The 70,847-nt window shown below is 53.9% G+C and overlaps 2 protein-coding genes across 2 annotated transcripts; both read left to right on the top strand.

The window, feature by feature from the left end:
- The first annotated feature begins 25,144 nt into the window (after positions 1-25,144).
- Positions 25,145-43,107, top strand: LOC119106314 (choline transporter-like protein 1). Its single transcript, XM_037229928.1, has 9 exons — positions 25,145-25,253; positions 26,832-26,951; positions 31,922-32,050; positions 35,830-35,936; positions 38,739-38,989; positions 39,320-39,486; positions 41,021-41,113; positions 41,772-41,864; positions 42,218-43,107. The coding sequence occupies exons 1-9, from the start codon at positions 25,221-25,223 to the stop codon at positions 42,338-42,340; spliced, it is 1,116 nt and encodes a 371-aa protein (XP_037085823.1). The 5' UTR covers positions 25,145-25,220; the 3' UTR covers positions 42,341-43,107.
- A 7,000-nt stretch (positions 43,108-50,107) lies between these two features.
- Pi3K92E (phosphatidylinositol 3-kinase 92E) lies at positions 50,108-65,539 on the top strand. The gene is made up of 20 exons (XM_037229922.1): positions 50,108-50,294; positions 51,645-51,893; positions 53,287-53,509; positions 53,879-54,008; positions 54,503-54,617; positions 55,164-55,428; positions 56,088-56,275; positions 56,996-57,232; positions 57,799-57,995; positions 58,922-59,054; positions 59,704-59,877; positions 60,569-60,699; positions 60,988-61,131; positions 61,626-61,750; positions 62,538-62,694; positions 63,165-63,353; positions 63,857-64,151; positions 64,483-64,650; positions 65,038-65,157; positions 65,343-65,539. The coding sequence occupies exons 1-20, from the start codon at positions 50,277-50,279 to the stop codon at positions 65,469-65,471; spliced, it is 3,387 nt and encodes a 1,128-aa protein (XP_037085817.1). The 5' UTR covers positions 50,108-50,276; the 3' UTR covers positions 65,472-65,539.
- Positions 65,540-70,847: the final 5,308 nt, after the last annotated feature.

The following is a 70,847-nucleotide window of genomic DNA, read 5'->3' as shown; positions in this document are numbered from 1 at the left end:
ACAAGCTGTTAATTTGTTGCAAAAATTAAGTCATCACTCGGCCTTCACCGATGGTCTCTTCTCGTACTAGCTGTCTAAAGACGGCTTGGTGAGAGGGTGGCATAACGTAAAGTGTGAATATGAAACGCAGCAATTGAACGCGGAGCCAAAGATCCTGTGACACACGATAGGCTGTAAATAACGTTTCAATACAAATGCGCGCATTGCATGAATGATATAGGCAGCAGAACGGATAAACGCATCACGAGGAAGGAAGAAAGTTGGGGCCGAAAACTGTGGCGTTGTGTTCAGGAAACATTGGGCGCGTTTCATTTCAACTATCGTACTGCCAATAGTCGAAATCCTGTTCTATGATTGGTCGGGCGTCCATGATGGATTCGTGACGTGAAGGGTGTGACGTCACACTTGTCGACTACTGGACTGGCAAAACCTTTTAACATCTCGGTAGTCGGCGGGGCATCCACGAACATGGCGGCGCGCGGGGCAGGCGACATGGCGTTAGTGCTTTGGATCTTTTAGTTAATGTGGGTGCTACTGGGGATTCAGCGGGACATTATTTTTTTAAGCCTGTGTCTTGATGATAACCTGTCTCTGGATGACTCCTGTTCTCATTGTAACATTTCACTTGGAAGCAGTTTCAGTCACTGCTGTAAGGACTTTTGGAATGCACATAGATCACAAAAATGTTGTATTTCCTGCCAGCAAAAAACACTTTGTTCACTGCCCTTCAGACCTCCACAGCATTGCAAAATCTACATCATGCTGACCTACAGCGAACACCACAACGAAAATACCATAGACACTGCAACACAGCCAGTGATCATCCAGCAGCACCACCAGCCTTGCTACAGCACCCAAAGCCTTTCCACTAGCTCTTTACGCACCACGACAGCGGATGGTTCAACGAGTACCGGATTTGCATGTTCCCGCAGTACTCCAGCTCTCAGTCGCATCTCTTCATCGGCATATACACCTTCAGTGACCTCATTTTCACCATCCTCCTTCCAAAAGCCATGCTCCTGAAGTGAAATGTTGTGAAGTACACAGGCTGCCACTATGAGCTTCGCAACTTTCTGAACTGGCTGAGCTTCCACACAGGAGAGACGCCGAAATATTGCCTTCAGAATGCCAAAGGTTTTCTCCACAACCACACGTGTGCTTGAGATCAGATAGTTGTACTTCTTTTTCTTTTCCCTATTTTCTGCCAGTTGATTTTCCCGAAATGGTGTCATGAGCCAACTCTGTAGTTCAAAAGCAGAATCACCAACAATGAAACCATTTTGTGGCAGGATTGCATGTCTAGTGATGGGGTCTGCCAGCCTCTTACCCAGGGTACTCTTTCTAAACACACGTGAGTCATGAACTGACCCTGGCCACCCCACGCAGATGTCCGTGAACTTGTGGGATGAATCACAGAGGGCCATCAGATTAACTGAGAAGAAGCCCTTTCTGTTGATGTATGCCTCAGGATGATTATGAGGCTGCAGTATTCCCACATGACACCCATCCAGAGCACCACACACATTGGGGACCCCCTTCAGCGACCTGAACCCCTCCATCACTTGTGCCATGCTTTCCAAAGGAGGTATGTTGATGAACAAATCCCTCATTGTGACCAGGTCTTCAATAACTTCATCCACAAACCTCCAAGCAGTGCATGTTGCCAAACCAAAGAGCATTGCCACTTTTCTGAAGCTGATGATGCTTCCTAGGTACCAAAGAGTGAGGAGTGCTTGTTTCTCTCTGGGATAAGGTTCCCTCCCCTGTCCAGAGGGATTCTCATCCCTTTCCCCCAAGAGTCCAACAATCCTCCCGACCGTGCCCCTCTTCAATCTGAACTGTTCAGCGTACTGCTCGTCCGTTAGTAGTGGCACTGTTTTTTCATAAAAGTCTTCATTTTTTTTCCAATCTCCTTCGGTCCCAAACTTCCCTGCAACATGTGGAGTATTATTAGATTGGAAAATTAACACCAGCAGGAACAGGTAAGGTCTGCAGACACATGCCAGGAAAGCATCAGGAAGGTATCACCAACAAAAACACGATGTTCAATATTTTAGGCAAAAGCCAATGGACATTCTCATCACCCAATGTTATCATGCAAGCTTGTCCAGAGCAGTAAAAATGCATGGCTTAGAGTTGATCAAATCCTAATTCAAGGGTGCAGTTTCTATTCAGCTGGGGGGAGGGGGAGGGGGGGTCAGCCCACCCACCCCCAACTTGGGCTTCATCTCCCCTCAAATTTGATGTAAAGTGGGAAAGCATTTTCCGAAACTGCACCCCTAGCATTATCATTTATCGTGTCTGATGCAACTCACCCATCAAGATCGCGGTAATGGACGACTTCAAGTGGGCCGTCGCCTAATGGACCCACTGGGGCAATTTCTCTCTGTAATTCGTCAAACGTAAATGCTTCCATTCCCGTGTATGTTTTTGAGGTATGGATGACAAGCACACAAGATCTTTCCCGTTACTTATACCTTCATCTAACAGCTTTTTGACCGCGGTCGCGCTGCCGCCCACTCACAAACTTATTTTTCTTCCCAAATTTGATGGTCACAACTGCGCAGCTAATGTAACGCTCTCCAGTAGTCAGTAGCTGGTATGAAACAGCCTAGCATCCGAGTGGGCGGGGCTTGTGTTCGTCTACCAATAACACAGTAGTTGAAATGAAACGCGGCCATTGGCAGCCACGTTCGTCTGGGAAATACGGTTGCAGTGTCTCCACTGAATGGAATGCTCAGTTCCGTTGATGAACGTGCCACCAGCACCACCATCAGCTATACAGCCCAACCGACGCAAACCGACTGAACGCGTAGAGGCGGAGTGCACCGCGCTGTCACACCGCTTGGAGATGGAGTGCACCGCTCTGTCACACTGCATGGGGGTGGAGTGCACCGCTCTGTCGCAGCGCATGGAGGTGGAGCGCACCGCGCTGTCAGCGTTTTTTTTCTTCATGGCACTGCATTTTGTTTTTGCCTGTGTGCAGACAAAGTAAACTCTTACGTACGCGCTGGCCCTGGTGCATGCCAAAAGTGGTGTCAAGACAAGGCGCGTCATCTCGTTAATACTATGCATGTAGCGCGGGGGGGGGGCGTGCCCCCTCCCCATGGCGACGTCCTTATGTGGCGCCCTCTGCGTTGTTGGACGGTTGTCCGCACTGAGCGGTGGTGGCGCTGCAGTCGGCTTTCTGAGCAGCTGTGGACGTCGTTTGCTCATATATGCAACAGACTATCAAACCTGCCATCTCACTGTCTGCTGATCTTTTGTCCTTCCAGCTTTGAGATTGCTCAATTGAACCAGTAGGTTGTTCGTGCCGTGATTGCGCGGTGCTTTGTATGCTCAACTTTGACTGCCGATTCGCGCTCCCAGAACTCACAACGGGAGACGATGACTTGTCCGTCGGGCTGGCAACAGAAAAAGTCATCACACTCTCCCTGCTGTCACACCTGTTGTAACGCAACTTGAAAACGAGTGGCTGCCATCCCTGCCTGTCCGCCACGTTCATGCGGTGCTTACCTCCTGCGGCGATCTTACTCAGACAGTCGCTGCGGTAGGGGGCAGGTACCGGAGTGGTTTTCTGCACCTCACGGCTGCGACTGCTGTTGCGGGGCCACCGCGCTGTACAGCAGCCCTTAAGCGTCCCAGCTAGTGAAAGCGCCTCTCTGGTCCCTGAAACGGTTTCGTGACTACATTTACGCATTCACAGTGAGTGAAAATTCGCAATATTGACGGTTTAGCGGGAGTGTCAAAATCTTTGACAACCGCTGCTGGAATGTTCAGGGGGTCACTCAGCTGTTTGTTGATAGCTATTTTTACAACCAAAATAAACTTGCATGTACCTGAAGTGGATGGTGTGCAGCTTGTAGCCGACATGGTGCTTGATAAAAAGGAAATGCTATGAGACATGGCGTTTCTAATGGAAAGGCTTCGTCAGCCTTGAACACGCGGTTCTGTAATCTGTAGTTTGCACTAGGTCAACGCAGCCAAGGAGCAGGTGGATTCTGCCAGTCATGCACGCTATGTTGACAGGAATGTTTTTAGTTGAGGTGAGATTCGTCGGCATCAGCACCAATGAAACAAAGGTCGCGACAAACATGGACTTCATCACTGATAAGTAACTGTCACTCCATGAGCATGTCAATCATGACACGTCAAAGACAAGCGGGGCGTCAATAATGCAAGCCAATCGTGACATATCTTGTTTTGCCCATCCTGAGGCACTGTATAGCTATATATGAAACATGCAGAGTAACTGAAATGGAACTTCACTTAAAAAGATGCATGTACGTGTAAGGTAGAGGTGCACGCACTTGTATGATCGCGACATCACCTGACGGCGAAAACACGGCCATGTTTTCGCCGTACAGGTGCATGTACCTGTATGGTCGAGACATCACCTGTGCCATGTCCACCACATACCTGATGTGTTGCGTGGTTTGAAGTGACTGAACGCGCCTGGTCTGGCCGTGTGCCGCAGAATAATGTGCGCGGCGCATGTCAGACTCCAGCCAGTCAGGGAGCCTGTCAAGGGCATCGGAGAGTGCAAATGATCAGGGACATCGAAAGGGACACGCCAACCGATTACTAGTGCTGATCATTAGAGCCGAGGCAGGCAGGAGGCAGCTTGTTTATGGTCGACTTCGGGAGTACGTACAATGAGATGAGCGGAACGCGCAATAGCCAGCTGTTTTCCAACACGGCAGTCAGAGAATATCTGCTACGCAGGAAAAGTGTTCAGGATGCTGAACACGTACATCTGTATATATATATATATATATATATATATATATATATATATATATATATATATATATATATACATATATATATATATATATGTGTGTGTGTGTGTGTGTGTGTGCGTGTGTGTGTGTGTGTGCGTGTGTGTGTGTGTGTGTGTGTGTGTGTGTGTGTGTGTGTGTGTGTGTGTGTGTGTGTGTGTGCGTGTGTGTGTGTGTGTGTGTGTGTGTGTGTGTGTGTGTGTGTGTGTGCATCAAGTGGATTCAACGATCGAATAAGAAACTCCGATCAACGCAACTCAGGCCTAGGCTGGGGCTTGAGCGCCTTGTCGCGCGGGCACAGCTCATGTGGTTTGGAGCACAGCGCCCAGCAGTCATGCGGGCTCGTGTCGGACCAAGGAACGTGTCCGTGACATCTGAGCAGAGCCACGTCTGATCAGCGTTGGTAGATGCCGGGCGCTCGGAAGCCGATTGCGGGTAGCAAGTTACAAGCATGGGATTCCATGGTACAACCCCTCCCCTCCCCGCCCTAGACTGTGCCTCGAGGCGACCAGAGAGCACCGAAGCGGTTAAGGGCACCTGACACGCCCTGTGTATCGTGTGAGGGCTCAAGATTAACTGAAGTCGTCTGCAATGATTGACTTAGGTGTGATGTGTCATTCAAGGACAAAGTCCCCGCGGTCATAAGTACCCACGTGCAGGTGTTTCGTCAGAGTCTGCGCGGTAGCAAACACTCGAGTCTGGCAGTCCGGCACTCAAGTCTGACGGTCCGGCACTCAAGTTTGACGGTCCGGCACTCAAGTCTGATGGTCCGGGCACTCAAGTCTGACGGTCCGGCACTCAAGTCTGACGGTCCGGCACTCAAGTCTGACGGTCCGCAAAGTCTGATGGTCCGGGCACTCAAGTCTGGCGGTCCGGCACTCAAGTCCGACGGTCCGGCACTCAAGTCTGACGATCCGGGCACTCAAGTCTGACGATCCGGGCACTCGCGTCTGCCAGTTTAGCACTCAAACCCACCCCTGTTCGGATCTCCGCACAGACATTCTGGTCGTCACAAAACAGGCACTACTTTTGTTCTCAAATGGTGTCATCACCACAGCAGCATCCCACCCTAAACAGAAACACTGCCTGTGTGTTTTCCGTCGTTGTCAACACGCCTCCAGACTGCGGCCGGCGCGTTGGCGGGCCAGGTGCCGCCGGACGGCACTGGTCGTCGTGGTAAGGAGGGGGGGGGGGGGGGGGGGCGGTTGATTCACACTTGTCGGTAACAGCTGACATTTACACCTGCCCGGGGAAGCCCCGCCATAGCCTGCGAACGCTTCCAGACTGAAACGGCTGCTTTGCGTGTGAAAATATGCTGTCGAGGGCGTCTTGGTCCTTGGCTGTCACTAGAGATACGCGTGGGCTTTCTGCGACGCACTGCGCGCCTGTCTGTTTCGAGGTGTTTCTGATCACCCCATTTCGGTGGTTCACATGTGCGAACTGTCCAACGTGTCAGCCCCGCGCGAGATGGGCCCACCTGCACCGGCCGCGGGGTACACCTGTCTCTCACCGGGCGCAGGAGGGCGCCTGCCCGTCTTTGGCAGCCATGTGCGGTCGGTCTATAGCAGGCGCTACACCGACACCCGTGCTAAAGCATAGAAAATGGGACCGTCCATCGCAAATGACGCTGCTCCGCCCGTCAAAACACGATTTGCCGCCCGACACCCAGCTCTCGAAGCTTAACCCACGTACTGTAGAGCTTAAAGCTCGACTTAAGTGATTGAACTGCGTCCAACTTTTGGCATATAAGGAGGTCCTGGAGACAAATATTGACGCTCCGAGCCGAGGTGCATTGCGTGACGTCGATGAAATACGTTGCTCCCTTTTTGCGATGATTAATATGTCAGCACACATTGCACCAAGCCGGGTTCGTAAACACGCATTCACCCGTGCACATAAGGCAGGTGGCCGAGCGATAATAGGAACACGCTTCTAAAAACGCCATGACCTGCCACATTCAACTAAATTTCAAGCCGTATACGAGCGGCAAGAGGGAACGGTGCTGAAATGTGCGTTTTTTTTTTTGCCCATGGTGTCGTGTGACTCTGCACTGCCCGTCAATTTAGAATGCCTCTTCAAGGGAGTGAATGGTTTTTACCTAAACATAGCATGTTAGCCTACTAAGTACGAAGATACTGGCAGTAGTACAATGTGTGGCCCAAAACCCGAACACTGCACATGGCATTACAGCGCCACCTCGGCAGGCCTACCAGCAGGAGCGCGTCCCGCCAGATCTCAGGCTCCTCAGGCCCTTCGTCTCTGTTGTGTGAGCTTTACCTAGGCGCCGTCGTGAGCTATGTTATGCTGTCCACAGTGCTACTAATGAAGACGACGGGTCAAGTATTTATTTGTGGACACCGCGCTATCGGTCCGTGTTTGCCAACAGCGACGTCATCAGTTCTCCCCATTTGCCTCTTAGGTATCAGCTGAAGTCGCCTGCGGTGCTCGCTTGGTATCGATCTCGCCAGCAACCGGCGCGCTCCTGGCCCGCTAGCCCGCCGGGCCGGCGGGCCGCGGCGCGTCCTCAGCGACGCGCCGGTGGGTCGTCGGGTGCCGTGCGCTCTCCCGTTATAGCGGGGTCGAGCAGGGCGACCCGGGCGTCCCCGTGACGACCGGGGTAACCGATCAATGGGCGCCGCCCCCCCCCCCCCGGTCAGGCCGCTCCAAACAGGCCGGGTCACCTCGCACTTGCAAACCCAGCGGAGGCGATGGTCCTTTGTGACTTACGGACGGGAGGTTGATGCCCCGAAGCAAAATGGATGGTTCATTCAGCGGGCCTCGAAATGCATAGTCCGGCGTTCCGTGGCCCAAACAAATGGTCATTGTCCGATACATCGAGCAACTAGTTCGCTGTTCCCCGTCTCCGACTGCGGAGGTCGAGCGGCCACCGGGGCGACGGTAAAGGTAGCGATGAGCGTGGACTGAGCCGACCGCGCCGTGTGTGGGCTCAGAACACTAACGGCCCACTGTGTTGACGTGTGCTCAGAACACTAACGGCCCACTGTGGTGAAGAGGGCTCAAAGTACCAACGACTCACTATGGTGGGAGAGCTTAGAGCACCAACGGCTCACTGCGGTGACGAGGGTTCAGAGCACTAACGGCTCACTATTGACGAGGGTTCAGAGCACCAACGGCTCACTGTCATCACGTGGGCTCAGAGCGCCAACGGCTCACTGTGGTGACGAGGGTTCAGAGCACCAACGGCCCACTGTCATCACGTGGGCTCAGAGCGCCAACGGCTCACTGTGGTGACGAGGGTTCAGAGCACCAACGGCTCACTGTGGTGACGAGGCGCTTTTCTATATAGAGTACGGATACCGCGCGCACTACAAGTGTATCTGAGTGTCCATGTAAACGTCGATGTGATTCGGTGGTAGACATTACGGGCAGTGGAGACGCCGTGATGCTTAGAATCAGGCCCGGTGCTACGAAAGGTTGTAGTTTTATTCGGCTGAGTGAATTGTTTGATTCATGTGTGAGAGCAGCAGGAGCAGCGGACTGTAAATGGATTGCTTGAGCTGTTAGCGCATTTCAGGCCGCAACCAAATCTATCGTCTGACATCTCCCTGGAGTTTGGCCCGAATTTTCGCATGTGGTCCGTTTGTAACTCTGGTTCCCAGCGATCGCTCCGCATCGCAGCACTCATCGTTTGGTTTTCTGAGATCGATCGAATGAGCGCTTACAATTGCAACTGCATGACACATAGCGGCACATATGCCACACATTACTTGACCCTTTTCCGGGGAAAAGGGGTTAAGTAATCGGCTACTTCGAGAGCCGGGCGTCCACCAAGTACCAGTCGTCTCTGAGCTAGGCCATGTCTCTGAAAGACGAGTGTCACGTGCTCGGCGGCTCTGGTTAGCTCCGACCCACAGACGGGACGTCGCCAAGTCGTCGCCGAGGCCAGGGGATCGTGCGAGCACGCCCGGCAGCGGCTCCCGCTGGGACATCAGGAAACCAAGAGGCTTATGTTTGTGTTGCGGCCGGCGGCGGTGATGTACTACGGCCGGCAGTGATCATCGCTAAGTCATCACCGAGTTGCGGGACTTCCACTTGTGTTACCTCCGAGAGCTTGTTATTCGCCGCAAATCAGCGTGCCCCCGGGGCCCTTGTGCGGAGTGAGGAGAATGAGGAGAGCCGCTCCACTCCGGCCCGCCGTCGCCTTAGCAATGAAGTCGGCATACCGATGCCGACGGTTTGTTTTCGGGTGCTCCGAGTGGGGACGGCCGGTGCAGGAGCGATCGATGGGGAGCCCGGTCCGGTCCGCGGTGTTGATTTTGTGGTGAGCGATCTTGTCTGCCTGCCCTGTGACGCGTGACGCCCGGTCGGCCATACGCCGGAAGTGCGCTGACAGCTGGACCGCGCCCCCCGAAGAGGCTGGCTCGGCGGGGAAATCGGATGGTAGAAGGCCAGTGTTACGAGCTGGTGAACGGTAACGGACGGCGCGAGACTTATCAGGCGCCGTGTGATATCAGAGGGCATCAGTTTCCTGCACCTGCTGTGTTCCGTGTCTCTGCGATAGTTGTGCACGATTGCGGGCGAAATTGTGTGATTTTGCATAGCCATTGTGTTCGTTTCCATTACATCGAGCGCGCGTCTCAACACACCGAGCTATGAGTGAAAATAAACAATCAAAACGTAGGCATGGTGCTGTTCCACTATCTCGGCAAGTTTCCGGAAAGAAAATGCAGCCCCTAACTTTCAATCCCGAGCTAAGTCGAACGGTGCGCGACCCTTGTGGCGACTGGGCTCCGATTGGCGACTGGATCCGGTGTCCGCTACCCGTGCTGGACCCGGTGTCCGTCACCCGTGCTGGACCCGGTGTCCATTATCCGTGCTGAACCCGGTGTCCATTACCCGTGCTGGAACCGATGTCCGTCACCCGTGCTGGACCCGGTGTCCATTACCCGTGCTGGACCTGGTGTCCATTACCCGTGCTGGACCCGGTGTCCGTCACCCCCGCTGGGCCCGGTGTCCGTCACCCGTGCTGGACCCGGTGCCCATTACCCGTGCTGGACCTGGTGTCCATTACCCGTGCTGGACCCGGTGTCCGTCACCAGTTCTGGACCCGGTGTCCATTACCCGTGCTGGACCCGGTGTCCGTTACCCGTGCTGGACCCGGTGTCTATTACCCGTGCTGGACCCGGTGTCCGTTACCCATGCTGGACCCGGTGTCCATTACGCGTGCTGGACCTGGCGTCCGTTACCCGTGCTGGACCCGGTGTCCGTTACCCGTCTGGGATGTGTCGTCAACGGCTGTGATTCCAGGTCGGATGCTTCGCCCATCCCCTCCATGACACGCCGCAGCTTAAAGGCGTTAGCCCGGAAAATTGTGCAGGAATACTGCCGTTTCGCCTATTATCTTTGAACACCGTCTTGAGGTGGGATAAATCCTGGATGTCATAAAAAGGACATTTCTAGACACCAACACCAATCTTTAATAGGTTTACCACGGCCCGGTCTTGAAATAATTGAGGCTGTTTCTAGATATCCAATTTTTTCCTTACAGCGGCTAGCATTATGATCAAGAACTTCATCAACCTTCTTCCAGGCTGCTTCATTCCAATCAGAATGCAATGATCGGGGTTGTTGAGCGAGGCCCTGTGAAAAACACGCCATTAAATGACATATTTGAACGTGTCGATGACTTGATGAGATCGTTGCGACAAGCTGAGAATTCGCTGCCATTTAAACATACGCTCTGGTGAAGAGGGGCAGGTTGAGCCCCGTGGGTTTCTCCAAAATATCGTCCAAACGGCACCGCACACCCACATTTTTCGAAACTTGATCCCACCCGCGTCACTCCTTGTCTAATTGGAGACGACCAAATAGTTAAAACCTTGGCATAACACGATTACCGATACCTTGTAAGATCGCTGGCCCATGACAAATTAAGCTCAGCCCATGGCTGTCAGTGGCGGCAGTTCCTCAGGAATTCCCCAGTATGGTGCGATAACGGGGTGTCTGAGACCACCATAAAACTTCAAGATGGTTTTCGCCAACCAAGCCGTTGGAGTTAGGATTGTGACGAGTTCCACTGATCTGGCCAGACATGAAGGTCAGATCAAGCTCGATGCCAAATCAGCTTTTTACTGGAAATATCAGATCATGGCCGATACCAAACCGGTTTTTTACTGGAAGACCTGCTTTCCTCATGGAACGGTGTCTTTGTGCCCATCTTAGATTCCCGGATCACAAGGACATCAACATATTTGTTATTTTGACTTCAGGTGGGTTGGAGGAGGTCACTGACCTAACATGACCTTGATCGACCTTTTAGTTAAACGAGCATGCCGCCTAGGGTAGTACTTAGCGTATATTGTAAATTCAAATATAACACACAGCCCGAAGGTTTTTGGTCACTTTTACTTTCTAAAGATCAAACAAGGTTTCTGATCCGGTATGAACACATTGACATTTGGCTTCAAGGTGGCACCTAGATTAGAACTGGTCGCATCATGAGATCTGAGGGCACATCGAACGTAGATCTGAAGATTGCCGTTCTTCACCTTTATTTGACACGACGATAATGACCCAGGGACCTCAAAACCCATTACATAGGTGAGTTCGCATAGGTCCATACTCATTCTGCGCACTTGGTGTCTTTAGTTTTCTTAGCTTTTGAGATCTCACGGAGGAGGGAGCAAACTAACCCTCAACTTCACCCTGGCGCGTGGTTATCACCGTCAGAACATGCATATCTTGCTGGGGATATTGCATGAGGTAATTCCAAAAAATATCGCTGCTAACACGCGCTCGGGCGGGCGGGGTCAAATTGCCCCGCTCCCAAAGTTTTTTCCAAAATGATTTTCGAACGACACGCCGTAGCCGCGCCAATCTTTACATGGTTGTAGAGAATTGGATCGTGGATCTTTTGACGTAAAACTATAGCTGTTAGCGAAGAGCATTTCTGGGAATCGTTCCATGTGATGCAACAATGGAGTGTAAGACGAAGTCATACATATCTGAGATAGTTTTTGAGGCCTTACACCAGTTGCATTTACAAGTATAACCCCTTCAATGGAGCTAGGGCCAGATCTGAAGAGCAAAACTAACCTGCTTCTTCTGGAGAGTTTGGTTATAGGGGGTACTTCTGGTGCTCATACCGAATTCATTAAAGACAGATACTGCAAGACACGTTCCATGGACTTTACAAAGGTCGGAGTAGGTCAATGACCTAAAGTGACCTAGGCCAATACCTTATTTTTAGAAACATACCATCTAGCGTAATTCCTGACGCTTATTCGATTGACAAAATAGAAGCAATCTTGTAGATAGTTGGTCACCTTGGCCTTATAAAGGTCAAACAAGTTCACTGAACTCAGTGACCTTTTGCTTAAAGCTGGTTTCTAGTTTGACGGCGGCTGCATGAGGAGGCCAAGGGTTACTTGAGACACCAATCTGGAGTTTGACTTTATTTGACCTTATTTGACCCGGGGGTTACAATGTAGGCGTCTCAAATTTTGGTACAATTGAGTTTACGTGCATAATTATTTGTCTTGCAAATTTAGTGTCTCTAGCTACCTTAATTTTCTAGGTCTCGTGGGTCAAGTTAGCCCTCGCCCACCCGAGCGAAAGGCATTCAGCCGGACGCCCGGGCGCGTGAGTGTAACAAATAAGCGTCCTTGAGTGTCCTGGTCGTCCGTCTTTATTCAGACGCAATCGTGGCCAACCGGAAGGATCCATAGTTTCATTCAACGACATCGTTTACAGCATTTCCACAGTCCAACGAAACCCCAGCAGGGTCCTTTCGGGCCCTGCTTTATGGCCCGGGCCTCGGCCGCTTTCTCCCGCGGCACGAGCCTGTGGTGGGCGTGCGTGCGCGGCGACCGACGACGTTACCCCGACCACCGGGCCCGGTTGCTGCACACGGTGCCCCGCAGCCCCGCCAATGTCGGCCCCGCCGCCGCCACCGCCGGACGACACGCGAGCAATGGAAGGACGCCGCTGAGGTAGGACGGTCGGCGACGGAGCCCGAGGCGGGAGGTCCACCCCGTCCCCTGAGGTGTGCTGCTCCGATGGGAATCCAGACGACGGGGACGGTGGGCTTGGGAGGTGGTGATCTCCAGTGGTTGGCACGCCGCCGTGGGATGATGTTGCCATGGAAACGGATAGCACCGAGGGGTCGAGCTGGAGCTCCTAGGATAGTGTTTTCAATGTGACTGAAGGTGTGATGCGTAATCTAGTGGGCTTTACCTCGATTTACCAACTGAAAACAACGTTATGCTATGAGCCGCAACAGCATCGCTGAGAACTACAGCAAGTGTAAAATAGCGCCGAAATAAATACCCAAACATAGTGCGAATTGATCACAAGAAGTAACACCCGATAGATGCGTGCTCCTAGTTACTGACTCGAATTTCATGAGCATGCATTATTCAACGACAACAGTGCACCACCAACCACGGCCAAGGGAAAAGAGCTAGCCGTTCGAAAATCTGCTTTCGGAAGCAGCAGGACTACACTTTGACACACTTTATATAAAGATTCACAGAAATATTCGGGAAGGGGCAAGGCATCATTTTGTTCACATGATTTGGGGATGATATTACCTTATTTTTCCCTACGATTGACCTATTGCGTCTTATTAAGGACTAGACGCGCGTGAATACAAAAGTACCTGTTCTAAAGCGAATTTGGAGGCGCGGCTTTAGCCCGGATTTGTTTCGAGACCATCCAGCTTATTACCCCTTCTTGAAATATAGTTGACACGGACCATGAGTCCTGCCCCTTTGGATGTTGCGCCGGATATGACTGAAGCCCTGAAAAGACGCGTTCGCTGGCGGGACTGGAACCCGCGGAGGCCAGGTGACGGAGATTGGATGAGTCTGCAACCCTGAAAAGACGCGTTCGCTGGCGGGACGGGACGCGCAGGGGCCCGGTGACAGAGACTGGATGAGTCTGCGACCCTGAGAATAGACGTCCACTGACGGGACTTGGAACCCACGGGGGTCCGGTGACAGAGCAACCAGCTGGCCGTATACCAATCCCTAAGAACGGTCTACAGAAGGACGCATGATCCTGCACAAGCCCGCCCCGCACCAGGCGCCAAGTGGAGCCGGTACTCGGCGGCAGCTGAGCGCGACAGGGTAGCGGTCGGGCAGGTCACCCCTCTGGGACGGGGAACCGAACCGAACGCAGCGGTGGGACGCTGGACTCGGGATAAGAAGACCCCGCTTCGGATCTCAGACATTTCAAGTAACGCGTTCGGGCTGTGGTTCACGCATGGCGGATATCCAAACACCATCGAGGTCTCCTCAAAACTCAACAACACCTGAAGACGGCTGGAGAATTCATTGACCAAAGTTCTGGACACAAACGCACCAGCCGTGGTGCCGTATCCGCGGGGGGAGGGGAGGGGGATGGTAGCGGGCGCAGTTTGCCTCTCGTCTTTTGAGGCGGAAGAAAAATTATCTGTTTGCCCAACTCCATAATTTCAGGTGGTCCAGAATGGACTCTCGGGTAATCGGCAATATTCGCTATTGTGTTACCAAAGCAAGCGTAGAGGCCTGGCGCCTCTACGCGCATTAAGGCCACCTTGAGCCAAGAAGGGAATTGCTTGGTGCCCGCGAAGGCCGGTGTTAGGCTGTAGGTGGATTATTTATGGGCGAGAAAACACTTATGTCACTTCCAGGCTTGGGAGGGGCGGGCCCCTTTGTGGCCTGGGAGGCAGCCATCATAAACTCAGAAGCAGCTCGTCTTAAGTCAGGTAGGCGTCCAGTCAAGGCTCAGAAGCGGAGAACTTTGAACTGGAAAAAGACCCCTTTACACTTTTTGGGTCTAGTAAACGCCCACCTCTCTGATCTGAAACGGGCCAATCATAGGCTCAGGAAGCCAGAAGCGACGTGGGGCAAACCGTCCGCCATGTATGAGATAGGAGCCAAAACTATCTTAAGCCCTAAAATTTCGGCCCGAATGGAGCCCCGGTGGATTTTTTTAGAAGAGACTTGTGTGTTATGTATCACCAATGTCAGAGTAGAGGGCTTACCTCAGGTCCGGAATAGTCAATTTAAATGCAAGAAAACTCTTTTAGCAGTTTAAGGCACAGAAAGGGCCTTCTGTTGTCTGGAAAAGACCTACCATATACTAAAATAATGCTCTCCTTAAATCATGATGTAGCATATTTCAAACAGGTAAAGTGGACATCTCAGGTCCGAAAGGGTCATCTAAGCACTTCACCTTGAGACGAACCCTTGTCAAATCCCACAAGCTCTCTCTTATACCAGGGAGAGGGCAAAATTTTGGTGAGAGGGGGTGGGATGGCATGCAGCTGGATAAAGAGGCTCCGGTACCTTGCTGACGTATGGTCTCCTGTTTGGCGTACTGTGACCCCGTGACCAACACAGCGGTCCCTCATTGTCTCAAAAGCCCGACTAATGCAAAGGGCCTTCTGAACGATTATCGCGAGCCTCAGAATGGTCTCTAGGTCGACACGGGGTAGGTCGTTCAAAATTCGTGGTCCCAGATGTTTTGGCGGGCTTTCATTGCCCGCATGGCCCCCATCGGTTCAAAAGGCCCTCTGGTGGATATTTTCGGACCCGAGTCCCTTAATATAGCCTCTAGCCAATCCTTCAGGCCCTCTGGTCAGGCCCCTGTCGTCGGACCCGAGGAGCCCAAAGAGCTCCTCTGAACCAAAAGGTAGGCAGGTATGTGTGGTCCCGGTGCTCCCCCTCCCCCCCCCCCCATCGGCCCGCGCCCGCCCTAAACTTAGGATGGATACTTCCCAGGTGAAAAGAACCCATTTCCGAATAAAAGTGCTCATATAATTTCAGGCCTGGAAATGGCCCATCTCCGATCAGGACTGGTCCATCATGACTCAGACAGGACCCATTTTCGGTGAGGAGGGGGCATCGTTCAGAAGTGGCCTTCTGAGGTCTGGAGAGGGCCAAATCAGACTTAAAAGGGCCCTTATCAATCAAGGCACTATCCATTTTAGTCTAAGAAAGTGAGCATCTCAAGTGCCGAAAAGCACCTCCCAGCTTTCAGGTTTGAGATGGCTGCACTGACATCTGGTTAAGCTTGTAGACGGCCCATGTTGGGTCTGGGAACTGTCATTTACTTCATTCCCAGAAAAGGTGCAGGTCAACAGAGGTGCACGAACTGTGTCAAAGTTAGGGAGCCTATTATAAAACGCAAAAATGGGGCCTCTAAGATTCGGTAGCGGGTCTCTGCAAGCACGAACAGGCCCGCTACAAATCTCTTGGGTGCAAAAATTCGGCCAGCCCTTGCTAGAATTATGGACGTAGCCATGGGTGGGTGTATGGGTGTAGCCAAGCACGAGAGGACCCCGTCCCCCTTAAGACTTAACTCCCACCCAACAAAAAAGACGTCACTGTTATCTGACTAAGGTCTAAGACCTTGTTCTTCTCCCGCACCACACCCGCAGCCCCCACAAGGGGGGTGGCAGCCGGGCTTCATCGAGATATCCGGGCTAGCCTCTCGTCACAAAATGTCACGCAACGCTTTCTTACGTCACATTTACCACTCAACTGATCCCATAATAAGAAACTCAACGATGACATTTTACCCACTGCACACAGTGACAAATGTATTCTTACGCGAGAGACTTGTGGAAGGGGGGGGGGGGGGCTGTTGCGGGAAGAGCTCAAACTGCTTTTACGGCACAACGACAAGACAAACAATCAGAATTCTAAGCTTAGGCTCATCAACAGCACTTTCATCTATGCTAATGCAGTGTACATCAAGTCAGGTGGTGGAGCCACGCAGCTACCGTAGACGGCTAACAGCTCGAGACCCGTTTGTCGCCGACAACGTTCAAACCCGCAATTTGGCAGGAAACAACATTTGAGGAAGATGACTGAGAACCCACCGGAACTGTAATCATTAAGGTTCGCTCGCGTTAAACGGAAATCTAGGTAACTTTTCAAATACGCGTGACGTCAGAAAGCACACAGGCAGATTCGCCTGTGGTTAGAGGCAATCGTGACAGGACGGCGCCATGCGCTGATGTCAACGGCAAGCCCACCCTTTCTAACTTTTAACCCGACTCTGCTTGATTCCTGGCCGGCCTGTGCCACTCTTGCAGTGGTTGGGGCAGCGCAGCTTATCATGTTTGTTAAGAGAGTTGATGTTGCTCGTGTTTTCCGGAGGGCGCCGGCAATGTTCTCACGTTGCGATTGCTTGCAAGTTATGAGATTAAGAAACGCTGCGAGTTACGAGTGCACCTGAAACGGCAAGACTAACTTGGAGGTGACGTTGGTGTCTTCAAGATAATGAAAGAGCTTCATTGTACACGGGAAGCGTGTGAATGAGAAGAACCGAAATAGCCGGTGTTTCTATACAATACTTCTTTCTATTAAATAAGCCTTCTATATCACAACTGATGCTTCGCATTTGATTTGGGTGACCGTCTTTTGTGTTAAAACACGATTGCAAATGACTGGTTAATGCCAACCATCCTGACCCACCATGACATAAACATAAACATACGAAAATAGTAATCCTTTATTCGGAATCAATCACAAGTATGGAGCTTGGTTTAGAACGTGCGTGCTGGTAAGTCCAAGAAACAGGACCCCGACGCCTGGCATTACAGTTTTGATTGGTCGCGAGGCGTCGGCCCGGTGGTTCATGCTATATGGCGGCTAAAGGGCAGACAAAAATAATGACGTGTCTGAAAAAACTTTTTAACGCTTTAGGATATCAACTCGCAAGTTAAGTTCACCTGTGAGATTTTTTGGACTGATTTCAAGAACGAGTTAGCGTTTGCAGCGCCGCAAACAGGTGCTCGAGTCTGGTGGTTGTGCAACTGGTCGAATATAGGTAGAATCTGCATTTTTCTCATGTTGCCGTAGCTGCTAATCCGTTAAGAGAAGAGCTTCAATACCATGCAGGTGAAATATGCGTCTCAGTCAAGTCTGTGAATCATACGCATTAATTTCTAAAGACTTTCGGAAGCATTATTTCACGACTGTCATTTTTGCGCGCGTGGCGCCTGCCACGTTCGTCCGTCGTCAAGTCACTGCTTCGCCCCATCCCAAATAAATTTGGGTACGCAGCCACTAGGCACACTAGAAAGCGATGGTTTTCGTCTGTTCTCTGCTGTGCAGAACAACCATTCCATCGGTAGCACTTATATATCTTCTCAATCATTCCATAAAGCTACATATAACACACCCAACGCTTTGAAATGTTCTATCATATGGCTTATAGCGCGTATGCGGGATGTTTATGACGACCGTTGCCTGCGATGCCTTTTTAACAGAGCGCGGCGATGTATATGTATCGGGTTTTTCCAGGTACGCTGTGCGCTGCCATTCCTCGTACCAGTAAATCATAGCCTGGGTAACAGCCAGCATGCCAACCTTACCAATGTCAGCCGAAACGTTCTCCCCGTAGTCATGACATCGCGCTTTGGGGAATGAAACGCCCATGTTTGCATCAGAAATCGACAGGGCAGCACCAGTCGTTGTATGTGTGCAAAAGGTTATGGGACTTCGCTGCATTCAGACCCCCCCCCCCCCCACCCCTCCCCCCACCCCACCCCCTCCCCCACCGCTCCTGCAGGTGTGACTGGCATTAGGCTTGCCGATCGATACTCACCTTGCAGACATGGAGCAAGGGATGTGATCATTGTGGCCTCTTTTGCAGTAAGCAGCCAAACATAGCATGTTGGTTCATTACAACGCTAGGTACGAGGATTCACTTACCGTCGTCACCGCTATGGGTGCAATTCCACTTTTCCCAGTTGGCAGTACGGAAGTTGTCAGACATTCGGTTTAGCCAATTCCTAAGTGAATGCTGCTTAGTTACAAGATTAATGTCCGACTCAAGCTGTCATTTATCGACATTATTCCTAAGCCTGTTGAGATGTTCCCTCCTCCAACACTCATTGCAGGCAGCAACAGAGGCGGGGGCGTTGAAGTGACCGGCTGGACCGGTCTGACCCCTGACCTGAGGTCAGCATGGGCTGCTGTGGCGCCGCCAGTCGGGTGGAAAGCCTGGGAGGCAAGGCGGGACAAGTCCAAGAACTGCCATGCAAAGACCGATCCATCCGAGACGTGCCATGCCTCATCATCTTCGTCCTCTTTGTTCTAGGCTGGGTAAGAGAACCTCTTCACAAACGCAAGTGATGGTCAGGAGTAAACTCATAAAGCCAGAAGTGTAATGCAATTGTTAAACATCTATTAGATGTGCCGCGATAAACATAGAATTGTTTGACTCTGAGTACCGAACATTCAGTTTACTGTTGCAATCAGTTCGCCCGTGCGTCACATCATGCGTTTGAAAGGGTAGTTGTCATCATGTTTCCCATTACATCTGAGTTAATGATTACCTGTTTTTGGTATGCCAAAACGCAAGGGTAGCTTTAGCACGCCATCGAGCTGTGTCACGTGAGACTAACCTTGACTGGGCGTCAACGTACACTCTCTTCAGTTAATGAAATATTTTTACCTTGCTCAACTGATAAATGAGACTAAACCAAAGGTTTTTCCAGAATGGTTTCCGAGCGGCGCGGCGGAGGCACGCCAAATTTTACACAGCTCTAGACAATTGAATAGCGGATCGCTTGACATAACAAATTTAGACGTACGTTGTAAGGTCTCTGATACTATGGCAGGTCAAAGTCAGGCCATGGTTTTAGCGGGGGCAATTTATAGGGAATCGTTCAATCTAATCCAAGAACAGTATGACGAAGCCATGCATCTCTAAGATGCTTTTTTCGGCAACATAGCAGTTGAATGAGCAAATTGAATTGACCTAGGGTCAGGTATGACGGTCAGACCAAGGCCAAAACCAATTTGTTTTATTGATCTAATACTTGCTGTATGGGATATTTTCTGGCGCCCATTTCAAATTTATTGACAACAGGAACCGCATCATACACCTTCCATGAGCTTTTCAAAGGTCACAAGAGGCCAGTGACCTAAGTTGACCCAGGTCAACATTTTTTAGGAATATACTGCCTAGCGTATTCTTAGTCGCTTATTCAAATGGAAAGCTCATTGCATCTGGTATGATTTTGGTCTCTGAAACCTTCAAAAGATCAAACAAGATCACTGACCTCAAATGAGTATGTGACCTTTTGTTTATAACGATTATCTGGGTTCTAGGAACCCTTTGGGGACCAGCCTACAATTTGACCTTTTTTACCTTGTTTGACCCGAAGATCATGACCTAGGAACCCCAAACTCTGATCTAAATGAGTTCAGGTACAGATCTGACTAGATCTGATACATACCTGATACAGGTACAGGTGCTATAAATTTGGTGTCAACCGGCCACCCGGATGCATGTTAACTCAGTTTTTTACTCAGATCAAGCATACACGTATGAAGCACATACAATCAAGGATCAGTGCGTGGTTGGACCTTGAGATGAACTTGATCCTCTTGGTCTGCATATCACTACGGTGGCTATAGTTGATAACCAATTTTTAATTGCAAATGTACGCTGTTTAAAACATTTTGGTTTATGAAAGATTCATGTCAAAGTGAAAATTGGGTCGTTCGAACCGCAACAAAATCGTGAGCTCGCTTTTACCGTGTGCTCAGACTTGAAAATGATTGAGCTTGCAAATCATGTCACCTGCTTTAGCTCGGATCATCCTGTGACGATTCTTACCCGCCCTCGAAAGAAAACCCAGCGACACAAATGCCAGCAGGCTGTTGTCTGCTCTTAGATTTTGGCCATTTGCATAGCCTTCGCCACGGGCAGCGCTCACCGTCTCCTGTACGGTTATGACAACTACGGCAACGTCTGCGGCATGAAGAACTCACCAATCGAGGGCGTGTCGCGCAGCGGCCAAGACTACAGCGACGAAGGGTCAGTGACCTCCAGCGCGGTACGTGCTCTTGGGGTTAGCTGGCAGCCAGCGGCCGTCACGGGCTATAAGAACAGCGCACTGCTCTGAACAGTCGATGTGCCTGCCATCCTACAGTTCCTGGCGTTGACTAGGCCATAGTTCCCATTTGTGAGGCATAACGCCCTTTCGGTTGCTGCGAGTGAGCTGGAGGTGAGGTGAACAGCTGCAGCTAGGAGCACAAAACATCCGTGCATATCTGCCGTTTTCCTAAATTGCTTCTTGCGAGCACCGGAGCCGAAAGCAGGCACATACATGTAATTCATTTATTTCATTTATGAACCATAGCGGAATGACCAAGTAAGTAAGAGAAAGCAGTCTTTCTTCCGTGCGCGCATGACAAACGACTTAAGAACGTCATAAGTTGCAACCTAACTTTGGGCAACTGGCGGAAACTCGACTGTTCTCTTACGATGTAACAGCGTGCGTCCATGCACCGTGCCTGCCGGCACCAATGGGGCGGCAGCTGAAATAGCCCCTGCTCACCTGAAACATAGACTGTTCCGGTAAGCTGACATGCATTGCGGAACAGCCCAGCCAAGGCCTGCACCTCTGCCGCCCGTCAATTAGCCACAAATATGTAAACATTCGTGCACATCTGATGTGTCTATAGAGAAACGTTATGATATTTGTGTTATTATCCCACTTTTGATTGTGCACAGAAAAAGCGCAATATGTTCGAAAGTTATAGCGAGGACAATTCACAGCTTTGCACTGTTCATTATGATCGGCCGTTTATATTTTGCATCTCATCCTCCAGGGTTCTTCTGATCGAGAACAGTCTCAGCTTTGCTGAACAGGCGTCGGCCATACGAGACTTCGGTATCAACGTCTTTCACACGATGAACCGCACGTGCGTCGATTCCTGTCCCAGCGATGGAGGGTAAGTCTGGCGCTCAATCGCTGGTGGCTCCTTCCATTCAGAAGACTCAACAGTTACCCAGCTTTATGCATCGAACTAATTTCCGCTCCAGAACAATGCGTTTTTGTAAGCCATGTTACCTTTCTGTCATGTCCGTAAACCAAAGCCCGACGTGTTGTACGGCTGATGGCGGTTTTTGATGGCGATGGTACAAATGGGCGGAATTTTAGTGCTGACAGCACAGATGTCGTTCTGGAATACGACGTGAGTCAGGAACGTCACTTTATAAGCTTTCGAGGACCCTTAGTCATCCCCCAATCCTGACTTGAGCAACCCCATCCCTATGACTTAAGGGTACTAAGTATGCGGTAGCTTTTAAATGTATAGGGTGGTTCTGATAAAAGTAAACGCATGTTTTCGCCCCACAGTGACAAGTATATGTGTTGCACAATTGTGCCTGTGGTGGTTGTACAACACGATCAGCGACAGCAGCAGACATCAGTGATTCCCTACTAAGTTGTACTTAACTGTTTTTTCTGTGAATTACAGCCCATTCTAAGCTTTTTGCAAAAATGCAATTCTCTTCAACTTGAAATGGGCTGACATTCCCCTGCAGGGGTGTAATTTGCAACATACGGAATCTTAGGAAATCACAAACAATTTTGCCTTCGAGGAAGCAATTTAAAGTGCCCAAAATCAGGCGAGATATCAGGGTTTGGATGCGGGTGTGGTCAACGTTTTTGGCTGAGTCCCTAACCCAGTTGAAGAAGCGACACCCCTGAGAGGAGTTCCTGTGAGCCAAGCCCTCTGTTCTCCTGCCATTATATTATGATAATTGCTAAATGCTGCTAGGTTCTTCTCGTAATGAACTTGGGACACAGACCGTTTTTACCTTGTTTCCCATGGCCATTTTATGAATTGAGGCATAATATTCATGACTTGCTCAAAATCGTCATTTGTATTAGCTTGTAGGCATGTGGTTTTGTGGTCGCCTAGCCGGTTTCGTTGAGCCCAGGTTTCCTTAACGCCGATTTCTCATTTTGTCCCCTGATGATAGCTGGATAAAATTGAAGTCTTGGGGGTTTTGTAAATGCACCAGCTACTGAAGCCATCGCGCAAAAAATGTCGTTTGAAAATTGAGAAACTTAGAATAAAAACTTAACGTATTTTGCTTTTAATCAAGATCCTAATTGATAATGTGTTTTTGTGTTCTTCATAGCGACACCTCCTTCATTTACGCGCTGTGATAACAGGAAGCTAACTTCTCTGTCAAAAATAACCGCTGTAAAAAAACACCTGCGAAACGTTAGGAATATTCCATAAATTGAGTGGATCCCAGATTCGAAGGAATCCCCACCAAGCTGAGATGGCTCTTGCAACATATAGGAGCCACAAACCTCCGCCCGGGGGATATTTGACATTCCTGCTAACTCAGCTGTCTACTTCGCGAAGAACTGCAGATGCGCCCTGTTACGACTGCTGGGCTCAAGCCGAGCTCTGCTTCACATCTTCCGGCTGGCTTTCAGGACGACGTAATATAAGCTTACATCAGTTACCAAAGTGTTGTTTCGGGTTACTGTCATTTACAACGCCACCGGAGACGAGCGCTGTACGCAGGCCTCAGTACTCAGCGTCGATTGGCTTCGGACGAGCGGCTGTTCCTCACAGCACACCGCAAACAAATCGTCCTCTTTGGCAGTAGTGGTCGCTCCGCCAGGCGCCTGACAGTTGTAGCTGCCGACAGCCTTCTTCTGATCCTCGATGTGCCCCCCCCCCCCCCCGCCCCCGTATATGTGCGGTCTCGTGCGTTGGACATTCTCACACATCGGTCCGACCAACCGCGGGCCACGCGAATCGTGTCGATTGATAGCACTCCCGGTCTTTGGATGTCGCACGCGTCACCAGATCTGGGAGAGGCCGTGCCGCCCCGACCGAGTCCGCCCCGGTTGGGATCACGCAGGTCACCGTATAAAGGTCCGCATAGGCGACGCGCGGGATGCCCGAGGTGTTCCGACCATTCGAAGCGGGCGCATTGAGTCTCGGGGCGAGCCGCCCAGCCGCTTATCATAGTGGAGCTTCAGGTAGATACTATGACACATCACGTGGAGCAAGATGGCCAGCTACACCTCTCGGTCCCCAGCTGAGTGAGGACAAATTCAGAGCCGTGCACATTTTAAGCATCGTTAGCATACAGAGGTTTCAAACGAACTCAATGAAATCGGCATCAGACAGTTCGGTTGAGTTTAATTCGTATGATCGCGGGTTCAGGGAGGGAGCTACAGACAGGCAATACAACATATGACCTTGACCCAGACCCGAAGTATGACCCCACACGGAGCCCCACCGAGTGATGCGCGTTCCTGGGAGGGACTGGCAACGGGTATGGTCGAATGGTGCGCGTTCCTGAAAGGGATTGGGAGCTGGTGTGATCCATTACTGCACGCTCCTGGGAGAGACTACGGGCGGCCAAAGTCGCGACATATGTCTCTTGTCGAGCGGCGTCACAGTAAGGCATCGGTGTGGCGAGGCAAGCGATTGTCTTGGCATGAAAAAACATAGGGAAATGTGTCAGGTGTCAGAGAGTGTTCAACCACAATTTTGTAATTTTTGTTTTCCAAGGACACATACCCCACGAATTCCAAGGCGGCTGTTGTGTACTTTTGGGATCTGAATGAATGCGTCCGGCCGAGACCCTCCCAGGCTGCGTTCATCCGCCAATCAGAGCAGGAGACCTATCCAGGCTGCGTTCATCCACCAATCAACGCACGGGGACATACCCAGACTACGTTCATCCACCAATTAGTGCACGAAGACCTATCCAGACCGCGTTCATCCACCAATCGGCGCACAAACCTAGGGCGTGACCTCACCTGCTTCCCGTGCGCCCACAGCCAGCTGGTCATCAACTACTGCTTCTACTCGGAGCCGCAGGCGGGCTCATCCAACGGCACGGAAAGCGCGTCCCCCGAGGGCATCACGTACGGTTCGTCGCTGTTCGAGAGCGTGTCACGAGACCTGGAGGCGGCCTGGCCCGAACTGCTCGGCATCTGCGGTATTGCCCTCGGTACGGCGTCACTTCATCGGGGTTTGGGTTTTCTTCTTCGGCGCCGACACCCTTACAACACGCATTTGGGGTGGTATTCATGTATAAGCAGAGCGTTTCAACAGAACGGAGCTATTCTTGAATCATTCTCGAAATTATTGAGATGCTTAAGACTTCTGATACGACTCCTGAACGTGCCGGCGCAGAAAAGAACTGTCCCGAATCTGCGGCTGAGCAGGGATCTGCGATGCGTCGCTGATGAGGTGTCATGTTCTGCAGCTCTGTCCGTGTTGCTGCTGGTCATCCTGCGGTTCTTCGCCTGGTTGATTGTCTATCTGGTGGTGGCTGTCGTAGTAATTGGAGCTTTCGTCCTGACTGGGTTTCTTTGGTAAGTCTTACGTGGCCGTCTTGCTTCAAATTCTTGGACGGTGGATTGATGACTACCTATGGTCAGAAGCCAAACTCGGTGAAGTATATGCCGTCTTCTGGAGATTTGACACGCTGGAGCGAAAGCCAGCGCTGAACTTAGCCCCTGTTCATTCAGAACTACAGCATTTGTGCGCAAATTGTCCAGCTAGCAACTCTATCACCCTATTTAGTTGATCTCATGACTCATTGTGTGCCAGGTACATGTACTTCGACAGCAAGAATGCAGCTGACAATGCCAACGGGGTTGCGCGGCAGTTTTACAAAAAGGATGCCAACACCTACATGGCATTCGCTATAGTTGCCTCCATCTTTACGGTTAGTGCGGCATTCCGTGAAATGAGTTTCGTAATGCGTGCGCGCAGTGCTTTGGGTTCAAGTTTCGTTAAGTGCCAGTGAAGCCAATAAACCTATATGATGCCAGTTTTTAATACGACTTGTAAATATTTGTAGCATCCACCATTTCATATTTCCCGGCTAATAGTGTGTCTATTGCAACAATGACGCATCTAGCTCCTCAGGCTAGAAGAAGCAATGAAGAAAAAGCATCTGCCATTTTTTGGTCGCCAATTCTTGCCACGTCTTGCTCCTTACTGTGGAAGATGCCGCTGCGCGTGAGCTCATGGTATCCCAGTCGAGTGACTCGTCGCTCACGAGAGGCGCAGCTCGCCGCATGCCTGATTGTGACTTTTACGGATGCTGCTTGGTGCTTTTATCCCGAGCCAAAAAAGTCAAAAACGCGTCAGCATGCTGTCTCGCGCAATGATGTGAAAAATGCAACGCTTGCTCGGGAAACGTCTTACATGGGAAACGGCTTCTACCGACAGGAAACACATGGGAAACGGCTTACGTTGCGCCCAGAAAACTCCCAAAGTGGCAATATAACCAAGCAAGTACTATGACCCAGAGCCGTACAGTCATTGCCAGCCTTGTTAGAAACATTAGAAAGAAGTGCGTGTAGATGACGGTGGCCTTTGTTTGCAAACGATGTACAAGTTATCAAAATACTCACGCCAACATAAATCATCGTCAGAATCCCGTGTGTTCACACGCACATTGGACGGTCTCTGTAAATACTCACGCTGAGAGGAGGCGTTAAAACGGAAACTACAGCCTTCCGGTCCGATCCATCGACCGCTCCGCACGCCTACGATCTCAGTATAAATCAAAGATCGGAACACAAATCCACAATGCCTTTGAAGGAAATGGAAGTCAAGCTCTTGATAAGCTGTGCGATATATAAGCTTTTCTCACCAGTTTGGTGGCGGTCGGTCATTTTCATCTGGGTGATTTAGACTGCATATGGCGTATGCAAAAGCTATCAACTATGTTTTGCGACCGTTCCTTTTAATAATGTTTACGTTTTACGGGAGGGGGCATAATGCAATTAAGATTCATTTGTGATTGATACAATTAGCCTAAAAAGAAGGCAGAGAGCTGATGTGTGTCTCGTTGGGTCCCGCATGTATGTAAATACATGTATGACGTATTTCATGGAATCTGCTCATTAGGGTGAGCTTTCTGGATATATAGTAGGAGGCTCACTTCACCATAATTTCAATGCCATTTGCGAATACAGTGCAAAGAAACTGCTTTAGAATTGGCTGGAATATGGGATCATCTTAGATCATCGGATATTAGAAGCGTTGAGACAATCTTCCATCACGGGCGTCACTTGTGTGCACTGTATCATGTTGTTCGTCACTATCGCGATTTTTCCTCTTCATCGAGACCCAGCGAAAGCGGACAGGGACAAAACCTGTGTCCTAAGGCAAGCAAACGAAACGAAAACCCCACGCTGGAGTCGTAGTCGGTCTAGTTGTGGGCGACTTTAGCCGTGTGCCTGTCTGGCTGACCTCCGCCCTCCTCGACCGGCGTGCCTCCTTGCGCTCTCAGGTGCTGCTGCTCATCGTCCTCTTCGTCATGCGCAAACGCATCAAGCTGGTCACAGCGCTGTTCAAGGAGGCCGGGAGGGCCGTGCAGGCCATGCCACTTCTGCTGGTCCAGCCGATGTTTGTGAGTGCTCAGACGTCTTCTTCAGGAGGGATCGCGAGCTGCTTATGCCTGTCGCCTGCTCGTTTGTCATGTGACCAATCACGCATTGCTTTGCATTTGTTTGTAGCCAATGGCCCTGCAAATGGTAGTGATTTTAAGCCTATTGGAATTAAGCAGCCTCATTGAAGGATCCTCATTTCAAACACCGCCCTGCCGCTTTGCTTCCTCGTGTTGTTGAGCAGTGCTGTCGCCTTGATGCGTTTCCTCCCAATCCCATGCAGCAAAGTCATGCTGGTGTAAACTCCACACCGCTGAGGCATGTTTGACATAAGAGCGACACTTTGCACACCTTGGTTTACTCACACCGTACTCACACCGTACTCTCTCTCTCTCCCTCTCTCTCTCTCTCTCTCCTCTCCTCGTCTCTTCTTCATCCTCTCCTCTCTCTCTCTCCTCTCTCCCCCTCATCTCTCTCTCCTCTCCTCTCTCTTCTCTCTCTCTCTCTCTCTCTCTCTTCCTATCTCTCTCTTCTCTCTCTTTCTCTCTCTCTCTCTCTCTCTCTCTCTCTCTCTCTCTCTCTCTCTCTCTCTCTCCTCCTCCCTCTCTCTCTCTCACCCCTCTCTCTCTCCCTCTCTCGCCCCGCTGCCGGCCGACCACCGCCCTTGAGGCGGTAACGGCATTGGCGGACCCGCGCACCCCACATTGCATGACGCCGTCGCCCCGACAGGACTGCCGGCTGCCGTACGTCAGCCAGCGCTAACCTGTCGGCCGAGTCGTTATTCATAGGGCCTTGGCCGAGCTCGCAAAATGGACGTGGGCTCGCTGGTCGTAGCGGGGTGGTGCGCGGTCATGCGAGCTCGTGATGTCAGCAGAACCGGCGGATGATGACCTGGCGGTGACGAGGTGGCCGCCGGCTGCGTGACCGGGCCATGCTCGGACATGTACTGATGACTGGCGCTGGCTACAGCGACACCCTCTGTCAGTGTCAAGGGCTTGTCCGTTCTCCAAGCGTGTAAGCCGAGTTGAGCGAACTGATGCGACGAAAAAGACAGACTCATTTATTATTCAACTTCGGCGACAGCTCCTGAATGTCTGTAAAATGCAGCGCAATGGACATGCTACAGCCTCAACAGCCCTTTTCTTTGTATCCGGCATGTCATATCATGAACTGAGCATAAATCCTATTTACGCCTATACAGTGAATATACACCCAGCCCACCTTCATCATTCAGCGCACATATTTTCCTCAAGAAGCTGACGGTGTCGACTTCCGATCTTTGCAGGGTCTGTGTGTGTGTCATTGGGGCTTTACGACGCACTCAGCTGCTGAGGCTATACGGCGTCGCCTGCCTCTCACCCTGCCAGGAAGGGCGGGTACTGCGGGGAATCGAACCCCGTACCTCTGGTTTCCCAACCGTGCAGTGGTTAACGCAGACGCGTTAACCACTACATTACCGGGGTCACTATTTGCAGGGTCTGAAGATAACAATTTGTCAATGGGTGAAGCAACAACTCGTTGGAAAGCTATACTAATCTTTTGATCTTTCTTCAACCCCGTCGCCAGACCAAATTCACAAACGGTGCAATAGCGAATGAACAAAAAGGTGGACGTCTGGTGTCAACGCGATCCTTTTTCGGCCTGGGACAATTCTATTTCCATCCAGCGTTGCATGAAACGATTTTGTTTATGTCCTAATGCAAGCTGTGCCGATTGGGAGGAAAGATGTGATATGGTCGGGACAAAAAGCAATAAACACATCTTACAGAAGTCTTTGCCACCCATTTATTACATATTATTACGTGATATTTGTTTGCAGTCTTCGCTGTGCTATCTTCTTGATATTTCAGCTTTGTTGCCTGCAGGCGCTGCAAATGCCCATGCTTGCTGAGGTAGGCACGTGACGAAATGACTGTGAAGGAACTAGATAACAATCGTTTACGCGAAATCGAAAGACTTACAAAACACAGCTATGCATTATGCACAAATTCGGTATTTGAAAAACCTTTCTACAGAAGCTATCTACTACCATCCATCAAAAGATGCACGTCAGACTGGATCCTTGGTTTACGAATGCGGGGCGGCGCCTGCTGAATGCGGACGTATCATAGACGCGACATCCCAACAACAAAGATGCTCCATCTGTCACCCTTATCCTCTATCTTGCTTCATCCTGCATTCTCGCGACACCCCGCTTGTCCGTGGCAGGCTGCATGCGTCAGTCACGAGTGGGCCGAGAGCCCCGTGGGAAGGGGGACCCCGGCCGGGTACCCGCGCATGCGCGGGTTAAAGTTCGGCGGTCGGCCCCCCAGGCGCATGCACGTCTGTCCCATCGTTAACCATTTTCCTTCATCCCATAGCCCTGAAATGATCATGTCTGGTCGAAAGGGCTCTAATCCAAAAACCAAACCAATAAAGATGCTCGATGATGACAAGTGGAAATGTTCGCAAAATGTTTGCTTTTGAAACAGGTTCGTACAATGGCAGAGAACGCCAGTTCTGTGGTGTGGCACGTTTGATTTTAGTCGTTTTATCGTTTTAGATGGCACGATGCACAGTCGTTTCAGCCGATGGCTTCTTGTTATTAACCCATGAAGCCGAATTCGAGGCTAGCTGCTTAGAACCACGCGAAGTAGAAGCCAAATTCAGCAGCGTCCAATTTAGCAAATTCGAAGCCAAAGCTAACGAATAATACGGTGCCGGAGATTGGTAACCAAATTTGCCATGAATCAAGTGCTGATAACGATTCTTTTCTGCAACGACTGTTACAAATATCATCAAAAGAAAGGGGCTTCATCCAACCTTCGTGAACCCCCCCCCCCCCCATACCTTATATACAGACTGCACAGAACAAGGCTGGGGAAGGGGAGGGGCTGCATCGCAGATCTCAGAGGATCCAGGGGCACCCAGTGCGTATCCCAGGGGAACCCAGTGCACTTACCTGATTGCGGGCCTATCCTTTCCTTGAACAGTTAAACGTTCAATAACCTGCCTGCCGCCGGCCATCATCGCCTCCCGTACCCCGTGAGTTTTGCACCAGGCTAGAGGATTTGGACGGTGCCGTTGTGCAATCATTGCTTGCTTGCCGTTGCAACGTGTGTTGACAATTTATATTTTGATTAATAATCTTATTTCTGACGAAGCTGTGTAAACGACTGGAGGTCTCATAACGCGCCAACGTGGTCGCGTCGTTGTCATGTGTTGATATTGCACTCATGCTGCGACTGTAATTGTGCCGAATCGAACAATGAACTACAAGCTGGAAGGATTCGTGAATGCAATTATCTAAACTGAATTAAACAGTTCAGTTGACACCTGATGATCGTGTGATCGATCTATCCATACGATTGTGATCCTTCGGTTCACCCGCAGTGAGCGCTTTACTTTTTTGGGTTGTTGGCTGCAACAAAATGTACCCTTTCAGATTACACCTAGTGAGCACTTTTCTTCGGGTAACACTAATATGCGAGATTTTTGCAATACGATTCAGACCATAATCCGCACCTATAACCGCCAATACTCCAACGCACAAGTTACCCAAACGCATCCAACCCATAAGTCTCACCGAAATCCCGGAGGGAGTGAGCGCATGGTAGCACTTTAGCGGGTGACGGGTGAAATCAGACTGGAGTTCTCACTTCATGGTGTCGTTACACTATTGCTACTGGAAGTATTAAGATCGACAGACCCACCACGACAGTAATTGTATGCATAAGGCTCTAGTGCTACTCTCCCAAAACTACAGCTTTTGCTCGTACACTAGACACCGCAAATCGACAAAATCACGTCACATAACGCTCCAATAATTTTCGTATGGGCACCACGAACTTTTTATCGTAGCACTGCCCAGTTTGCGTTCCCTCCCACCTTACGCGTTGTTGTTACGCCCCTGCTAAATGTCGACCAATTTTTCACTCCACGGCAAGTATAAGCAGTGGAAGTAATGCTGCGGATACGTAAAGACTGTGTATTGTAACAATATTACAGTAAAAGTAATGGCTTGTACACATTTTTGACGTATAGGTTTTTCGTTTAGCATTTATGCAGCGTATAAGCCTTTGCAGTAAAAGCAGGTAATGTCGTGTAAGGGCAGAGTGCATACGTTTCTGCTTTACTGCTGTACGAATAATGACTATTATAAGTCTTTGGAGCATAGTTTTGGCGTCAAGCACTGATGTCACCGTATAAGTCCTTGGAGTATAAGTTGTATTGCGTAGCAGTAATATCGGGTATAAGTCAGTACAAGGAATGTCGTAGCACTCCTGTCGGTAGAAGCATCTGTTGCAGCACTCCTGTCGGTAGAAGCATCTATTGCAGCACTCCTGTCGGTAGAAGCATCTATTGTAGCACTTCTGTCGGTAGAAGTATCTACTGTAGCACTAACGTTGTGAATTCCGCAGTGTCAGCGCCTGCCAACGCCTCCACTTTAAGGCATCATCTCAATGTTTGAATTTCACTTGGCGAAAGGCAAGTACTACAGGCGGAAAGAACTTGGTCGAATTTGGAAAATTACACTGAATAATAAATAGCCCCTGAAAGCTCTGAAGAGTGGCACCAGTTGGCGCCCAGTTGGTAAGACCTGTGATACGTCATGTCCTGTCAAAAGGGCGAAGACCCTTGCTAAATCTGTCTCTGCTACTCAAAATTTCAACACATGATCTGGCATGATCATGACATGATGCCTGACATGATCCGTTAAGAGTGCACTTCATCAACTGCCCAAGAAACATGGCATCGTGCTCATAAACATTGCTACGCTTCCAGCACAGTCAACCTCGGTACGTCATCAACGAGACTCGACGCCTGCTCCCGAGCTGATATGTCGTCCCGTCGTTCCGGAGCCGGCGTGCTGTGTCCCAGTGACGTCATCTGCTCGACGGACGTCTTTCGCACATCTCGATGTCTGTTACAGGGCCGCTACGTCGTCCCGCCGCTCTGGGGCTGACGCGCTGTGCCCCAGTGACGTCATCTGATCAGCTGACGCCGTTCGCAGACGTTCCTGGTGCTGGCGGTCACCGTGTGCGTGTGCATGGCTGTGGCGCTGGCCATCGAGTCGGTCGGCACGCCGGTCCCGGGCCGCTCCTCAGGATTCGTCCAGTACCGGAAGGGCGGCGCCCCACTCGTGAGTGTGCGCCGCCCCGCGCCGCCCAGTCACGTGGTCTGGGTGGCCCAGGTCACGTGGTCTGGGTTGTGGGTAGCCCAGGTCACGTGGTCTGAGTTGTGGGCGGCCTTGGTCATGTGGTCATCATCCACTGGAACGAAAAAATGCTGAACAAAACGAAAAGGTTTCATGATCCTTTTACTGCCTTGGCCGTGCTTAGCCGAAGCAAAGGAAATAACGCGTTTGCCCGAATTCTTCTTTACATCTGCCTTAGATCCTACTCTAGGGCCTAGATTCATAAGTCCTTTTGAAGAACCCGGGTCCATAGGTCCCATCCTAGTACCTAGATTCGCATGTTTCATTATAGGACCTACATCCACAGGTCCCATGCTAGTACCTAGATCTATGGGCTCGAGGTGCTCCGGGTCCTGGGACGGGTCCCATCATCAGGCATGGGTCCCTCAGATGGCCTTGAGAAGCTTTGAAAAGGTCACGGAATTGTCTCCAAGGTCAGGTGGTGATCAGAATGTCATAATAAGATCCGAGCCCAGACCAGTTCCTCAAATATAGCTCAAGCCTGAGGCTAGCGGGCCGCCCAGACAGGTTACTGCTGGTTGGCAGGCCATGGGGCGTTTACCGCCAGCATTAAAGGCCACGTGGCACTGATCAATACCGCAAGCTTCCTTTGTACAGGTTAATATCCCACAGCAGGCTGCGGGGGTCTGGATCGGCGGCAGGCCGAGGGGAGCCCGCGAATGTCAGCTCCGAAATCGTCATCGACACGGTTTGAGAGCTCCAGGGGTGATGCAGAAATCTGTGATGTTATTGGGGCTCCAAAGCTACTCATCATCACACTTCTAGTGAGGCCTCTGAGGGTCTATACTACGTGTTCCATGAGATAATGTGGCTCGCGATTCAGGGACTAATTCGAATGATCCAGAATCAGAGCTAGAGTCAATCCTGCCACTTGGCTTCAATCAGCGGTTGATCCAAATCAGCAATTCAGAAGTAAAGTTGACTTGAATCATCCGACCGTTAATTCTGGCCCGAAGGCCTATCCGAGGCCCGAAGGCCCATTCGAAACTGGCCTTGCGCCAGTTTCGAATGGGCCCGAGGCTGACCTAGGCGGTCAGTTCGACCGGTCGACCATTCACGGGGTCCTCTTTGATATAGCAGGCGTACACTAGTAAGCATAGGTGTACACAGTGGGGAAAATTCGGGAGCAAGGCTTCTACAGCATAGCCTGGTTTATCAGTCATCGGAGGTCATGTTGTTCCCCACCAATAGCGAATCATCTCTGAGACTTGGCTACAGCATGTTGTCAAATGTGTGGTATAAGTTGCACTGAACTTGCGGGGGATCCCGACTCTTAAGGCTCGCAGACAACATGAACAAGAGTTGTTTTGTTCTTCCGTAGTGCGGTGGTTCACCTACGTCACGTCCACGTCCTCGACTGTTTTATGGCATAGCGTGCGCTCGGCACCAAACATGAGGACCTTGATATGTGGGGCCCACAGGCCACGTCGATGGCAAAGGCATCGCAGTAATGGAACTTTCGCACAGTGGTAATGACTGCCAACCATGATCGTCCTTTGTGACGGCCTAGCAGCGCCAGTTTAGCGATATCTATGAAGGTGTAATGGGTCATACATTTCTGGACCGTTGCCCAGCACGCATGCATGAATGTTGCGCGAAAGGCTTACGATATTACTAAAAGCCTCAAGCTTTCAACACCACCTAATCCATGGCGTTGTTTCTACTGGCCCAACGCGTGTTAATGCGAACCGATAAGTCCATGTGTGGCTTTGTAATTGGTGTAGCACACATGGTAAGATCAAAGCAAACATGGCTAAACCCTCAGTTTCCTCATAGCGAAACCCTCATCCGCAATTCACTTCGTCTCGCTCACCTCACCTAAGCCCCCAACTTCCCCGCCCTACCTTCACCTGGCTCACCTCACCTAAACACCTCACCTCACCTCACCTAAACCCCCAACTTCCCCGCCCTACCTTTACCTCGCTCACCTCACCTAAACCCCCAACTTCCCCGCCCTACCAGCATTGTCTTGATCGAGCCGGGTGAAGCTGCAGTGGCCGTCAGCTGCTCCGTCAGCCTCGTTGGCCGGGGAGGGAGAAAACAGACCATCCGAGTGGTCTTCTCCGACCTCACGCGCCACTGCCGACGAGGGGTCGCCTGGTGACATGCAGGCCTCGCCACAGACTCGGCAGTCGGCACCCGTCGCGCTACATCACTACGGCTACACTGCACCACGCTGCCGCGGGTGTCCCGCCAACTGAGCAGTCTGGGGGGAGGGGGAGGGGGCAGTTCCGTCCTTGTGACCAACCTGCGCTAGGCGGGGTTCGTCGTTGGCTACCAGGCAGTATTTGTTTAATATAAGTTTGTGTATTATGGAATATTAGTTTAATGTATATAGAATAATGGTAATAGGGAATATATATATATATATATATATATATATATATATATATATATATATGTATAGTAATATATAGAATATATGTAATAATATGTGTAATATATATAATATATAATAAATAACAAATATATATAATAAATAAATACATAGTAAATAATAATAGTAATATATAGAATAATAGTAATAGGGAATATTAGTTTGTGCTGTCATACCTCTGTCTCCTTCACCGTCTCCGCCTCCACCATGATTCTGGTGGTGCTAATACACTGTCTTTGGTACCGAACCCCAACCTTGCTCACCTGCCAGCCCGACTCGCCCTGCCCGAAGCTCATAGGTGTTGGGTTGACCACCACCCGGCTCAATGCTGATTGGTCAATCCTGATCGAGGGCAGCAACAACAGGCAGTGAGCGCCAAGACACTTGCATAACAGTATGAAACAGGTATGCCTCCTCGGCACCCAAGGGACTGAAATTCACCGCAGTGGCGCCAGGGAGGGCAACCCTTCTGACCGACAACAAGCAGTCGGACCAGATCGGCTCCGTCGACGTTCGTGGTCGGCTCGTGGCGAGCGCGGCGCACGGCCGACCGACCGAGCCGTGCTCGCGACGAACGGCCACGTGACGGGGCTGGTCGTGGGGCAACGCCCGGCCAACACCAGCCGACCGAGACCCGCAACATTGAACGTCGCTGCACCCCTTCAAAACAGGCACGGCCGTTGCCGGCTGGCGGCGCCGGCCGCGCGGCCGGCGCCGCCAAGGCACTGGTCGCCGGCCCGCCGCCGGCCACCAGTGCCACCCAGAGGCCACCGAGCTCTGCGCACGTTCCGCGCCTTGAGATACTTTGGGCGCACCTTGGGGAGACGGGGGACTCCGTGTTACCCGAATGGGAAGTAAAGCAAAACATCTTGGGGTGCCTTTTGTCGCAGTTTGCGCACGGGCGTAGGAAACGCGGGCGCGATGAAGAGCAGCGTTTTTTTCCATTTTCGTGAAAGTTCAGGATTGGCACCCTGGCGGTGCATGGAAAGAGTCGACTTCAAAATGAGCCTACCCCATCCACCCTCCGCGACGCTTCCGCGTCCCTGTCCCACGTCCCATTAAAAGCCTTCTCGCCTCGCGACGCGTACCCTCCAGCTCCTTTCGTACCAGATGAAGCCACCTGATTGGGCCGCACCTTGACCACTGAACCAGCTGTTGATGGTATGTACAGTCAGCTATTCCAGCTGCTCGCCACACGCTCCGTTTTTCCTTGTCTGCAGTCCACACAGGTACGCCAACTCATGCGATTTTGTGCGTACATATCAGCGTACCGTCGGTGATGTTGTCCTGATGTAACCAGCGCTCGGTGGGTGCGTGTATTTTGCAGTACTTCCGCTGGTACAACCTGTTCGCGTTCTTCTGGCTCACCCAGTTCATCGTCGCCTGCCAGGACATGGTGGTGGGTGGGGCCATCAGTAAATGGTTCTTCACCAGGTACGTGCACGGAATTTGAAGCACGCTGTGCAAAGGCGCGAACCCCAGATGGGTCAAACAGGCCTAGAGCTCGTCCTAAGACGGTGGAGAATGTCAAAGTTTGCCCATCCTTGCTTTACCTGAGTGCCATTGACCACGCTCTTTCGAAAAGCAAACATTGGGGCACGCAAAACTTGATGCTGGATCTGCCATGAAGCCATGCGGCTTGATTGTACAGACGCCAAAGTGTGGCGGTATAACGCCAAGAGCTTTGCTCCACTCAGGTTGTAACTGAATTTGGTGTAAGAATCGGCCACATTGCGTTTTTGTATGAAATGCTGCCCTTGAATGCATAAAAGAACTCCTGGTTTTTCGGCACTACAAGTTTCTCATGTCGAGTTAACGGCCTTCAATATACGAGGGGTAACTTGTTAAAGGACGTTGTGATGAAAAAGGTGAGTATATTGACGGTACTCAATATCTCGAGCTGCGCTCATTCTCAACAGTTTGAGTCGTGAGCAGAGCATGGCTCGGAATACTGATTGCCGTCAATGTAATTATCTTTATCTAGCACTACAACGTCGTCATGCCAGCATCTCCTGGTATTTGGAAGCTCGTTAATACAGCATAATAATTTTCAACTTGTTAAATTGTGCTCCAGTTAAATCTAATTCGTCTTCAAAACATTTTAGTCGAGCATGGAAATACCTGTAGTGTGTCGCCTTCAAGCAGTAATTCGTCTCATTAGGACCCAACTGCCACACCCAGCTATAAAAAGCTTGCAGGGGCGGATCCAGAATTTTGTCAAGGGCGAGCCACATAACTTTGTGGGACCTCCTCCAAAAACCACATTGCGGCTTTTAAGATTTTTAGTATGTAGATTCTTATTTATACGGAAACCCATTTTACTATGCGCAGCCCTAGAAAACTAGGTGTGCTACGTATCGACATGAATGGAGGTTATTCATTTTCTCTAGATCATTGTGAATTTTGTCATCGTGGGGCGAAGTATTTCGGAGAAATGGCAAAGCGAACTGAAGTATGCTGCTAAATACCACCCAGATCAAGCACTGACTTGATTTCTAGCTGATTTACGGCTAGCCGGCTGGTTGGTATGATCAGCTGATGGTTGATGACAATTGCAGAGTTTTTGCTTTGTCTATTATGAATAAGCGCAAAATACCCCAGCGCTCAAAATGCGTTAAAATCTTGATACACATGCATAAAAGGTGCCGCGAATTCGATCATCGACGGAAATGATACATACGACGTCACCGACACGTAAAATTACGTTCGACAATGGCGCGTAAAACTTCAGTCTCCGCATTCATCAAAAAATCAAAATCATTCAAAATCATTGTCATTCAAAATCAAAATCAAAAATCATTCATAAAAAATCGACTTCAGTCTGACTGCTACTCTAAGGCTAAGGCACCGAGGTCAACATGGTGGGCCCCTGAAAAATCGTAAGTGTTCCGGTAGGCTACCATATGGGACCCCGGCCAGAGCACAGGGCCCTCTGAGCAATGGGAAACTACCAAAAACCAGCGTCCATGTATTAATGCCCTTGTGCGATCAAGAGTGCCCAGGCAGGTTTACAGCCCAGGTTCCGATGGAATTGAAGGGTCTTCCGCACATGAAATCAAAGGGAAAAGGCGTTTACCAATGTAGAGAGCCCCTGAGCATCGGTTGACTGTGCCTTACTTTATACGGGCCCCATTAACATCTTAAGGCCCTCCGACCAACGTGGAAAGTCATGAGGCCCTCCGGCGTGGGGAACCGAAATGTGGAGCAAAAGCGTTTAAACCCGTTGCGGTAAATGGGGAGAATCCGTGGAGGACGCTTGGTTGATCATGATTATCCAGGCATTTTGGCAAATAGCGCCCCAACAGCACCGTAGGGTCCTGCGAGAAAATGCAAAGAGATCAAGACAGCGTGGAAGGTTCCTTAGCAATCGGATGACCTGGGAAGTGGACATATAGGGCCTCGGCAGCATCGCAACGCGTCTGGACAACGTAATGAACCTCAGAATTCCCCCAATCACCCTCCTCTCAATGAGCGAAAAACTACGCTGCTCATGGGTTCTTCACTTTTATTTGCAACCGTTCCTGGAAGTCTAGAGACCCAAAGACGCTTAATTTCGTTGTGTTTTGTTAGAAGACTGCGTCCGCTCGGCCGGTTGTGGGCTTCCCCAGAGTCTATGGGTCCGCTCGTAGCACAAGGGAGCATGCTCTTGAGGGCATGCTCATGCTCCTCTCTCATCTGGATCCGGCACTGGTCCGAGCCGCTTAAGAATTGGGGCCCCGAAAGGAAAATAGCAACTCATCCATTCAAATAAGCAGTTCCTAAGACACAACATATAGGACCCCCGAACGATCGAGTGTACCCACGCAGGTTATCAGATAAGGCCTCCGACAAGAGCGTAAGGCCATCCATTAAAATAACAAGTACTCAAGACTCGATGTGGAGGTCCCTGAACGGTTGAATGTGTCCAGGCAGGTCATCGGAAGGGCCGCAGCGAGAGCGAAGGGTCCGAAGCGAGAGATAGAGAGTTGGAAGGGCCAAAGTGGGGAGCCCACGAACATATCGTGAGTGTGACAGCGGGTTAACCGAGACCATCGTGAAAGAATGCAGGTGCTCCGTTGTGGTTAAGTCCAACACAAACTCAACGACTTGCGCTGTCTAAAGCAGGGGAACTTCCGCTTTGCACATTAATTTTAACTTATTTCGTTGCGATATCTCGGCCTCGCACGCTACCGCCGGTAATACCAGCTGATGGCCTCTCCTGGGAATGCCCTGACCCGAGCGGGCGTCATAATGCAGGGACAAGTCACGGCTGGGCAGTCCGATCCTGCTGGCCATCAAGAACCTGCTGTTCTACCACTTGGGCTCGGTGGCGCTCGGCTCCTTCATCATCGCCGTGGTCAAGTTAATCCGCTTCCTGCTGAAGAAGTTGGAGTCGCGGATGGGCAAGAACCCGTTGGTAAAGGTGGTCTGCTGCTGCGCCCAGTGCTGCATCTGGTGCCTGGAGAAGTTCCTTAAGGCCCTGAACAGGAACGCTTACGTGGAGATCAGTGAGTGTAGCCGGTCATTGGCTAGAATGATAAGCCGCAGCCACAGAGCACCCGCTGCCGTTTTTATGTTGGAATTTGATCATCGAAAAAAACCACATGACATCAGGAATCCAGTCTTAGTATCGAGTAACACACACAGAAACGAACTAACGCATACAAGCACGCACGCACGCACCCACCCACGCACGCACATGTTTACAAACTGATTTTTACGGTAGGGCTGGACGGCGTGGAAAGTCATCACTATGGCGACGGCCAAATATAGTTCAATGTTTCACCACGGCAGGCCATCATAACCAAAGTCATCGTGCACTTTGCTCCGGCCCACAGCCATCCACGGCTACAACTTCTGCAAGGCGGCGCAGGAGGCGTTCATGAGCCTGACCCGCAACGCGCTCCGTGTGGCGGCCATCAACAGCATCGGCGCGTTCGTGCTGTTCCTAGGCAAGGCGTCCGTCACCATCTCCACCGTCTTCATCGGCATCGAGATCATGAAGGTGATCGTCATGCTGCGCGTGTTAGTCTGCAGCTCACCCGTCGTGATGTTGTTTTTGCAAGGCTTGTTGCGGACGCAGCAACCGTGCTTGCATGAGTCACGCTGGCATGGACCTATCTTGGACCACGCATTCGGCGCGATCTGGGAAGTCGGCTCTTTTTCCTGAGAAGAAGTAAACACCGGTAACAGTAAATGTCTCGGAATGCCTTCTATTTTGCATTTCACCGTGAACCTGTCCTGCAAAGCTGAGACTGCCATAGCCCCGATTTGGTGGCATCATTAGATCCCTGTATTACCCCACAACCACGGTACGGACGGACACTCGGCCCTCCACTCGGTCCCGGTGTGTGTGGCGCCCACGGTACGGAGGGACACTCGGCCCTCCACTCGGTCCCGGTGTGTGTGGTGCTCACGGTACGGAGGGACACTCGGCCCTCCTCTCGGTCCCGGTGTGTGTGGCGCCCACGGTACGGAGGGACACTCGGCCCTCCTCTCGGTCCCGGTGTGTGTGGCACCCACGGTACGGAGGGACACTCGGCCCTCCACTCGGTCCCGGTGTGTGTGTGGCGCTCACGGTACGGAGGGACACTCGGCCCTCCTCTCGGTCCCGGTGTGTGTGGCGCCCACGGTACGGAGGGACACTCGGCCCTCCTCTCGGTCCCGGTGTGTGTGGCGCCCACGGTACGGAGGGACACTCGGCCCTCCTCTCGGTCCTGGTGTGTGTGGCGCCCACGGTACGGAGGGACACTCGGCCCTCCACTCGGTCCCGTGTGTGTGGGCACGGTACGGAGGGACACTCGGCCCTCCACTCGGTCCCGGTGTGTGTGGCACCCACGGTACGGAGGGACACTCGGCCCTCCACTCGGTCCCGGTGTGTGTGGCACCCACGGTACGGAGGGACACTCGGCCCTCCACTCGGTCCCGGTGTGTGTGGCACCCACGGTACGGAGGGACACTCGGCCCTCCACTCGGTCCCGGTGTGTGTGGCGCCCACGGTACGGAGGGACTTACTCGGGCCCTCCCACTCGGTCCCGGTGTGTTGTGGCCCCCACGGTACGGAGGGGCCACTCGGCCCTCCTCTCGGTCCCGGGTGTTGTGGCACCCACGGTACGGAGGGAACTCGGCCCTCGGCCTCGGTCCCGGCTGTGTTGTGCGGCGCCCACGGTTACGGAGGGACACTTGGCCCTCCTCTCGGTCCTGGTGTTGTGGCGCCACGTTACGGAGGGACAACTCGGCCCTCCCTCTCGTCCCGGTGTGTGTGTGGCACCACGGTACGGAGGGGACACTCGGCCATCCTCTCGGTCCTGGTGTGTGTGGCGCCCACGGTACGGAGGGACACTCGGCCCCTCCTACTCGGTCCCGGTGTGTGTGTGCTGGCGCCCACGGTACGGAGGGACACTCGGCCCTCGCCTCGGTCCTGGTGTGTGTGGCGCCCACGGTACGGAGGGACACTCGGCCCTCGCCTCGGCCCAGGCGTGTGAAACATCCACGGCAGCTTCGCCGGCCGACCTCTGCAGCCGCTCCTCTGTTTACAGGGTCGACCAGATGTCAAGCACAGCTACCTGATTGTGGGACTCGGCGGCCTCTTCGCGTACATCACATCGTACATCTTCATATCGATATACGATGTAAGCATACTGGCGGGCTCAGGCAGGCATGACGGCGTGCGCCAACAGGAGACGTTTGCCCATCACGTCAGCTTTCGTAGTGATGTGAGGATCGTTTTCAGAATGTCGGGATTCTCGGCATTGTGTACGGGGGGGGGGGGGGGGGTGCAGCTGCTTAAGACGCTCATACCCCTGAGCGGGCGACCCAAGGCGAGCGTGCTGTTAAAAAAAAACTGGCCAAGGCCACTGCTGGCGTGGGAGGCAACTCGTCGCACTTCATTGCCGCATGCTGCGCACTTCAATGGCTGGCTTACGAACTATCCCCTTTTTGAGGTTCCCGAAATACCAAACGGTTATCTAAACTCGTCATATAATTGTAAACCAGCACAAGTGAGTGAGTCTGGAGTCGAGATCAGTCAGTCGAGATGAGTGAGTGAGTCATGGACAAGTGAGTCGAGCTACTTGGCTTATCCAGCTGAGTCCAGAGTCCAGCTGTGGACTTATGCGTCAATCTGCATCATCCAGTAAACTCGCTCAATCACACTCGCCACGTGATCAGTCGGCGGCGGTTCGGGGCCCCGGTCCTTCCGCCGGTGTCCAGCCGTCACGCGCTCCGACCACGTGCGGTCTGTCGACCACGTGCAGCCGCGCTGCGCCTCATCCGTGGCTGGTGTTTCAGATGGCCATCGATGCTCTTTTTATATGCTTCTGCGAAGACTGTGAGATGAACGACGGCATTGAGAAGCCGTACTACATGAGCAAGGGCCTGATGGTGAGGCGCGGGCTACCGAGCCGTTCCCTGTTACCCGAACCAGTCATAGTTTTGTTCGACAGCTGCGTCTTAGGCTGCTGCGCCTCGCGTTTATTCTTAGTCACATATCACGGTAGTAACATTCTGTGTTACAATGAAGCGAGAGGGAGAAGGACGCAGATAACGGAGGGTGATCACGACATTGCCGCCTCATCTGATGCAATCAGTGGGCCTGTACAGTGCCGCAGTTACAACAAATCTTACAAACAAACGCTGTCGGAATAATCACTGGCCATCGCGCATTTAGGATTCCACATTGGTTTCAGTGCATGTCAGGTATTGTATCAGTCCTCAAGCATCTCTGATCTTTGCAGGAGCTCGTGCAAAACAGCAAGAAGGCACTGGCGGCCTTGAAGAGCCGAGACGGCGGAAACACCGACAAGCCGGTCTTCACCAGAAGCCCCAACGCTCCGAACACCATGCCGAATGTCGGCTGACGAAGCCACCAGCGACGCCAATGCGATTCAGCGGCAGCTGGCAGCGAGCGGAATAAGTGCCTTTGAAGAACATGTGATACCGCCATGTGATAACGCCATGTGATACCGCCATGTGATAACGCCACGCGTCACGTGCGGAAGCGGTGATGGCTGTCACTGCGGTCGATGCTCATCTCACTTATAGGTCGACTGTCGTTCAGTTTAGTGTGGCGTGTTGTGTTTGGTGTAGTGTGGCGCAGAATTATTTTCTACACGTGACAAGTCATCAGCTCCGCAAACCACCCTAAAGGCAATGGAGTTCACTACTGAGGCCATCTTTAAGATCTAGAGAATAACGTTCATACTTCTTTCGCCGTGCAACTGATGCATGACTGGTGCGTTCCCAACCAGCTCCAATGTGTTAGCACCAACCTTCCACATTTGTTCTGCACGCCTCCCATAGCCGCCGCTTTGACGACTGCCACTCGAGTCTGACGCCGCCAGCATCGTGCCGCTCAGCTGTAGACAAAAATAGTTGGTCTCATTAGTCCTGGCACGAATGCACCCCTGCCCTGGCGCTTTGCCTTTTGACATTTGGAGCGCCAGAGCAGTATGACATTCCCGTCGGTCGTAGGAAGAATCGTTCTTAAATTTGAAAGGCAAAACTAATGTAACGGCTGCTTGAGACATTTCAGAAAAGGCTTTGCTCGCACGTTTCGAAGTAAGCATATTGTCGTGCACTGATGCAGGAACGTAGCCAATGTTTTCATCGGAGGTCAGAGGTAAAATTTCCCCAAAATCCCGCGACTTTGGTCGCGATTGCTGTAAGCTCGTTCAGCACCCGGCGTAAAATTATTGGCCCAGTAGAGGGGGGGGGGGGGGGCATGGATCCCTGGCTCTCCCCTTGGCTACATCTGTGGGTGGAGCCAGACGCAAATATGACACGTGGTGCCAACATAGCGCGCTAATGCCATTAAAGGCAATGTGCCACCGTTAGGTTTGCAAACTTTTGAACTACAATAGGTTGTAGACTGTAGAGATACACACGAACTAATGAATCTGTAACATTCTTTGTTTTCCCTTGAATACGTTTTGTGTACTATGCTTTACATCTTTTGTTTATTTGCAGCACGGGCTCACTTTAGTCGACACTCATTACATCGTCAAAAAACTTGCCGAATTTGCATAATCGTGGCTTTTTGGACTAAAGGCTTGCTGCTGAAAGCAAAACGCAGAACAGCGAGTTTGGGGATGCTGGGTTTGTTGAATTGTGGGCGATGAAACGTTGCTCTAGGAAATGCAGTTTGTTTAGGTAATAACACAACTTCCGACTGTTATACGAAAAATAAAACAAGAAAACCCTGCGTTATAGTTTTCATTATGGTCGAGATAATTTTTCGAACTGCCGTCCTCGTCTGGTGTGCTGGTATGAGCGCGACGTTTCGGCCACTCAACTCCCTGACCTTCGCCAGGTACAATGAAGCCCTAGGAAGGGCTGGGTGATGCTTGGCTATCAGCCATGCACACGTTGCAAGCCAAATTTTCTCCTTGGCATCGCTGGGATTCGAACCGGGTTCTTCTTGATTCCGAGTTCAGCGCCCTACTAACTGAGCGATGCTCTACCAACTGAGCGTCCTTCCTGGCTAGCTCAGTTGGTAAACCACTGAGCTCACAATCCGGAAGACCCTGGTTAGAATCACAGCGATTTTCAGGAGAGAACTCAGGTTGTGACGCATATATGGCGGATAGCCCAGCATCATCCAGCACTTCTCAGAAATCGATGACGCCTGACAACGACCGGAAGTTGCGCTTATACGACCAGGCTGAAACGTTGCGTACATACTCACACGCCAGAGGAAAACGATAATTCGAACAAGTATTCCATCTGCCCTCGTTACCAATGCTACTTGTTTTGCAGCTTGAATTATTGGGCTGTTATTCTGTTTTCTTACCAAAATACCATTGCATTATGGCAGTCAATTACAACCCTTGTGTATCTTAATGCCATCATGAGCCTCGAAAACAGCCTACCGCAACCGATTAGCGCCGGGCAATCCATTAACACGCACTCGGGTGGGGGTCAAATTAACTCCCCGAAGGTTTTTCCAGAATGATTTCCGAACGGCACGGTGTAGCCGCGCCAAATTTTGCACAGCTGTAGACAGGTGAATAGCGGATCCTTTGGCGCAGAAATTTAGATGTATCTTGTAAGGTCGCTAAGGTATGACAGATCAAAGTCAGGCCATGGTTTCAGCGAAGTAGATTTCTAGGGAATCGTTCATTCTGATGCAACAACGGAGTGTTAGACGAAGCCACACATCTCCGAGATGCTTTCTTAGGCAACACAAGTATTGAATGAGCAAGTTACGTTGACCTAAAGCCAGGTATGAAGGTCAGGCCAAGGTCAAAACCAACTCGTTTTATTGCTCTAGGGCTTGCTGTGTGGGATGGTTGCGGGTGCTCATTTCGAATTTATTGATAACATGAAACGCATTATGCATCTTCCATGAACTTCTAAGAAGTCGGAATAGGTTAATGACCTAAAATGACTCAGGTCAACATTTCGTTTTTAGAAACACATTGCCTAGCGTTATCTTTGTCGCTTATTCAAATGCAAAACTCAGAGCGGTCTTGTATGCCTTTGGTTACCATGACCTTCAAAGGTCAAACAAGGTCACTGACCTTAGATGAGCATGTGACCTCTTGGTTAGAACCAGTTATCTAGGTTCTGGGGGCACTTTCGAGACCAACCTGGAGTTTGACCTTGTTTGACCTTACTTGACACGAAGGTCATGACCTAAGAACCTCAAAATGTGACCTAATTGAGTTTACGTACAGGTCAACACACCCTGCGAATTTCATGTCTCCTAGCTCTCTTAGTTCCTGAGATCTCAGGGGAGGCTCAAATTGACGCCCCCTCCCCACCACCCGAGCGAACGGTATCCAGCCGGCCACCCGGGCGCGTGTTAAGCGTTCTATAGCAGGTTATCGGACGGTGGTTCGCGTGCGACAGCGCAGACATTTTCAGAATATTCAAACGGCAGAATGACGTTTGACAAATGTCGGAGGCGTGTCCCAGGGACGGTGACGGATCCAGAATTTTGGCGAGGGGCACGCAGCGTTGTGGGCCCCCTAGGATTTGAGGCGCTTCCCAAAAAATCATCGCATTCCGGTCATGAAATCTGAAGATGAATGGTTTATATATATATATATATATATATATATATATATATATCACTGGTCGTAGTTATAGAAAGCTAGCCGTGATACGTATCTACGTGCACCGAGCTTATTCCTTTTCTCCTGATCGTGGTTAATCTTGTCATTCTGAGGCTAAGTATCTCGAACAAAACAACATCGCAAAGTAACTTAAAGTTGGTTGCTAAATGCCATCAAAATCGAGTACGAGCTCAATTCCTGATTTATTTCCGACAACAGCCGTTCAGCGCCAGCGCCTGGATAACGCTATTAACTTCGAGGTCGGAATGGTCGGCGGCAAACGCAGACGAGATCACGTCACGGAATCCCGAAAACAGCTATATTGGCCCAATTTGGACGAGACTGCCACCCACCGCGACTGCAGATGTTTGCATCGCGCCATTTACGTGCCTGCTGGGCCACGGGCTATCAGTAATCTGATCAGGTGCCAATCTGAAGTATCTCAGCGGCACACCAGAGCCACCGATGACGAAACTGTGCTGCAGACGAGCGCTGTAAAACACCCTCGCTAAGAGTGCGTGAAAAGGGCATTTCCCTATCGATCCGTAGCGGCGTGGAATCGCCTCCCTGCTGCCACGCGTCAGTGCAGAAACTTAAATGAGTTCAAGGGCAAAGCAATGTCTTTCATCAGAGAACTTACCTAGCTTGACCAACTGGCCATGACGTGCAAGTGCTGATCGTATCACAAGTCGTTCATGTTTCATGACATCGTCTGTGTATCGCTGGCGTTGCGTCTCATTTGCATGTGTTGCGTGTTCTGTGTTGGTATATGTAGTGTGTACTGACGCGGCGTTAGAACATCCACTCGCTGGATTTCGCCAAGGTTCGCAATAATAGTAATAATCATAACAGTCTCCGTAGACCCCGCGGAGTTGGACCGGGCTAACAAAAGGTATTTTTCACTTGTGCAGATTTACATGAGGAACAGATTAACGGAACGGATCAGCACTGCACCGCAAACCGATGCTGGGCTCTGTCGATGGAGGTAGGCATGTAAGCACAGGTTCTCTATTTGCGTACCTCTGTCGCTGTTGAGAGAACATCACTGAAATCATGCAGTGAAGATGTAAGCGAAGCCTAGCCTTTGAACCTAGCCTTAGCCTTTGTCATGATTTTGAAACTTTCGGGGAGACTATTTCACGACGACTCTTCTCGTGCGCCAGGTGTCCGCTGCCCGGTGTTAACTGCAGCAGCCAAGTCCACTTGAGTTGATGGACACTGCAACCCAAGCCATTAGTATCCTTGTTCCTCAGATTGCGAGCACGCAGACTCAAGGCTGGTTATGTAGTTCGCTTCACTAGTTGGTTCTGAACAGGCATGGACGTAGTCGTTCGGACCAGCCTCTGTCCTGTTTCACCTCATTTTGAACCGTCGCATTGGGCACTAACGGAAGCCCTTACCTTTTCCGGGCAAGGGACCCGGTGGGTAGAATACTAGGGGCACATTATATTTCCGGCCAGGGACCAAGTGGCCATTCCGTTGCAGCGCGGGGTTCCCGCCGGCTGTAATATCGGCGATAAAGGGACGGTGTCCCCCGGTCGATACAGAGGCCCTTAGAGGGACCAATCATACATCCGTCCTGCCTTACGCTGGAGGTCCCCTGACCCTGACATCTGACCCCGGATTGGCGCAAGAGGCCTTATTGACGCAGCAAGACACCTTGAGGCCGCAGGTGGTCACACAATTGGCACAGGGACTCCAGTTCGACTGAGAGAGAGACTCTCTGAAACATGGGTGAAAGGCACCGTTCAGCACTGGGGGCCGTGACTGACACAGAGTTTCCCATTGTCTCATTGGGTACCCTCATCATAAGCTATCATATCTCCCTTCGTTTTCAGAAGGCCCAAACCAACGCAAGAGGCCCCTGCCATTCGGGATTCTGTTCCAGGCCTTGTTCAGCAAACGTTTCTCTGGCCCACGCGGCGTAGCCGCGCAAAATTTCGCATAACGGTAGACAATTGAATAGCGGATCGTCTGGCATCAAAAATTTTAATGTGCCCTGTAAGGTCACTGACCTATGGCGGGTCAAAGCCAAACCATAGTTTCAGCGAAGGCAATTTCTAGGGATTCGTCCAATCTGATCCAACAAAGGAGTGTTAAACGAAGCCATACATCTCTGAGAGCCTTTTTAGGCAAAACAACAACTAAATGAGCAAATCGTATTAACCCAAGGTCAGGTATGAGGGTCAGACTAAGGTCAAGACCAATCTGTTTTATTACGCTAGGGTTTGTTGTATAGGATAGTTTTTGGTGCTCATTTTGAATTTATTGATAGCAGGAAGCGCGTTATACATCTTCCATGGACTTCTTAAAGGTCAGGACCTAAAATGACCCAGGTCAACATTTTGTTTTTAGGAACATACTGCCTAGCGTAATCTTTGTCGCTATTCAAATGCAAAGCCCAGAGTAGTCTTGTATGATTTTGGTCACCATGACCTTTAGAAGTTCAAACAAGCTCACTAACCTTAAATGATAGTGGGACCTTTTACTTCGAAACAGTTATCTAGGTTCTGGGGGCACTTTGGAGACCAACCTGGAATTTGACCTTGTTTGACCTTGTTTGGCCAGAAGGTCATGATCTAGGAACCTAAAACTTTGACCTAGGTGAGTTCACGTACATGTCAAGATGCCCTGTGAATTTCGTGCTTCTAGCCCCCTTAGTCCCCGAGATCGCAGGGGGGTCAAATTGCCCCCTTCCCCAACCGAGCGAATGCATGTATGCAGCCGGCTCCCGGGCGCGTGTTAGGCACCGTCCGTTCCTAATCAACAAATGCACCCCCATTGTTTCAGGACCCCAAACTCCCGACCAATGCTAATCGTGGGTCCTGGCCTTATCCGCGCTTCGAAAATGTGCTCCCAAGGCTCAAACCGATACGGAGCAGACTGTGCGGTATTAGTGACCTCTGGCCGAAATAGAGGCTCTCCGAGTCTCAGGAGTCTTGAATCGATGCAAGAGGCACTCTGACTAACATTTGAGGGCCTGTCCCTGTGGGCCAGGGTCCTTAATGTGACCTACAGATAGCCCTCCGTGTCCTTCAATTAGTCATTTGATCGTCTGCTCCGAAAGTCCCTTCGGGCTCCTCTGCGTTTCCCTCCAACCCTGCCCAGACCGAATCTGGGTCCCTTGCAAATACAAAGCCCTCGTAAGGCGGTGAGGTGCCCTGGCCGACAAAGGGGACCCTCCTCGGCTCAGTGGCCCTGGTCTATCAAAATCGTGGTCTCCGGCCCTGTTTCTGTTGAGAAATGGGCCCTCAGTGCCAGACTAGACGCTGTATTAATCTGGTGGCGAGTCCGTCGCGTGTCACGGTCGTTAAACCTCCACCACATTACATGTTTACACAGGGACGTGTTTCACAACATGGGATTGGGGGTGGGAGAGGGCTGAGCGGGCAACAACTAGCCCCCCAATGCACTTAAAACAGCTTTCTCCCTGTTCTGGTACGTTTCCCCACTCTGTCTCGGCGGAAGATGCTGTCATGAGGCATCGTAGTCATTTTGTTTGGTATCAATCGTCGAGACCAGCTCGAGAAGCAACAGGTCGATGTCCTGTTGCTTCATACTTTGTTGGACGGGTATGACTTCGAGAGAAAGGAGTCTTAGTTAATGTGTGCAACCGTTAAAGGCTACCGTGTAAACCAGCTACCAGCTACAAGCCGTCTTGCAGCTCCGGCTGGTAGCTGCAAGGCGGGGTGTAGATAGCAACGCGGCACTCATGTTAGACATGTTCGACACGGCTGGCGTTATTTTGGTGAGCCTTGTCAGCCGATTGCCACTACCAGTGTAGCCGGCTGGTGTCGATCGTCAGGCTTTTGTAACCACAGCTGTTCCATAAAATATCACCAAGTGAAGACCAGCACATTTCAAGGAGTCTTCCAAACGTAGACGGCAAATAAATTGGTCAAGTTTTTGGGTGTTGATATTTACTGGCTTGTTTTGAGTTTCCAATAAGACGCCGCGGCAAACTAATGCAGCTTGCTGCGGTCTGTAAAACCTGAAACATCGCTGAATGATGCTAACTCACTCAAGCAATGACGCAAAACTAGGTCAGAGTCAATGAAGCACGCTAATATTGTAATTAAAAACATGCAGGACACAGGAAGAGCAGAAGATGCTCAACAAAACAGCACGAATATGAAGCTATTTAAGTGTGACTAGCTCAGGCAGCTACACTCAGCTGGATATGAAATATTATGCTGCACTTTCTCTTCCCTTTGGCTTTTAAAACGATCAGCAGAAACCTGTAAAATTTATGTAACTTAGAGCTCCCATTTTCAATGTCTTGCTAGCACTTAGGCTCCAGAAGGTGGGGGCCAAAAACACGGTTGGGGGATGAATTGGGCAAGTGACCCACCCAAAATTATTAGTAGATTAGGGGAAAGCGACCCACCCAAAAGAAAACAGACCGACACCCATGATTACATGGATGCTTAAGCTGCAAACAGCTCGCATTATGCTTTCCCATTAGTTTATGGCAGCAGTTTAGTACACGCATCCTCCAGCCATCCAGCCCTCGTTGCTTATCTGTGTTGCGTTTCGCGATAAGCTCAGCGGCTTCTGGCGTGTTGGGGACTGCGCCCTTGGCGGGGATTCCGTAGGGTGATGAGCCTTAACATGTTAGTCGCGGTAGATCGGTAGGGCTGCCCCAGATTAAAAACTGCATGATAGTACATTATCGTTCCACGGGCGAGGTGTGTATTAGTAATGCTCGATGACAAGTGGTATGGACCGTCGTGCTGACATGGTCCAACAACAAATGGTGAGTTCGGAATGTTGATGTTAACGGCCACAGGGCAGGTGAATACACTGTGAAGGCTTGCGTGCTTTCGCTTGCATGCAAGCATTTTTTCATGTTTCTTTGGTGGACATTTTGTACATTCAAGGAGAGAAGTCCCATGTTGATGTGACCTTTGTTGTGAACTGTAAAAGTTGTAGCTTGCTGCAGTCGTAAAAAGTTGTAGCAAGCAGATTGCCTGGTCATCACAACCAGCTGATAGGCCCAGAGGTACCAGTGTTGCTGACCATGCCTGTATGAGGGTGCCTTTCATGTATGGTATCATGCTTAATGTACTGGCAGAAGAACCAGCACATTTTCAGTGTTATGCTCAGTCATCTTGAAGGGTTATAGCACAGATCTGCTTGTGCCTTCTGTGATTTGATGATTTTTTCCATGATGATATTTCCATCATACAATTTAGTAAAAAACTGATTCTATTTTGCTCAATTGACCATTTGTGCTATTTTACAATATGCTCTTGCATAAAGGAATGAAACATTTCATGCTATATTCATATTATTTGGATTTGTGCTTGCTCATCTGCCACATACATCTCTATTGACTTTTCATTGGTGTAATATGCAGGACATTTTCATGTTGTTTTGACATGATTTATCTGTTCTGCTACTATCTTCCTAAGATATGCATTATGTTTATGAGTTACATTATTTTAACTTGATGTACTTGGGATGATCAGAATGCACTTGATGCATCAGGCTATATGTATTCTTTAATGCAGGGTTTATGGGGATGACTACAGGGCATGTGTAGGAGAAATGATGCTACATGTATGTTCAATGTGATCAATGTAAGTAAACATGGTACATTTCAATTGCAAATGTCACTGCTTAGATATCATCTATTGTTCCATTGAAACAGCATCAGAAATCTCCATAGCAGAACTTATAAGAAAAAATTGTTTGAGGAAATCCATGACACCTACCTCAATAAAACATCACCAACCCTGTTGAGAAGAAATTAAGTTATGAGCCTATCAAAATAGTCTGACCGTTTTTGATTATCCTAGATCAAGAAGGAACCTCTCATTACAACAAGTAACTTCAGCTAGGCTAATCATGAACTCCTACAGTATTCCTACTGTGCTCTTTAACTTACAGGACCCAAAGGTTATATAATGACGTTGCAATTTTCTCAATGATCTTCCCTTCAACCTTGAAGTGCAGTTTCTGTATGCCCATGTCACCACCCAGCTCAGAAACAGTGTTATGTCCCTCCACAGAAAGCCCTGCTGGCAGACTAAGGTGACCACCCATCACCTACCCTCCCCTGCCCCTCCCTGCGGGCAAGCGCATGACTGCGCCCATCCTCCAGATGGCCGGTAATTTCCTGGAGCACCACGAGCTCCAGAGGACCAACATGCACATGAAGCACCTGGAGCTGGCCTCGCAGGCCCAGTGGCAGGACGCGCTGCCCGACGTCCTGCCGGGGAGCATCGACCCATTCAGCGACGACGGCTGGGACAACGCCGATCCGGACGTGCACATTGAGTGCCTCATGCCCAACGGCATCGTGGTGCCACTTGACGTCCCCAAGGACGAGACGCTGGAGGACATCAAGGAGGTGGGATTGGCTGAAAGATGTGGCTGTCAGCTTTGGGAGGGTGTGTGCGCGCTGGTAAGCATGTGCAGTTCAACATACAGAAGGGATGGTTTCATCATATCTGGCCTGTGCTGATGCTGCTGCTAAGATAGATGAATTTATGCACCACAACTGTTGTCTGTATTATTTGATTTTGGATAGAACGAGCAGAGCATGAATGTCTAGTTGTGTCATATTTGGTGACATGAGGGGTCAAACCTCTGCCTCGCAACTTGAGGGGCTCCTGGTTCACGCAACAAGCACTGCGCAGCGTGGGCGCTGATCCCAAAAATCCGTGCCAATCAAATCTTGCGGACTACATCTTTGAAAATGAGTTAACTCAATTTCTGTGGGAGAATTGGTTGCCCCAGGAATGTAGCTATCTTGTTTGTCTTTCCTGCTCTCAATCATTAATGCGCTTCTTATAGCTTGGTTTGAACTCTGAAATCCACGGGTGGCATTTTAGCCAGCTGCCACTAATCTGTGCCGCTTTCTGTTCAAGGGCAAGAATTCAGAAGATACACAGTCTGCCTCCTTATGTATTATTTCACCGTATTGTCACGATATTTTCTGTTCACCCGGAAGTTGTATGACCATTGACATGACAACTTGTGGTTGAAATGGTCTTAGAAATGTCTTAGGTCAATATGCCAATTCATCCTTTGATTGTATTTGAAAACCGTGCAAACCCATAGCGCATGCTGTGGTGCAACAAAAAGTCTGCTGATGTGGAGGGGGGCAATGGTGCCATAGCGCCGTGGCCACTAAAAACGGTGAAAAAACATTTTGTGACCCTCGTGGCAACGGCCACCGCTTGAAACGTTGACTTTACAATGAAACCAATGTTCGCTTAGTAATGTCGTTCAACTAGTATCTCTTGATATATGGGTTGTCATATATATGTCGTATGTTGGCTTGATATTGTGATTGGTAGCATAAGAATTGCGTACTCTTGGCAGTGAAAAATTGCGCTAGTCAGTGTATTTGTCCCACTATTTGCATATAATTTGTATCGCTTTTACCGTCAGTGATGCTATCTTTTCACCTTATTATCAGCAACTTTGGTAGTGAGACAAATTTGAAAAAATGCGATCTATACAACTGACCCTTGCGTCAGGCCCTGCATCCATTTTTCAGATGTCAGCTGTCCCGTGTGCCGACAGAAGCTGTGGGAGGGCCGGCTGCTGCTGCCTGACACGTCTCAACCCACGGCGCCGTCCTCCGTGCGCGCCGTCTGACGCGTGTGTGTGTGTCTCGTGCGCCGACAGAAGCTGTGGGAGCGCCAGCTGCTGCTGCCTGACATGTCTCAGCCCACGGCGCCGTCCTCCGTGCCCGCCGTCTGACGCGTCTGTGTGCGTGTCTCGTGCGTCAACAGAAGCTGTGGGAGAGCCGGTTCCCGCTGCGCGGCACGCTGCGGGACATGTCGCAGTACGTGTTCCAGTGCGTGACGCCGCAGGCGGAGGCCATCGAGCTGCTGGACGAGAGCTGTTCCCTGCTGAGCGTGCGGCCCGTGTTCCGCGTGCTGCGCGTCATCGAGCGCGAGGGCGACAAGCACGAGAAGCTGCGCATGTCACAGATCGGCAATCTCATCGGCAAAAGTAAGCACCAGGGTGCAGTCGCTGTGTTGATTTTTTTAAGGCTGCTGTGTTATTTGGCTATGCGATCAGGGTCTTGGGTTTGAGACGCCTCAACTCACGGTGGGCTTGCGTGTCTGATGAGGCCTCAGTGGGGTCATCTAAGCTCACCTGCGTCGAAAGACGGTACTGCCGTGGGAGACGTTGAGACGTTGAAGACGTCGCGCCCCTCGTACCTATTTGCGCCGCTGCTGCTTCTCATCCAGCCTCCCGCCTTCACTCTCGCCTCCTGGGGGGGGGGGGGGGGGGAAGGGGGGGACCCCTGAGGCGGTTTCGCCCCTCCGTGCCGGCCGTCGTGAACCGGTGTGCCGCTGACACCAGTCTCCTGCCCAGATCTGCACGACTTCGAGTCGCTGAACAACAGCGCCGAGGTGAACGAGTTTCGCAGCCAGATGCGGGAGCTGTGCACGGGTGTCGCCAGGGGCATGGAGTCGTACACGTGGGAGCAGCGCATGCAGTACAGGTGCGTGCCGCTACAGCAGTGGAGCGCCCGGCTTGTGACGCTTGTGGCGTGCCCGTGGACAATTCCAAGCCGATGTCGGCTTTGACGTTGGTCAGCAGCCGCCTTCGACCGAGCGCGAACTGACTATGGTGTTTGGGTGTGCCAGACACGCGGTGAGCTGTGCTGGACCTGGCCCAGCGGGCTTGCAGGGGCCGCCTGATGCACCGATCACCGGAGAGTCCAGCTGCGCGTGTCGCACGCGCCGTTCGTCAGCTCGGGTTTGGTTCTTAGACGCGGTGTACTGCGCCGCGTCTCCTTTCCTCCCCGCCCCCCCCCCCCCCCACCCCCCTCCTCACGCCTGTCTTCGTCCGCCGGAATCTGACTGTGGAGCGGGGATGAGCAGAACACGTTGTCGTCGTTGGCAGTCGGTGATGGCTGTGAGTGTCTGCGGACCGTCTGTCTGGCCGCTCCGCGGAGCGCGGCTGTTCGGCTGACCGTGCCGCCTCCCCGGACAGCTATCCGTGCGCCGTGTCGCGACAGCCGGAGGTGCCCCAGCTGCTGCTGAGCAAGCTGCCCCCCGATGGCAAGATGCCGGTGGTGCTGGAGCCGCGGCTGTCGACCGAGCACCAGGTAGGGAGGCGGCGCCGGCGCCAGCTCCGGCTCCGGCTCCGGCTCCGGCTCCGACTCCGGCTCCGGATCCGGCTCCGACTCCGGCTCAGGCTCCGGCTCCGGCTCCGGCTCCGGCTCCGGATCCGGATCCGGATCCGGCTCCGGTCGGGGCCGAGGCCCGCCCGGCCGGAGTGCGGCGCCCCCGACTGGGCCCTGCGAGGTGGCGGGCATGCAAGGGAGCGTGTGTGGAGCTCTGTGTGCAAGGCCGGTCCCTCCGCACCCGGCGTCCTCGGCTGGACTCGGCCGCTCACGCCTCAACGTGGTGTTAGTAAACGCGCACGTCCAGGACGGAAGGCCAGTTAACGAGCTGACTATGAAGGCGGGTGATCAGGTGCTACGCTGCCAACACAGTTCATAGCACGACGCCGTCATATCGCCCGTGTGGACTCACCCGTCGTCGTCTCACCCGTGTGAACTGCCTCCCCCCCCCCCTCAAACGCCACCCGCTAGACGGCGCCCCCGGTACCGGCGGCCGTTGACCTCTGACCGCGCTCGGCGTGCCCGCAGGCCGGCTACGTGGGCACGACCTTCCGCGTGGCGCCCACCATGACCACCCAGGATCTGGTGCGTCTCATGCTGATGAAGATGATGCGCAACAGCCAGGTGGCGCCGGCCGGGCCGCCCAGCGACTACACGCTCAAGGTGCTGGGCCGCCAGCAGTACCTGATCGGAGACCTGGCGCTGTGGCGGTTCGCGCCCACCCAGGAGGCGCTGTGTCGGGGCGTCCGACTCCGTCTGTTGCTCGTGGAGAACAGCAGCATACCACTGCCTGGTGAGCACGGCCTCGCTGCGGTGGCTGGGGCCGGGCAGGACAGGGCGGGGCAGGGCAGGGCAGGGCAGGGCAGGGCAGGGCAGGACAGGACAGGACAGGACAGGACAGGACAGGACAGGACAGGACAGGACAAGACGAGGCAGGGAAGGACAGGATAGAACAGGACAGGACACGACACGACACGACAGGACAGGACAGGACAGGACAGGACAGGACAGGACAGGACAGGACAGGACAGGACAGGACAGGACAACAGGACAGGACAGGGCAAGGCAGGGCAGGGCAGGGCAGGGCAGGGCAGGGCAGGGCAGTGATCGGCAGCGTTAGGAATGGGAAGGCCTTTCGTTTCACCTCTCTGCGAGACTTGTCTGTATAAACTGACGCCCTTGCGGTTGGCGGCCGCCGGACCTGCGGGATGCGCGGGACGGGACGATGATGATGATGGGATGGGGTGGGATGAGATAGGATGGGACGATGCGCGGGATGGAACGGACACCTGAGCTGCCGGTGGCCCCGGCCGTGTCCTCGGGTGCGGGACCCAGCCAGGGCTGTGGTGACCGGGAGGCGGCAGCGCCGGGTGCCCACGCTGAATGCGAGCGAGAGGACGTGCGCCGGCTGGCAGCCGCGCCCGGCTGACGGCGGCCGTGCGTGTGCCGCAGACTGGGAGCCGCTTGTGCCGAACCAGCAGGCGGGGCCGGACCTGCCGCGCGCCGCCTCCGCCGGCACGCTGCTGCGCCGCCGGCCGCCGCGTGCCCTCAGCAGCTGGGACATCACTCAGGACTTCAGCATGACCGTGCGCTCGGTGGCCAACCTGCCGGCCGCCGCCGCCGCCGGCGTGGCGTACGAGGTGCGGCGCGTGCTGGGGCCAACGTCGGCCGTGCACAACTCAGCGCTGTGCTGAGGGTCCGGCGCCGCCGAAGGTTCACATTCACTGTGTGCAGAGCATTTGTACAGGTGGCACTGGGATTAGGGATCCGCCTCACTGTACATGCACTATGGGTGAATATGGCGCCCCAAGAATCGTATGCGTGGGTTTTCTTGTATTCGTGCATTAAGGGGGCTTCAAGTTTTTCTGTATCGTGGATTGGCATTTCTTAACATGGACATGGGTGTGACGCGTCTCTCAATTGAAGAACAAATCAGGGTTGGGGGAGGGGAGGGAGCAGTCATACTGGGCTCAGATGCTAGCCTGACTTGGAAATGACGTTTGTGAGAAGAAAAAGCAAACATGCGCGTTGTACGTGGGAACTGGGTGTTGGGGGAGGGACACCCAATTCCATGTAGGAGAATTGCGCAAGAGACTCTTCTTACTCCTTTGTTAGTTATACCCATCCACGGACATGGAAGCACGGCATGCAATGCGTCCTTGACACTGACATCGCAAAGCGAGCTTTTTAGAAGACCAACCTAATGCATCATCGTACAAGTGACCGAGCTGCGTCGTCTCACGCCCGGTTGTGCCGGGCGCTCCGTCGTCCGTCGACGCGCGCGCCGCCGCTCGGCCCGGCCGCACGCCGACCCTGCCGACCTCTGACCCCCCCCCCCCCCCCCGCCGCCGCCGTGGCAGATCGGTCTGGTCGCGGCGCTGTTCTGCGGCGGCAAGCAGCTGTGCGAGTCGCAGAGCGTGAATCGGCTGGCGGCGCCGTCGGACGGGTCGGTGCTCATCATGGAGCAGCACCTGCAGTTCGAGGTGCAGGTGCGCGACCTGCCGCGCATGACGCGGCTCTCGCTGGCCATCTTCGACACGGCGCGCGCCCGGCAGCCGCACGGCGGACGCTCCGGGCGCCAGGACAACGGCGGCAGGGTGAGGCGCGCCGCTCTGGCGGACGAGGCGCGGCGCGGCGCCCGCCTGCGTGCGTGCGTGCGTGCGTGCGTGCGTGCGTGCGTGCGTGCGTGCGTGCGTGCGTGCGTGTGTGTGTGTGTGTGTGTGTGTGTGTGTGTGTGTGTGTGTGTGTGTGTGTGTGTGTGTGTGTGTGTGTGTGTGTGTGTGTGTGTGCGTGCGCGCGCGTGCGTGCGCGCGCGTGCGTGCGTGCGTGCGTGCGTGCGTGCGTATGTGTGTGCTGAGCCAGATCGCGGCCGATGGTGACTGTTGAACTCTTCGGTGGCGGATGCCCTGCCCCCGCAGTGCCGGCTCGGGTCCCTGGTGACTTCCGTTTTGTTGGCCGCCGTCGGCAGGCATTTGGCGGCCCGGGCTCGGTCCGGGGCGCGGCTGGGGTTCGAACCCGGGCCCGCCTGCGGACTCCAGTGCGTCGCCGCGGAAGCCGCCTTCCCACCTGAGCAGTGGTGGGAGGGCGGCTTCGTGCGCACTGCCGGCGCCGCGCCCGCGCCCCTGCCACGCCTGACGACCTCTGCTCCCTCTCGGTCGGCCAGTACTACAAGTACCTGGGCTGGGTGAACACGCCCGTGTACGACTACCGCGGCCAGCTTCGCTCGGGCGACGTCACGCTCTACCTGTGGCCGTACCAGGAGCAGTCGGCGGCCGTCGACGAGCCGCTGCAGCCGTTGGCCACGGCCGTCGCCAACCCAGACCGCTCCGACGCCATCCAGATCAGCGTCTGCTTCGCCAGGTGTGACGGCTGGGACGGGCGGGCCGTGATGTCGTGATGTGACGGCCGGGACGGTCGTGGTGTGACGGCTGGGACGGGCGGGCCGTGATGTCGTGATGTGACGGCTGAGACGGGCGGGCCGTGACGGTCGTGATGTGACGGCTGAGACGGGTGGGCCGGAACGGTCGTGATGTGACGGCTGAGACGGGCGGGCCGGAACGGTCGTGATGTGACGGCTGAGACGGGCGGGCGGTGACGGTCGTGATGTGACGGCTGAGACGGGTGGGCCGGAACGGTCGTGATGTGACGGCTGAGACGGGCGGGCCGTGACGGTCGTGATGTGACGGCTGAGACGGGTGGGCGGTGACGGTCGCGATGTGACGGCTGAGACGGGCGGGCCGTGACGGTCGTGATGTGACGGCTGGGACGGGCGGGCCGTGATGTCGTGATGTGACGGCTGGGACGGGTGGGCCGTGACGGTCGTGATGTGACGGCTGAGACGGATGGGTCGGAACGGTCGTGATGTGACGGCTGAGACGGGCGGGCGGTGACGGTCGCGATGTGACGGCTGAGACGGGCGGGCCGTGACGGTCGTGATGTGACGGCTGGGACGGACGGGCCGTGATGTCGTGATGTGACGGCTGGGACGGGCGGGCCGTGACGGTCGTGATGTGACGGCTGAGACGGGTGGGCCGGAACGGTCGTGATGTGACGGCTGAGACGGGCGGGCGGTGACGGTCACGATGTGACGGCTGAGACGGGCGGGCCGTGACGGTCGTGATGCGACGGCTGGGACGGGCGGGCCGTGACGGTCATGGTGTGACGGCCGGGACTTGCGAGCCGTCACAGTCCTGACGTGCCCCCTGACCTTGCACGGCGGACCGTTCCGGGCCGGCGTCCTGCCGGGCGCGGCCGGAGGCGTCTGACGCTCGGCCTCCTTGCCGCAGTTACTGCAAGCCCCACGGCGTGGTGCTCTACCCGCCGGTGGAGAACATGCAGCTTTACGTGGACAGGGCGGCCATGGACGGCCCGGCCGGCACCGACAGCCACACCGACCTGAACTTCTTCGGCAGGGGCAACGTGAGCATGGCCGGAAGCCCCGCGGCTGGCGTGGCTCTGTCCACTCCACGCGCATGTGTCTGAGGCTGGTGCTGGCCACGAAATGGTGACAGATGCCAGCGTGTCATAGATAATCATCAGTAATGGCACCATCATTGTTGCTGGTGCCATTGTCATCAGGAGCATCTGCAACAGCGTTGTCGTTTGATGGCAGTGTTCTAGCGCTGCTCTGTGTCATCTTGGTGCCCGGGTAGCTGAAAGTTAGATGCTATATGAAAATGTGGAATGATTTATCTTTTCTTGAGTACAAGGTGTGTTGTAAACAAAACGCTACAACCATGACTGGCATGGGGCAAACGGAACAGAGTCGGCGCATTGTGTCCAACGCGGACCTACCATCTTCCGTCCTACTCACCAGCCGAGGTCCTGCACAGCGGCCGGGGCCCTCCACAGCGACCGGGGCGCTCCACAGCGGCCGGGGCCTCCCACAGCGGTCGAGGCCCTTCACGGCGGCCGAGGCCCTTCACAGCGGCCGAGGCCCTGCACAGCGGCCGAGGCCCTTCACAGCGGCCGAGGCCCTCTTCAGTGGCTGAGGCCCTCCCAGCGGCCGGGGCCCTCCACAGCGGCTGGAGCCCGCTCCGTTTGAGTCCGTCTCTCTGCTGTCCCTCAGACAGAGCAGGTGAAGCAGGGCTTGGCGGCGGCGTTCGAAAGCAACATGCGGGCGCTGGACCTGACGGACCACGACAAGAAGGTGCTCTGGTCACTGCGCCACCAGTGCCACGTCAGCCACCCGAACGCGCTGCCCAAGCTGCTGCAGTGTGTCGACTGGTCCAGTCACCTAGAGGTCAGCTGGGGCTGTGGTGTGTGTGGGGGGGGGGGAGGGGTGGGAGGGGAGGGGACTTTTGACCGCCGCCGACCTCCCCTCGCCAGGAGACCTACCGAGGCGGGAGAGAGCACGGAGGGCCTTCCGCGCGGGATGCGCCGCCATGGGGCACCGATAGTGTGGTGGTTAAACTGCGCGTCTGGAAAACCAGAAGTACTGGTTCGATTCCCCGCAGTGCCCGCCCCTCGTGCTAGGGAGGAGACCTACCTAGGCGGGAGAGAGCGCGGGGGGTGGTCCGCGCAGGACGCGCCGCCATGGGGTGGTTAAGCTGCGTGTCTGGGAAACCAGAAGTACGGGTTCGATTCCCCGCGGTGCCCGCTCCCCCTGCTAGGGTGGGAGGCAGGCGACGCCATGTGGCCTGAGCAACTGAGCGCATTGTAAAGCTCCAGTCACGCACAGCATGCGGTGCGCGGTCGTGCGTCACGCGTCGCGTCCGGGTTAGACGACGTCGCGGTGTGAAAGAGCGGTTTGGTCAGTGTCAGGCTTGAGTGCGACCTTCGCACCAGGCGTGGATGATCCTTCCAAGCGACCGGTGGGATAACGGCCAGACAGGCGACCGTGCCGGCGCGGGCGCACGGGACCGGGCCATGTCCGGTGCTTGGGTCACCGCCTGAAGTCCCGGTCCGGTCCTGACCTGGGCTGCCGCCGCCAGGTGGCGGAGATGACGCTCCTGCTGGAGAGCTGGCAGCCGCTGGCGCCGGACAAGTCGCTGGCGCTGCTGGACGTCAACATCGCGGACCCCACCGTGCGGCAGTTCGCCGTCCGCTGTCTGGAGATGGCCAGGTACGCCCTCTCCCCAGCCGACGCGTCAGTGGTCAGGGATGATGCCCCCCCCCCCCCTCCGCCTGAAGACACTGCTCTGCCGTCCAAAGGCAGAAAGGCCCAAGAGGCATTAGTTAATACCGCACTTAAGCCTGTTTGCCTTTGGACAGCAGGCCTGTCAGCGGTGTGGCGGACTGCCCGCGAACGGTCCGCTCGTTGTGGGGGCCGCGTCAGACAGAGCCGCGGGAGCGGCCGGCGGCGGTGGTGCCCGCGGCCGGCGGCGACGGTGACCCTGCGCCGTGCCGGCAGTGACGAGGAGCTGCAGCTGTACCTGCTACAGCTGGTGCAGGCGCTCAACCACGAGAACTACCTGTTCTCGAAGCTGGCCGAGTTCCTGCTGACCAGGGCCGTCCGGAGCCGAGCCATCGGACACTGGCTGTTCTGGCACCTCAGGTACGGCCGTGCCATCGGACACGGGCTGTTGTGGCACCTCAGGTACGCCCGTGCCATCGGACACTGGCTGTGCTGGCACCTCAGGTACGGTCGTGCCATCGGACACTGGCTGTTCTGGCACCTCAGGTACGGCTGTGCCATCGGACACGGGCTGTTCTGGCACCTCAGGTACGGCCGTGCCATCGGACACGGGCTGTTCTGGCACCTCAGGTACGGCCGTGCCATCAGAGACTGGCTGTTTTGGTGCCTCAATGTATGCCTGCCATCCGACACTGTCTTGGCGCCTGAGGCTTAGCATTATGCTGGATGGTGTACAGATTTCGGGTTTTTATTGCATGAAGTCCTTACCTTGCAAGCTGTGTGTGTGTCTGGGCCAGATTGTCACCCTGTTGCGCCGGCGCTCTGGGCCGTTGCTGCCAGCCAGCAGGCCCTGCGCCGGAGCCGGCTGGCCCGGTCCGCCGCCGCCGCCGCTGACCGTCGGCGTCGGTCGGCAGGGCTGAGATGGACGTGCCCGCGGTGCGGGTGCGCAACGCCCTGCTGCTGGAGGCGTACTGCCGCGCCGCGCCCCGGCACATGCTCACCCTCACGCGCCAGCTGGAGGCGCTCAAAGCTCTCACAGGTAACGGCCGGCTGTCGCCAGACGCGTCGTGGCCGCGCGTGCCGGCTGGTGGACGCGCTCGGTGGAGTTTGGTCTGTGAAAGCGCGCGGTGTCGGCATGCTCCAGCGATCCCCCGCGCGGAGGTCGTGATCAGCTGAGCAGAGCGTTGTGCGCGGGGTTTGCTCTGTTCTGTCTGCAGTGAAATGGCATGCATGCCCTGGTGCGGCTAACTGTTTTGGATCGTCTCGGCTGTTTCAATGAAACATTTGGGTGAGCTTAGTCACGCAGCGTACGACATTAGGTGTCATGTAGGGGATACATTGCCGCTGATGCGACCCCATGCGTAAGTCAGCAGCTTGCTCCGGTCGACGTGAATTTGTGCAGTCTAAGTAACTGCCGCGTCCGCTCGATCGGACATGACCGGCGTTTTCAATTGGAGCACTCGAACCGTTGCCCTGGGGAGCACCATGTAACAGCGTCGTCGTGTTGCATCCCAAATGTTATTGTTAAATGTGTTTTTTTTCGTGAAAAAAGGAAAAGACTGCGTGCTGTCCCGAGTAGTTATATGAATTGGCTGGATTTGTGCGGTCACGTGACACTAATGATATGGCGGCATGCCTTTTCGAGGGAAATGAAACAACCCAATAAGGAATTTGTATTTTATCGCGCTCAGCTACTAGTGCGGCATTTTAATTTCGAATCTGACGCAAGTGAAGGACAAGCGTGTGCTTCGGCTGTACACATTTTGCACGCAGGATTCCCCTGTGCTGAAGCATACTGACACGCTGGTGCTAACTGTCACCCGCAGATCTCAGTGTGAAGGTACAGGAGCAGCGCGCGTCAGGCGTCGACAAAGAGAAGATCAAGGAGTCGATCAAGGAGCGCATCAAGACCACGTCCGTGCAGAACAAGCTGGTCGACTTCAGCAACCCGCTGGACCAGACGGCCGTGTGCAAAAAGCTGCGGTCAGTGGCGCGTCTCCGCCGGCGGTTGGGCTCGGACCGGCGTCGGCCGGCGTCGTGGCGTGCCGGCGAGCCGCGCGCGCCGCAGCTGCGTCGGCGGGCGCCGTGGCGTGCCGGCGAGCCGCGCGCCGCAGCTGCGTCGGCGGGCGCCGTGGTGTGCCGGCGAGCCGCGCGCGCCGCAGCTGCGTCGGCGGCGGGCCCGAACGCCGGCCGGCCGGGCGCACCGCTGACAATGGCGTCCGGCTGTGGTCGGAGGGCTTGGCGTGGGGCTTGTCCAGTCGTAGGTGGGGCCTGTCGGTGGAGGGCGTGCTGCCGGGGGCAGCTGTGGGCGGTGTCGCCGCCTGGCGCCTGACCTCGTGCCGCTTTGACGCCGGCCGCTGTGAGACAGCGCCGCGCGCCTTCCTCCGGGCGGCTGTGGCGGCCCCTGTGCGGCGCCGTGACCGCGCCGGCTCACCGCCGCTGGTGCGCCGCAGGCTGGAGACGTTCACCTACTTCGAGAGCAAGATGACGCCGTTCCGCCTGATCTTCGAGAGCGTGGACGAGGGCGGCGACCCGATCAACCTCATCTTCAAGTCGGGCGACGACCTGCGCCAGGACATGCTGACGCTGCAGACGATCCGCATCATCGACAAGCTGTGGAAGGATGAGGGTTACGATCTCAGGTGAGCCCCGGTGGCGGTCTGCGGCGACGGCGGCGGCTGCTGGCTCGGAGTCGGCTGGCCCACTCCGACGCTGCCGACACTGTCGGCCAGTGCGGCGGTGCGTCTGGAAGTAGCCGGAAAAAGCATCGGAGGGTGCGTCACGAAGCTGCTGGCAGCCGGTAGGCGGGATGTTATCAGAGAGAGAGAGTCCTTCGCTTGCGGCTGCTTGCCGGAAGGGAGCAGTGTACCTGACCGGTTGTCAGGACGATTCATCATTGCGTTGTCACATTGTCCTGCCCGCCACCAGAGTGTCTCCTCACCGCGATGTCACATCGTGTAACCTGTCGCCGTAGCGGCCCGCCGCCAAGTGTGACCACCTGCTGACCTGCCGCCGACCTGTCTCCTGCCACGGGCCGCGCCCGCCCCGCCCACCGCCGGTCCTGGCCCGGGTCCGTCTCGCGGACCGTTCGCCACGCGCTGCCCCGCCTTGAGACCTGTCGCGACGTCCCCGCCCCCTCCCGCAGGCTGAACGCCTACGGCTGCATCGCCACGGGGCCGCGCGTCGGCATGATCGAGCTGGTGCAGGACGCCAAGACGGTGGCCAACATCCACAAGGAGAAGGGCATGTTCAAGCCGACGGCGGCCTTCCGGCGCGACACCATCTTCAAGTGGCTGCGCGACTGCAACCGCTCGGAGGAGGAGCTGCGGCGCGCCGTGCGCGAGTTCAGCCTGAGCTGCGCCGGCTACAGCGTCATCACGTTCGTGCTCGGCATCGCCGACCGCCACTCGGACAACATGATGGTCAAGGAGAACGGCCAGGTGGGTGGCCGGGCGGCGGGATGGGGTGGTGGTGAGGGTGGTGGGCGGGACGTCGAGTTTCTGGTTCTCTCCGTGGTATGATCGCTGGAATGGGTCGCCAACGTCGAATGAGTGGAATGGGCCAACCGTTGTCTGTATTGCCAGCAAACTATGTGTGTGGTGAGAAGGTCGTTGTGTGCAGAGCCATCACCATGGAAGGTGTCTTTTTTTATTCACGCACGCTGGTTGTCCTTCCCTAATGAAATAGCTCGCTCGCATCGGATAGCGAAGTATCGTGGCAAACGTCGGCCAAAGTTCGGCGCCGCTCCTCACCGCGTCGTTTTCGCCGCAGCTTCTGCACATCGACTTCGGCCACATCCTGGGCCACTTCAAGAAGAAGTTCGGCATCCGGCGGGAGCGCGTGCCGTTCGTGCTGACGTCCGACTTCGTTTACGTCATCACCGGCGGCGACAAGCCCGACGACAGCCTGTTCGAGGAGTTTCGGCGCAACTGCGAGCAGGTAGGCCGGCGGCTCGTCGCCCCCGGCAGTCACTAGTCTTCCCCGGCCGCCGCTCCCCCCCCCCCTCCCCCCCCCCCCCCCGGCCGCCGCTCGTCATCCCGAGAGATAATCGATTTGTTGGGAGCGGTGGCGGAGCCGCCGTCCTCCACGTCAGCTGACGACCCCCGTGTGTGGACACGTGCTGGCGGGACTGCCGTCTCTGTGCTGGAGTGGGTGTGGCCGGCAGCCGCGATGGCGGGGGTCCTCGCCACGCGCGTGTGTAGGCTGCTGGCCCAGCCAAGTGGCGTACGGTCGTGGAGACCCGCCATGTGGCGTGTTGTACCCCGGCGGACTGGCTTGGGCGTCGTCTGCCTCCGCGTGGCTGACGGTCTGCGGACGCTGCGCCAGGCGTACATGATCCTGCGGCGGCACAAGGACTTCATCATCTCCCTGTTCGGCATGATGATCTCCACCGGCCTGCCGGACGTCTCCTCGGAGCACGATATCAGCTTCCTGCAGAGCACACTGGTGAGTGCTGGGCCTGCCGCGGCCGGAGTCCCGCGCCGGCCGGAACTGACTGCGGTGTGTGGCGCGACGCGAGCCAGTCGACATCTCGTGAGTTGTGCCGGCCGCCTGCGCGCTCTGTGGGGCGGCCGGGTGACCGGGCCAGGGTCAGGACGCGTCTGGCCGCTGACCGCCCCTCCCTTCCGCAGCAACTGGGCGTGTCGGAGGAAGAGGCGAGGAAGTTCTTCCGCGAGAAGTTCGACGAGGCGCTCAAGAAGTCGCTGAACGCCAGCCTAAACAACGCCATCCACGTCATGTGGACGGACAACACGGGCTAGCGGCGTCGGCCGGCGGCGCGGCGAGCTCTGGCGGTCGGCCGGCCGGCCGGCGCTCGGACGCTCCAACGGCGGCCCGGTCGAGCTCTGACGCGGCGCTGCGGTGCGCAGGGCCGCCGGAGCTGGGCGGCCCGCTGCGAGAGTGGTCACCGGTCGGTGGCCGTCGCCGGACTGCCGCCGTTCGCCTGCCGCCGCCGCCGTCGTCACCGCCGTCGGCGCTGGGTGTGGTGTGTACCAGGTGTGACAGACATGGGCTTCCCAGACTGAGCGGCTGCGGGAGGGGCGCACCGCGCCGATCAGAGCCAGTGCTTTCAGGGCGCGCCGTTCGGCCGTTGTGCCGTCTTAGCCCACGTCGTGGGCTGGCTCGTCACGTAGTAGCTGCACTCTGTGCTGATACCACGCCTGTGGTCCGTAATAATCTGTGCCTCGGTTCCCGATCCGTCCTCACGCTGGTGGGGTCGGACACCTGCAAGGTCGCAGGCCCGCCCAGGCCCTCAGAGTGCCGCGGGACCGCGGTCTCGGACGTCCGCGGGGTCCTCGGGGTCCCACGAGGGGAGCACGCACCCTTATCACGCCTGCGAGTCCCCGCACTTGGTGACAGGCCGCAGTTCCCTCAGCGCACGCCAGCGGTTCTCGAGGGGGATCGGGCGCCGTGCCCGGACCGTGCGCCCGGCCGCGCGCGCTGCCGCGCTGCCGCGCCGCCGCCTCGCGCGGGGCGGCGCTTCGTCTGCGCGCCGGCGCGGCGTTGACGCTCCCAGCTGGGCTTTCAGCGAAGCGCCGGCCGGACGGCGGCCTGATCTCCGGGCGCGTGGCCCTCGCCGCCGGGGGCGGCGGCCCCAGTCTTCGGCGCGGCCCCGGCCGTGGCGCTCGTGGCGGAGCACCCGGGCCGGTGGCCCCGGTCCTGTCCCGACGTCTCCTTGCCGTCGCCGCACTGGCATTCCTGCTAGATCTGTTGTCGTTTCATAGCCCAGGCGCCGCCGGCTCCCGGCGTCCATGGTCCGCGAGTGTTTTGCACTGCTTCCGCCTCCGGGCGGACGCGATCTGGAGCAATATGTACTGTGTGACCGAGCTGCAAATACTGCCCAAGTCAGGATTGCTGCGTCTGTCGTGTGCACGTGTGTCAAAGCCCTAGTCTTTTACACCGCGGCGAGCCTTCGAGTGCGTTGAGTCGCCGCGGTGTGCCAGTGACCGGTGGCGGGTGCCGGGTTACCAGGGTCGCTGAAGCGGCACTCCCCGGGGTCGCTGCTGGGTAACTGTGCCCGCCTACCGCTTTGACCACCGCTCTTCTTTAGCATAATGATTTTACAAATAGCGCCTAATGATTGTGAATATGGCTTTCATATACCGCCCGCGGGACTGTTGACCGCGGCCGCGGTGAGATGGTCAGATAGCGTTGATCTCTGCAAACGCCAAAGTGTGGCCGCTGTCGCCCGCGGGCATTGGCTGGACGCCGAGCCCGTGACTGGTCGGCGGTCGGTGTGACGTCACCGAGCCCTGGACTGGTCGGCGGTCGGCGTGACGTCACCGAGCCCTGGACCGGTGGTGGTCGGCGTGACGTCACCGAGCCCTGGACCGGTCAGTGGTCGGCGTGACGTCACCGAACCCTGGACCGGTCAGTGGCGTGACGTCACCGAGCCCTGGACCGGTCGGTGATCGGTGTGACGTCACGCACCGCGCCGTCGGGGATGCCTCATGACCGTTATGTACTCGTTGATTCGTCGCTTCTTGAGGCGTTTGTGCTGCCGGCGTCGCTCTGGCTGCCGCGCCGGCCGCCGGCTGCGGCTGTCTCACCGCGCCGGGCCGCCGGGCGCCCACGTCACGCCGCGCGTGCCGAGGCGGTGCCTTGCATGGGACCACATCGGGCGAGCCGGCGTCAAAAACTTCGTGGATGTGTTTTGGTGTGCCATATGCGATTACGAACGCGTGTCTGTGTTTCACGCGCGTGAGAAATGAGGCATTCTCAGTTTTGGACTGGTCAGCTGGGGGGTGCCCCCAGCGGTGATGTCGAAAGGGCCTTTAACGAGCAATGCAGTGCTGTTTTGAGCGATGGTCATTGATTCGACGCCACCTTCGCGCCGTGTTGAGAATCAACTGTTGACAAATTTGTGGTCCATCCGTCATGCAGTGCCTAGGGTGTAATTGTGTGCGGTGATTGCAGATTAGCGACTCGAGAGATTTATGCCAAGGATCTTCATTTTTCTGTCAGCACTTGAAAGCGGACACAAAAGACATGAACGGCGAATGTCTGTGATGACATCTGTGAATTGTTTGTTGAAAATACTTGCAACGCGTATGGCAAACGTCGCAGGGCCATCCACGATAGAAGCTTACCGGAAGGTCTCGAGGACCCCGTGACCGAATCACGCGGTCTTCTGAAGCCCTTCGTCACCGCTGTTCACATACCCGCTGAATGTGTACAGGTCTGCGGGAAAGAAGTTTGACGCTATTCCTTTTTACCCCACACATGCCAGATCAAACCATAGTTATTTTGTCTATCATGTGACGGCATGATTGTGATGCGTGTGTTCAGCATGAGGAGCGGCGTGTTCTTAAGACAGTTTGGACGTCTGAGCTGTCCTGCCTTTCGCGCCGGGGCGGTGCTGTGGGCCGGCTGGTCGCCGCGCCGTGTTGTACAATCAGTATATCAGTATTGTTTTGTATCCATAAACTGTGCCATCAATGCAGCCCGTGTTTGTGGAGCCTTATCCCGAACATACGAAGTTCTGTGTCCGTTTCGTTGACGTTTGGTGTAACGAGTCATTCTAGAATCACGAGGCCCGGATCTTACAGCTGTTATTAACACTCTGAGGTGGGACTTCAAACAAAGTGGGCTTACGGGGCAATGGCCTCCCGTCCAGTGCACGTCGGAAGCACACCCGACGGCTCTGGAATTCCGTTGTGGAAATGCGCTTGCGATTAGTGAGATGACCATGACTAGTGAAAACCGCCGGTGCAGAATAAGTTAGCTACCCAAGACAATTTGAACTTGGCACTTTCCGTGCCGCCATCGGTGGGATGGCTACACCAGATGCCATTGTTAGTGCACCTCTTCTGAAGGAGAGCCCAACGCTCACTTGTTCAGTTATTCGCGACGTGCTGAATTGCTGAGATTGTCCTCTTGTTCAGTCGCTTTCTAAACTACAATTGTGATAAGCAGACCGGCATTGTTCGGATGATTTTCCGCAGACAGCTGGTTTGTACCAGCCCTCCGAGCTGGGACCAATCAGGCAACAGCTGTGTTCGAGCGGCTACATTCAGGGTTACACCGTGCCTTGCCTGCGGGAGCGTTGCTTGACCAATCACCGACGACTGACGGTACAGCGCACAATTGAGACCGCTATCCGTGCGCATTACGTCGGCTCGGACGATTGTCCACGAGTCAGCTAGCTGCCACACACACACAGCCTGCCGTGTTCAATCCTGGGGATGTCGAGTACCAGGCGTTTATCATCTCGGGTGTAGAAACCTCAATCCCGAGCCAAATCGAGGAGCAAACGCGCACTGCTGAGGGAGGTCAAACCGGAACATTCTGGTTCACGCCGCAGCTGTCGGCGACGGAAGACATAGGCGGATCCTGGGGGGGGGGGGGGCACGTGGCCATGCCCCCAAAAAACAGAGTATGTTTTGGCGCCCCCCCCCCCAAAAAAAAACATTTCCAGAACTTCATAAAAGCTTCGTCTACTTACCGTCCGTTTTAACTTTAACTGTTTTACCTGTTTTGTTTTTACTTCTGTTTAAGATTCAAAAGCACTTCGGTGCTTGAATGGTGTCCCTACTAGGTACTCGCGAAAGGCACCATGCACTGAACCTCGGATCCCACACCAGCCAGCTGGCGACGAACGGTTGCCCCCCCCCCCAAAAAAAAACAACTCTATTGCTAGATCCGCCCCTGGCGGAAGATCGGGATTCCTCGTGGTACGAACGGGATAGCTTAGTTTGGTGGTCTTCGGCACCATCGGCCATTGCGGAGAGCTGTGGGATTAAGAGGAGAGGAGAGGAGGGGGGGGGGGGGATACGCCAGCCGTTCTGGCTCGTTGCCTGTGTAGAGAGTTACCGGTACGGTAACCCTTCGACGGAACGTAAGTGAACTGCCGACCATGGTGGCCTGAGGGGAGGGGGGGGGGGGGCTCATGGCTGATGATAACAGCATGTTCCCGGGCAGCGAAGCGTTACGAAGGTAGATCTAGCGGAGATGGAGTCACAGTTATATTGTCTCCTTAACTTTATCACTCACCTGTTGTGTAACAAGTAATGTATGGGCGCCACATGGCCAGTGTAGTCGGCGCGCCTTAATCCCACATCATCACCACAGAGACAAAAGAGGAGGGTGGATGCACAGACTCTGTCCGGTGTCACGTGCAGACGAGCGGGATGCGCTGACCGCAAGCTCTTGTGCATCATTTCACAGACGACGTGCCCGGAAAATCGAGGGCAGGAGCACGACTGAAGCTCCGTGAGCAGCTAACTCTTCTTGTCTTCTGAGCCATGTAGTCCTCTTTGTTTGCACTGGAAACACCGGAAAGCCTGGTGGCTGTTCTTTCGCCTCGAGTGCATTGTTTGATGCCACCTGAATACATTGGTTGATGCCGCCTGGTATTCACTACACAGCCAGCGGTGTTCAATGTCGGCTTCGCATCTTTGGGGCTTGGCCGGTGGCAATCTGCCCACACGCGTATCATTTCGTGTACTGATTGGGTTATAAATGTAATTAAATGTGTTGCGTGTTATAAACAATAAGATAGAGGTGAAATAATTTTTATTTGCGTAGATGCGGTTACCGTCACGGGTCACGTAAATGCGGAAAACACAGGGAAGAAATGCGCCTGTATGGCCCGAACCATCTGTGGCTTTTCTGAGTAACGTGTGGCTGGTTGTCGGACAATCATTTGAATAGAAAAGGCCAAACGAAAGAGATCAACTGGTATTTAGGTTGAACTGGAAAAGTTGAAGGACAAAGCGTCAAGATGAATAAAAGATGACAGGGCTAGAAGTCTAAGGGCCAAAAGACTTAAGGGATCAAAGCCAATAGGATGAAAGTTATTGGTGAAAAAGTTGCCGGGGGTTTACTTCAGGATTTAAATCGATAAGGATAAAAAAGCAAAGCATTTTGGCAGTGGGAACTAAAACACTAGTCGGAGTCATGGACTAGGCGGTACTGTTCGTAAGAGACCTTGCGGGAACCAAGCAACCAGTGTTTGGAGTTTGTGGGAAGGAAGTGTGAACCAGGGACTGGATGCTGGTGCCTGTAAAGGAACCGGTGGAACCAGAAACCCAGACTTGTATTTCGGAAAGAACCATTGTGGACTAGGAACTAGGGTGCTGCATTTGCAAACCACCGTAGTAACCATGCATCAGGGGATCCGCCTGGTTATTATGAAG

Source organism: Pollicipes pollicipes, unplaced genomic scaffold (genome assembly GCF_011947565.3).
Source record: "Pollicipes pollicipes isolate AB1234 unplaced genomic scaffold, Ppol_2.1 Scaffold_6138;HRSCAF=7277_pilon_pilon_pilon, whole genome shotgun sequence".
NCBI lineage: Eukaryota > Metazoa > Arthropoda > Thecostraca > Pollicipedomorpha > Pollicipedidae > Pollicipes > Pollicipes pollicipes.
The sequence above is the reverse complement of the archived record's forward strand: the minus strand, read 5'-3'. Positions and strand labels throughout refer to the sequence as shown.

Coding starts and splice junctions, on each gene's coding strand:
- Pi3K92E (XM_037229922.1), top strand. Junction 57,996..58,921: donor ATCAGCGTCTGCTTCGCCAG/GTGTGACGGCTG, acceptor TCCTTGCCGCAG/TTACTGCAAGCCCCACGGCG. Junction 64,651..65,037: donor TTCGGCGCAACTGCGAGCAG/GTAGGCCGGCGG, acceptor ACGCTGCGCCAG/GCGTACATGATCCTGCGGCG.
- LOC119106314 (XM_037229928.1), top strand. CDS start 25,221: ATGGCATTCGCTATAGTTGCCTCCATCTTTACG. Junction 32,051..35,829: donor GGAAGGGCGGCGCCCCACTC/GTGAGTGTGCGC, acceptor TGTATTTTGCAG/TACTTCCGCTGGTACAACCT. Junction 35,937..38,738: donor AGTAAATGGTTCTTCACCAG/GTACGTGCACGG, acceptor GTCATAATGCAG/GGACAAGTCACGGCTGGGCA.